Source organism: Carassius gibelio, chromosome A5 (genome assembly GCF_023724105.1).
Source record: "Carassius gibelio isolate Cgi1373 ecotype wild population from Czech Republic chromosome A5, carGib1.2-hapl.c, whole genome shotgun sequence".
In the NCBI taxonomy this organism is placed as follows: Eukaryota; Metazoa; Chordata; class Actinopteri; order Cypriniformes; family Cyprinidae; genus Carassius; species Carassius gibelio.
This window is the reverse complement of record NC_068375.1, coordinates 10,727,993-10,800,081: the sequence shown is the minus strand read 5'-3', so window position 1 is coordinate 10,800,081 and position 72,089 is coordinate 10,727,993. Positions and strand designations below refer to the sequence as shown.

At 40.9% G+C, this 72,089-nt stretch overlaps 3 protein-coding genes across 5 annotated transcripts; 1 reads left to right on the top strand and 2 right to left on the bottom strand.

The window, feature by feature from the left end:
* Positions 1-32,770: 32,770 nt before the first annotated feature.
* On the bottom strand, positions 32,771-37,917 carry LOC127993125 (ADP-ribosylation factor-like protein 3). Of its 2 annotated transcripts, none has more exons than XM_052591698.1 (7): positions 37,778-37,917; positions 37,475-37,580; positions 34,658-34,801; positions 34,451-34,567; positions 33,719-33,769; positions 33,323-33,508; positions 32,771-33,091 (listed from the first exon to the last, which is right to left on the bottom strand). In XM_052591698.1, exons 2-7 carry the CDS (start codon positions 37,475-37,477, stop codon positions 33,044-33,046), a joined length of 549 nt encoding a protein of 182 aa, XP_052447658.1. In that variant the 5' UTR covers positions 37,478-37,580; positions 37,778-37,917; the 3' UTR covers positions 32,771-33,043. The 2 variants fall into 2 exon arrangements, with proteins under 2 accessions (XP_052447658.1, XP_052447659.1); XM_052591699.1 differs by having other exon boundaries at positions 37,792-37,903.
* A 15-nt stretch (positions 37,918-37,932) lies between these two features.
* wbp1 (WW domain binding protein 1) lies at positions 37,933-47,602 on the top strand. Its single transcript, XM_052591697.1, has 4 exons — positions 37,933-38,076; positions 38,888-38,990; positions 43,341-43,508; positions 45,441-47,602. Exons 1-4 carry the CDS (start codon positions 38,014-38,016, stop codon positions 45,815-45,817), a joined length of 711 nt encoding a protein of 236 aa, XP_052447657.1. The 5' UTR covers positions 37,933-38,013; the 3' UTR covers positions 45,818-47,602.
* A 5,582-nt stretch (positions 47,603-53,184) lies between these two features.
* lman2la (lectin, mannose-binding 2-like a) lies at positions 53,185-61,103 on the bottom strand. Of its 2 annotated transcripts, none has more exons than XM_052591695.1 (9): positions 60,901-61,103; positions 59,444-59,562; positions 59,151-59,268; positions 58,972-59,054; positions 58,385-58,417; positions 58,113-58,274; positions 57,929-58,043; positions 54,547-54,666; positions 53,185-54,476 (listed from the first exon to the last, which is right to left on the bottom strand). In XM_052591695.1, exons 1-9 carry the CDS (start codon positions 61,016-61,018, stop codon positions 54,334-54,336), a joined length of 1,011 nt encoding a protein of 336 aa, XP_052447655.1. In that variant the 5' UTR covers positions 61,019-61,103; the 3' UTR covers positions 53,185-54,333. The 2 variants fall into 2 exon arrangements, with proteins under 2 accessions (XP_052447655.1, XP_052447656.1); XM_052591696.1 differs by lacking the exon at positions 60,901-61,103 and adding an exon at positions 59,872-60,029.
* Between the last annotated feature and the right edge of the window lie 10,986 nt (positions 61,104-72,089).

The following is a 72,089-nucleotide window of genomic DNA, read 5'->3' as shown; positions in this document are numbered from 1 at the left end:
CAGAGATTAGCGCTCAGACATATTCTTGTTTATTACTGAGGGACAATTAATGGCTAAACAGACTTTTGAGGTCAAGCTGTTGAAGGTGGAAATGAAACGGTTTTGTGTAAACCACTGAAGTGATGTGGGCCGCTGTAACTGACACCCATTGGTGTTCAGTAGCAGTACAAAGGATTTAATCGAGTACAGAACATAAACAAACCAACGCTGTAGAAACCGAAGGACACCAAATCTGTTTGTATGCTTTACTGACAGGAAAATAAACACGGATGAAGATGCTTGCAGTAAGACGGGCTTCAATCTCCATAAAATTTAAAAGTAACACAACCCTGAACTTTAGTTTCGAAGATGTTGAAACACGCACTTCATGCTTGAGCATTTTGACTGATAAAATCCTTGTCACATGAGTATACAGTGTCATTGTGTCTGCTTCAGTCAAATATATTTATCACCTATATGCAGTAAAACTGAGCTGCGCTTTATATTCCAATTAGTGGTAGATGCATTTCAGAGTCATTAAGTTATAACAAGGGAGTTTTTCCCCCGGTCACACAAGTGTCTGTAGGAGATTTATTGGTAGGAAACCCTGTGGAGAAATCCACTGAGCTTTACAAACACTGTGTAAATTCAGCGCAATTAGGCCTTTATAGTCCCGTAACTCTCCATCAAATGCTTGTCAGTGTGTTGTTTGTTGAGGGCAAGAGAGAAAATTGGATTCGTTGACCTTGGTTGAGCCCTGTGATTATATAAACCCTCATTCGCAGCTCCTCAAGAATGTCAGGTCAACGTATGATGAGAGTTTTACGAGGACTGAGGTAGGGCAGATCACTCTTTGGGTTTGGCTCATCAGTTCAGCAAGTGTTTGGCCTAAAACTGATACTGGATATGTCGATACCGCAGATGATGAAGTTCAGGCTTTATTCATGACTTCAGAAACACACAGCAAATGAGATAAACAGACTGAAATAGAGATACATTTACATGCAGAATATTAGTGAAATGCTACAACTACAGTGAGTGTAATGAGCATTAAGTCATTAAGTCACCTGTTCTCTTACAGTCTCACAGAGATCATATTGGACCATTGTGGATGTGACTGAGGTTTGTGTGTGTGTGTGTGTGTATTCACTGTACACATACAGACAGACAGAGAGAGCGAGAACGTCTCTTGAGTATGTCAGAGCGAAGGCTGAATCTTTTCCTTCAGTGACTCTATTAATTTACCTCATTTATCTTAAACCCCGCATACATACTCACAGTATCCGTGTGTGTTGTGTGTGTGTGTGAGAGAGAGAGAGAGAGAGAGAGAGAGAGAGAGGTGCTCATAGTTGCTCATGTGCTCACGTGTGTGTGTGTGTGTGTGTGTGTGTAAAAGAGGATAAAAACACAACTGCTTCCCTTTTCATTCCCAGAGGACAAATCCGTAGCGGAAAAACTCATTTTCCTGCAAATAGTTTGTCAGTTGAGCTAGAAGAAGTGATAAATTATCACAGACATTTGGAGAGAGAGGAAGAAAGAGAGAGCGAGAGAGAGAGAGAGAGAGAGAGGCAGCAGTGGAGCAGTTCTCTCTCCTCTTTCTCCTCTCTGTCCTCATCTTCTTCCTTTCTTTATTTAAGAGCACAGCAGAGTCCACCTCACACCTGTCTGTCTGTCTGTCTCAGGTACAGTGAAGGGTTACACTCTGACTTTCTATCCCAGATGATGAATCGACAGCCAGTAAAATGGATTTGTTTTCAGCACATCAAAGCAACAATAATTCCACAGTAGAGATGTGGCGGATGATGGATGGAGCTGTAGAGACACATTGTGCTGTTACTATAAATGCTGTGGAAAAAAATCAACAATTGTTTTTGTTAGTTCAATAACTGACACGAATCATGATGGAGAGATAAGGATTCACATGTTTATCAGTAATGAAATTCCCACACACTCCTCGTTCTGACGGCACAACTTAATCAAATAAAAACATAGGCCTATATTGCTTATTTCTACAGTCAATCTATGTTTTAATGAAAATGCATAAAATATATGTTTGATCAGCCATGTTGATAAAATCAACTGATATAACTAGCTAGGGACGACTGTTTCCTTAAAATGTAGGAACTTTTCCACACATCTGTCGTTCACATCACATTGGTTAGAGAACCATAGACTGTATAAAAACAGGTTAGAATTGATGGAACATGCAGCTATTGGCTATCGATGTTTTTGCAGTGTGAGAATCACCTTTAAAACTTGTTTTGGATTTCAGCAGGAGCTTATTCCTCTAATCATGTAAATCTCAACAGCAGTTATGACATCAAACATGCTAACCAGACAAACATTGAGCCCTTGATTTAGACTGCATTAAAAAAGTGCAGAAAGAACATAAAAACAAGGTGTCGAATGTCTTCCGACAGCTCAACTCACCTAAAACACAAAAAACCTAGAGCTATTTCATTCTGTTTTAACTGATGAAAACTATTCTTTACTTCTATAACTTTCAAAAAATACATTTCAATTCTAATAGTAGGCCTAGTTTTGGATAAATTAAAAAAATCAGTATCGTCCTGCAGCTGAGGTTCCTTTAAGCGAAAGCGATCTACACAGGCCTCAAATTGCTATTTTTTTTTTTTTTTTTGTCAGCATCTGTCTGTCTGTAATTGTGAGTCTGCTGTCTGTTTAGTTTTGTTATGACCGTTTGTCCTGCAACAATGAACAATTTTCACTGCAAACGCACATTAGACCAGAGGATATGACATCATCATTATCATCATAACCATAAACGGGATCATAATCGCCATCATCACAATAACAGTTATAATCACACTCTCTCATTTCTCAGTATATTCACTGAGACGCTAAAGGCAATCCGACGGGTTTAGTTGCTCGCGTCCGCAGAGACCATATGCGGCAATTTCGAAAGTAAATAACATGCCTTTCTGCTTCTGTGTGTTTTTGTGTCTCCTCGTTGTTTGTTGTGTGGAGCTTTGGGCCTGTTTTTAACAATATCTCTTTTACTCTCCGTACCCCCTCTCTCTGCAGTGATTGATGGAGTGAAGCATGGGAGCGCGGAGTGGTGTGTGGCCAGCGGTCCGAGACACAGAGGGAGAGAGAGCGGGAAGGAGAGCAGGCGCGAGCGGCGCGGGAGCGGGAGGAGCTCAGCTGAAAGCTGCAGACTTAATTCTATGCATCATTAAACAGTCTCACTCAATGCAACATCCCCTATACATCATCCACGCTCAGTAAACACAACGATGACATTACATTAGCAAGCGCAAATGAATTTTCTTTTTAGAGGGAAATTGAGAATACTCTCTCTCTCTCTCTTTCTCTCGTTTTCTGCTTTCCCTCGCTCCAAGTCACACATGCTCGCAGAAACAAAACATTAAAAGAGAGATATTTAACCAAACACAAATGCCGTCTCTCGTCTCCTTCGCTTTCTCGTAGGCTACACGGTGAAATCATGAAGCGCCCTGAATCCCAAGTGGCGTAGGGGTGCTAGAGGGTGCAAAGCACCCTCAAATGAAATCAGTAGGCCTATAGCACCCTCCGTTAACACTGTGATAATGGCATTTCATTGGAGATTTGGCAAACTATCCAGTGCTTTATGGTTTGCGCTTTGCAGATCGGTTTCTATTTCAACATATTTTGCAGCGTTGAGCAATGTAGCCAATCACAGACATATCTGTTGATTTCTTGATCCCAACAGCCAATCAGAGGAGTTTAAGCTAGAATCCATTCACCGCTCACATGGCAGCAGTTTTTGTTCAGGTGTTGCATTCAGTGCCAATGATCTAACTATAACAAAGTGACACTATGTAAATAAGAGATTCAATGTGCAGCATAGAGAACTTCATGGTGATGAGTGACAGCTTTCAGTGATTTTAAAGGGAAAGCTCTTGCGCCATACCAATGTATGGCACCAATATATTATTTATATAGTACATAGAGAGAGAGAGAGAGAGAGGGCACCCTCACTAATTTAGGAAGCACCCTCATTGATTTGATTCTGGACCTGGACTTTCTGAATCTGTCCTTTAATAGTGGATACGACTCATTAGACATCCAAGGTGTAATCACTGGTGTTTTCTCAATCGGTTACAGTCCCAATACTAAGAACGCGTTTCTGTAGCTGGACACATGAGTTCATCATCAAAACTCCTGTAACACTAGCCTTTCATTCAAAAATTATTTCATTAGGAAATTTCCCTTTCGTTGCCTAAAAACAAGATAATTGTGACTTGTAATGAGAATTTCTTCTGAATGAGAGTAATGTTTACACTGATGTGTAAACAAACAGACCTACACAAATGAGGAAATTCTGACCATTCAGATTGAGACACATGAACAAAAATCTGATTTTGAAAAAAAAAAACATTAAATTTCCTATAATCTGACATAAAATCCATAATATCTACGCAAAAGTTCTTATGAATGAAGTCACATGAGTTCTGTGTTCTGTCAGTACACTCTGTCAGAGTCAAAAGATGGTTCTTTAAAGGTTCTTTACATGTAGTAACGGTTCTATTTAGAACCATAGCATCCTGAAGAACCCTTTCATGCTGAAAAGGATCTTTGTGTTGGAGGTTAGGGTTCTTTTTTATCTGTTACTGTTGAAGCACCCCATCACTGATCTTCTGGAGCTCAGTGATCCAACAGAGTGTCAACACACTCTTAACAGGTAAAGTAATGAATTCTTAAATTGAAATACAAATTTAAATAAAAAATTGTAGCTGGTTTTCCAATCAAACATGTTATTCTCTCTTTTTTAGTTTTTTGGTCACATGTAAGTTTGAGAATCTCTGTTAAAATGAGGATACTTATCTCTTCTCCACTAATTAACAGGAATTTATAATCCATATTAAAGGAGCATTGCGTAGGTTCTGAAATTTCTAACCGTTAGAGGAACTGCAGCCAGTCTCATGCTCGTTCTCAGTGCGCACGCTCGTACGAGTACGTCACGACCACATAAACCAGGGTTGCCGCAGCAACCACTGACGCCGGTCGCTCTCTCTTTTTGCCACACTAGATAGGTTTTATTATTTTATTTTTTTTACTTGCGAGGATTGTCCGTGGGTGTCTGAATTCTGCTGCTGGAGGCTGGTCGCTTCTTTCCATCCACAGAGTCCATCTGAAAATGCTATTGCCGCTGTTTACTATAATGGCTGGCGTGCCGTACGGTTGTAAGCCCAAGTAGACGAGAACGCGCATGACGTCACATTTTGTGAATTTTCGCACCAATTTGGGCCCGACTCCTCCACACACAATTGAGCCTACAGGCTGATAGAGGCAACCGTGGTGGACAGTCGAGGTGTCATTCTTTTCTTTTTACATCATGGTTGGCTCATACATGTACAAATGAAAATTCTATCTTAAAGATTTTTTTAAGTAAAAACCTCCACATAGCTCCTTTAAGAATGCTAGTTGCTACATGGGTTTACACATAAATATATGCAGTCACAAAAATATATCAAAACTTTATATCTCATTTCAACAGCACATACCATCCATTTTATGCTATTTTGGCCTTCAAGAAGAATTGTTTTTACATAAACAACTGGACACACTGTAACTTTAAACTCAATTGTGTATTTCAGATGGATCATAACCTCATCATCTGCAGAGAAAAACTCCCATTCAATCACACAAAAATACACATAATGGTGGACTTAAATGCATCATAGAGAATTATGAAAATACAGTATTTCACTGGAACTTGGTCTTCATTATACAATTTTCTGTTTCTATTTTGTTTTACTTCTTAAAATATTTATTTTCAAGGCCATTTTTTGCAACAATTTTGTGTCATTAAAATAGTTAAGGTCCTTTATAACATTTGCAGATCATAGTTCTTTATGGAACCCCACAGAAAGGGTTCTGTTTAGCACTAAAAGTGTTCTGCTATTGTTACAAGCTGAAGAACAGAGTGTAAATGTTATACTGTTTAGTGCTTTTCTAAGACTAACTGTTCTTAACCGTATTAACAGAGTTTACAACTAATGTGTTTAGATTCTGGTGAATTCTGGAAGCTTCTGTCCTGGTGATGCCCACCTCCTTCACTGGCACTGATTGAGAAAAGATGCCATGAATGTGAAGGATTTGATCCGTAATTGAATTCACAGATGCATAAAAAGAAAGGAAAACTTTTAGTCAAATTTGCAAGTGTGTATTAACACATAAAAAAGAGCAGCATAAAGAAGGTCCCGCCTCCAGACGAGCCTCATGGTGTTTTTTATGTGAGCTGAAGCTCTTTCTTTACCTGGAAGTGACTGACACACTTTCTTTCATATGCGTTTGAGCTGATTTTTCAGCTACCCTGCGCTCGGCCAGCTGTGTTTTGGTGTAATGAAGTGATTTGCTGGCCGCAGGACTCGAGCGCGATGCTATTTTGTCAAAATGCCTTTTTTTTGTCGCTTCATTTCCTACTTAGGCCACGTTTGACGTTCCTGTCTTATTCAGAAGGCGGCAAATGTGAATGGCATAAATTACAGGCCTAATCAATTGAATAATTATGTTTTTATTGCACACATTATGTCTTTTTCTCCCTAAAAGTGGAAGGCCTGTCTTTTCTCTAAAGTTGACAGAATCCATTAAGAGTGAGCTATAGATCATCACATCTGTCTCGGCGTGTTCGTATATATCGCCCAGCTCGTTTGGAGAATATCGAATCGGTTACACTAAAGTAACCCCCCGGATTTGGCCAAATGTAAAAATCTATTTCTTTCATGCATGCGTGAGGAGCTGTCATCGCATGGCGTAATGACGGATGGCGGCAGTTCTCTCTCGCGGCGAGAGGTGATAAAGAGTCAAAGCGAGGACAGACAGAGCGACGCATGAGGACGGACCGACAGACAGCGCAGCAAATGGAAAAAGATCCTTTCAGAAATAAGGATGATCAGTCAGTGAGGATGACTTGATTTTTGTGACTTTGTGAGCGATGGCCGCTGTCTCTCAGCGGGCGTGAGTAAAATCTGGAGTCAGGGGTCAGGAAGAAGTCAAGATCATGACCTTTGACCTGTGGCAGTTCTCATTGATTCTTCATCAATCCTCATGCAGGTTCCTGCAAGTTTGGAAGTCATAATTCTGATTTCTTTCTGTTTGGAGAAGCTTTTTAACTTGGCTACAAAAGTGAAGCTTTAGGTGTGTTATCGATGCTTTATGCATTTCATTGTCCTCACAACACTACAAAGAATGACTGCTCATTTCACCTTATCAAATGGCTCAATACTACAGTACAAATACAACATAAAAAAAATTATAAAATGGATGAAGAAACACATCCTATTGATGGAGAAAGGCAGCAATCCAACTGACACTTTTTAAACACTTCTCATTATAAAGCTGCAGTTTGTCTCTATCATCTCCCATATTTATAAAACTCTGCATTAAATGCTCCAGAAACTGTCCTTCTCACTCCCCCATATGATTCCTCGCCATGCAGCTACTATCTCCTCATCTGTCTGTATCCCCACACCTTCAAACAGAACGCTGGATCCCCACTGGGACCGGCGGACCATCCTGTGACCCACACTGAGGTGCGATCTCAGTCCTCCCCCTCTGTCGTTTACGGTCTGGGCTCCGGAGGGGCGACACATCAGCAGCTCTGGCTCACATTGCTTTGCTTTTATCATAGCGGCATGTGGTGGCGCAATCAGTGGATGATGATGGAGATTGTGGGATTGTCTCTCAGTGGGACTGTTATGATGCTATAAACGGAGCAAGGTTTGATTGAACACACACTTTACTGCTTTGGATGGTGTGAAGGAGTTTGGTTGCAGTTACTGACTTGATGTGAAGGAAAGCTGCTTGTTTACTGAGAAATAACTTCAATTGTCATTGGAGGGTTTCTCAAAGCACTGTGAAGAACTTTAGCAGCACATAAAGTGAACATGATATTAATGGCATGTGTCCTAAAAGCATTGTTATCTGAGTAGTGCATAGAAATCAGTATGTACATAATTTAGAGCTCAGATCTCTCTTAAGTCCGTTAGTGCAACTTAGACAATACTTTCTACATTCAAAAGGATGAAAAATAAGAACAGGATAATATACAGCTAGTCATTAAAAAAAAGGCTTGTGTCGATAACTGTATTTTTTACCACTTACTACATGTTACATACTGTTTTTATTTTTATTTTTATTTTTTTATGATTAAATACACAAACTACTTGAATTGAAACCATGTTATCATCTGTTTTTCACTTAATTTTCAAACATTTAAACCAGGCAGGGTTAACCTTACAGCAGTGCAAAACACCACAACCCCAATTCCAGAAAAGTTGGGAAGTTTTGTAAAGTGCAGTAAAATCAAGAATCTGTGATTTGTTAATTTTCTTTAACTTTAATTCATTTGGAAAAGATTTCCAAAGTTTTTACTGACCAACTTAAATGTATTTTGTAAATATAAACAAAGTTTGATTCTGATACCTGCAAAACCCGGGAAAAAGGGTTGGGACAGAGGCAAAATAAAAGTGAAAAGGTTGTAGAAAACCCAAATTAAACTGTTTTGAAACAGTTCACTGTAAGTAGTGTCATGTTTGGGTATAAAAGGAACATCTCGGTCTTTGCAAGCAAATCTGGATTATGGCTCTTTGCTTTGTGGCAAATGTCACTATAGAAGTGTCAAACAAATCAAAAATCACATTTCTCAATAAAAAAATCAAAAATAATGTAAGTATTTCACCAACTTCTGTATATAATATTGTGAAAAGATTCAGGGAAACCACGGATATCTCAGTCTGTGTAGGACAAGACAGTAAACCTCACTTGAATGTGAGTGAGTCGTCATGCTACGGTGTTAAATATAGCCACATGGGCTCAGGACAGGAGAACTTCGGAAAACCCCTGTCACTTAACACAGTCTGCCACTGCATCAATAAATGCAACTCTAATCTCTCTCTGTTACTATAGGAGAAAACTATAATGTACATAAATTCTTAGCTGTGATAATGCCGAGTTCTCTGGGCCAGAGTTCATCTCAGATAGTCAAAAAGACAGTGGAAATGTGCCCTGTGGGTCAGATGAGTCCATATTTCATCTAGTTTCTGAGAAAAATGGACATTGAATTTCCAGTTCCAGAGACCAAAGGGGTCATCCAGACTTTACCAGTGACAGAAGCAAAAGCAAACGCCTGTCATGGTATGGAGGTGCAGCAGAGCAAGCAGCATGGGTGACTGAAATAATTGCGAAGGTACCATTGTCATGGATACATATATTGAAATTATACAGAGGCATATACTGCCATCAAGATGACATAATTCCTGGGACCTCCATGGTTATTAGATCAAGACAATGTCAGGTCTCATTCTGCATATGCTACAACAGTGTGGTTTTGTAGACAGAGTAAATGTGCTAGACTGGCATCCAGTCCAGTTCTGTCTCCTATTGAAAATGTATGACCAGTCGTGAAAAGGAGAATCAGACAATGATGATCACAGACTGCTGAGCATCTTAAACGCGCAGTATGGAATTTTTGGCCACCAACTCATGGGAGTTGTTGTTCATTGGAACACGCGCTCTGTCGCTCCCTATCATTCCTCACTCATTCTAACTTAGTATTTTGACAATCACGTCTTTTCGAAAGGAGAGATATACACGGTTTCAACGGCAACAACATAAACAAACGTTACTGTGCATGAGCACTTTTGTGGACCTAACTTAACTTCTGGTAGACTTCCAAATAGAATCAATAACAACAGCCAAGTCCCTCTACAGTAGATATTTTTTGATAACAAACAAAATGTTTGCTGCGTGGATCAGGCGGACTTAATGAAAATGCAAATTCATTATTTGCCAACAGTAGATGTTTTAAAGCATAGACATAAAGCGCGAGAAATAGAGGTTTCCCCAGTAACAGCTGTAAACGAAGCAGAGCCGGTACGCTCATACGCTGCTATCAGGCATATAACATGCAAGTCTTCCTTCAGAAATACAGCGATATAAAAACACCTGTGCCTCGCTTTGATATTTAATCATATAAATGTAAGGAATTATTATTATTAAACGTGCAGTACTTAACGTTACTCAATGAAGCCTTTTTGAAAAAAAATCAGTTTTAAAATTCTCCAAAAATAAATAAATGTATGGGAAACACATCCCACAGCACAACCACCTGAGCCCAACTTCAGTCTACTCATCACCTTGACTTTAACTGCGTTTGTAGAAGGCACTGCAGCCAGACCGATATACACAACACAGACCGGAAGTTAACTTAGGTCCAGGCGCATGCGCCCGATGAAACCGTCTATATGAATTATGAGACCCCTATCAAATCAATATTCCATCTAGCTAGTAGTAATATATGTGCAATCTATATATGCAAGCGAGTTCGGCATCTCTCTGGAGTTTCAGCTTGTCACGAAGCTCTCTCTATCTTGGAAATGCAACTCCAATATTTACCCGTGTCTTGTAGCTTCTCTTGTCCCGGGATGATGTAAGTACACAACTAAATATATATATATAACATAGATATAGTGATTTCTGCTATTTTTAAAGGAGAAAAATTACATATTGTGCCTTTAAGTCTTGTATCGAGTGAGACTACACAAAAATTTTGTTTGCAAAACTTTGACCATTGGCCTCAATTCCCAAAAAAATTTTAATTAAAAGGAAAGTTGATGTGGCACAATGGTAAACATGCCTGTTCCAACTTTTTTGTGTGTTGCAGCCATCAAATTACAATTTTTATTATGTTTAAAAAATAAAATTAAATTGCCTAGTGAAAACACTGGAAGTCAATTAAATGAAGGTTAAAGAGAATAAAAAAATAACATATTCTTGATTTTATTTGTTTTTATTTCACAAATTGTCCCAACCTTTCTGGAATTAGTGTTGTAATTACTGTCAGACTTTCAAAATCCTTCATCACTTGTATGTTTGTAATTCCACTTTGTAATGGTTAACATTTTCATAAGTAACTGTTATTTAATTACACAATTTTTCTCAGTAACTGTAACTGATTCCAATTACATTTATTTTGTAAATATGTTATTCATTTTCATGTAACTAGTTACTCACCAACATTGGTACTAACTCTGAACCTGCAACTAATCCTAACCTTATTTCATGTAATTACCTTATACCACCCAGCACTGTCTTGAGTAAGTACACATTTACATTGATATTTAATAATTTAGCAGACGCTTTTATCCTAAGTGACTTGCAAATAAGGAGAAAAATAGAAGCAATCAGAGCATCTGGAAGGCGCATAAGTCTGAACTAGTGAGTTTTGGTATATTGGTGAAGAGCCTGTGGCTGTCTTCTAAGCAAACATTTAAACCTTGAATTTAATGTGTGCGGCTAATGGCAGCCAGTGTAAACTGATGAAGAGAGGTGTGACGGGGGCTTTCTTTGGCTCATTGATGGCCACTCTCATTGCTGCATTCTGGATCAGTTACAGAGACTTGATAGGATGGAGTTATGGTTGACAAACCTAACTATATAGAGTTGTGACGAAGTGCTGGGTTGGCTGAGACCACGAGCAGTTTTGTTTTAGCAAGGTTGAGTTGAAGGTGACTGTCCTTCATCCAGCCAGGAATATCTTTCAGACAGGCAGCAATGTGAACAGATACTGTAGGACCATCTGGTTGGAATGAGATGTAGATTTGAGGGTCAAAAGTGATGGAAAATAGTAGTGGTCCAAGGACTGAACCCTGAGGAGCCCCAGTAGCAAGAAGTTATGATTTAGAAACATCACCCCTCTAAGGCACCAAAAACGACCTGTCTGAAAGTTAAGACTTGAACCACGGGAATACAGTCCCTGAGATGCCCATCTTCATGAAGGTGGACAGGAGGATCTGGTGGTTAACTGTGTCAAAAGCAGCAGACAGATCCAGCAAGATGAGTATTGAGGAATCTGGAAGCCACTCTTGCCAGTCTCACGCCTTCAGTAACCGAAAGCAGGGCAGTCTCAGTTGATTGGCCTCTTTTGAAGCCAGATTGGTTGTTGTCCAAGAGGTTGTTTTATGCGAGAAACATAGAGAGTTGGTGGAACACAAATCGCTCAAGTGCCTTTGCAATTTATGGAAGAAGGTATACCAGTTTGTAGTTTTCTAAAAGTGCTGGATTTAGAGAAACATCCAAAACAAGTTTTCCAAAACCATGTAAAAAATGAAAGGAATGAGTGGAGATAAGGCAGCAAGTACCAAAGTACCCAGGCTGCTTTAGCAATGTCCTGGCTCAGACCTTTTGTTTGGCACCGACAAACTGTGTCCAACATACCATATTTTGAAAAGGTAAACTAAACACTATTCAGTTGTCAGTGATATGTTTGTGCTGCAAGTTTGTTTCTAGTTTGCAATTTTAGTAGTATATTAGTAGTAGACTATTTTTCTAATAAAACAAACAAGTTTACTGATTGACCTCAGTTATTTTACTTATAATACACTAATGATTGCTAGCTACAGTATGTTAATTATACAGTATCTCTGCAAAATCCACACTTGTTGGTGCTTCTGTAATGCACACATTTGTGTTCATTTTGTCTTTCCCTTTTGTTATGTCTAATGACGTATTAATTGTTGTCTATCATTGATACAAAGAGTTTTATTGGTGTTTGTATTTTTGCTCTCTTTCTCTCTCTACCTGTGTGTTTGTGCTTAATAGGCTAATGATGATCAGCTGTGCTCATCCACCTGAATGTGTCGTCCTGATTGGTGCATGTTTGCTGACCTCTAGTACAAAACAGTAGAAAAAGCATGGAGGAAGGGGAGAGACATCGCGGCGTTTGAGGTTGTCCCGCTCTCCATGCCCATGAGGGCTTTTTGTGCTCTTTGTTGGGGAGTTGTTACAATGTTTCCTGAGTTGATGATTTGCTTAATGATCAGTTAAGCTTGTGGGTATGGTAGGGTGGAGGACACCCAAACGTTTTCTCCTCTTTAAAGGTTAGTTAGGGAGTTAAGGAAGTTCTATGTTGTTTTGTTTATTTTCTTTAATGTATAAGTAATCTAGTATTTACCCCTCTTTAGGTAAAGGTATTGTTTTTGTTTTGTTTTTTTGTTAGGATGTTCTTTGTTCGGGTCCTCTTCCTGAGGTAATGTTTTTTTTTTTTTTTTTTTTTTTTTCATATTAATGTTATCTTTTCGTTTGAACCACATTATTGAGTTAAAAATAAAAAAGCCTCCAAGCTGTTTTCAACCTCAGATCTGTGGTTGGTTGTGATTTTTTTTCTGGGGGCCTGCAGAGCTGGAGATCCTCAAAGTCTCTTCACTATTATTGTTTGCCATTCCCATTAAACCCTAGACTAAAGGGGAGGACATAACACTTTGTACTTTTTACTAAAACGTTATTCTTCTATGGCCCTGTCCCAAATGGCACACTTCACATGCATTGCAGCCTTGTGGACTTACAATGGCCATTAAGTTCAGGAGACCTTTCAGAAGGGTGCTAGGGAGTGCCCTCTTTGCGGCCACTATGCACACGTTTTCAGAGCCAGCTCAGGAGGAGAGCTCTGCAGCAGACTTTTCCCTGAAAGTCAAAGCGGCAATAGGTCACAAAAGTGTGGACTCTGAGGAAGATTGCATGTGTTTAGGGTGTGTTTTAGGACCGGGCCTATGTATTGTAGGTTGAAAGTGATTACTCTGGGGGGAAAAAAAGTGGTGGCAGAAGAATTGTCTCCATTCGCAGCCACACTATCATCATCTGGTCCCACCAGTGACAGTGAGGAAAATAAGCAGTGCTCAACCATTTGCCTGGATGACTTTGGCACTTCAATACTGCAGAGGTCAAGTAATCCATGCAAAGCTGCTACAAATTCAATGATGCAGTCAACTCCATCTTCATTCCCTTCTGTGCCATACAGCAAAAGGAGAAGGGCAGAGGTTGAAAGAAACTAATTACATTTACTTTTGTTACTTTAATCGAGTAGCTTTTTTTTGTGTACCTCTACTTTTTAAAGTAATTTTTAAAATCAGTCATTTTTCTTTTACTTAAGTAGCAGGACTTATGTTGGTTGCAGGGGCATAACCATCTTTTTAGAAGTGAGGGGGACAGAAATTACACACACAGACACATACAACATTACGATATAACATTTCTGTATTAATCTATATAGCCTACCAGTCAACAGTTTTTTAACAGTAAGATTTTTAATGTTTTGAAAGAAATCTCTTCTGCTCACCAAGCCTGCATTTATTTGGTCCAAAGTACAGCAAAAATATTGAAATATTTATTCTGTTTCAAATAACTGTTTTCTATTTGAATTTTAAAGGTCCTTTATAAATTATTTTTTTATAATTTCTTTATAAATTATTTTTTATAATATGATGATTTGCTGATTATCAATATTTAAAACAGATGAGTAATTTTTTTCAGCATTGTTTGATAACTATAATGATCCACAGATCAGCATTTATGTGATTTTTATTTTATTTTTTTATAAATTATAGAAATTAATACTTTTATTTAGAAAGGACTCTTTAAATTGATCAAAAGTGATGATAAAGACTTCATTTTACAATGATTTCTACAATGATTACAGAGATTTACATTTCAGATAAACGTTGCTCTTCTGAACTTTCTATTCATCAAAGAAACCTGAAAAAATTATACTCTGTTGTTTTCAACATTATCATAATACAAGTTTTTTTTCTTTTTTTTCTTTTTGTTTTTTTTAGCAGCAAATCAGTATTTCTGAAGGATTGTGTGACTTGAGTAATGATGAAAAAAAATCAGCTTTGAAATCTCAATAAATAACATTTTGAAATATATTAAAATAGAAAACAGCTATTTTAAATAGGCTAGTACAAATATTTCAAAATTTCACTGATTTGCAGAACGTGGATCAAATAAATGCAGGCTTGGTGAACAGAAGAGACTTCTTTAAAAAACATTAACAAGCTTACTGTTCAAAAACTTCTGACTGGTAGTGGATACTATAGGCAACTTTAATTTTTCTCTAATCTCTAGCTTTTAATTTGCTTAGAAATATATAAATGCTGTACAATAACAATAATGATTTTTTTATATACTACAAACACTTTTGTCATATAATAAGGCAGAATAGTTTCTATACTGTAATGAATGCTATGTCAGTTAGCACTACATTGTTCAAATACTTTATTTATCACCAGTGGACACTTTCTGCGTGAGAGAGCCCACCGGCTTTGAGTATGAATGAAACACACACACACACACACACACACACACACACACACACACACACACACACACACACTGCAGGAGTGTTTAGCCCTCCGTGATGTTCATTTCGTCAGAAAAAAACATCAGGTCATTTGCAGACTATCCTGTTTCTTTGAGCTGAAATCTATATTTATTCATATTTGAAAACCTCTATACGAACACACTTGCCCGAAAAAGTGCGTGGGACGAATTTCCGTGATGATAAAATTGGGGGGGACATGTCCCCCGAGCCCCCCGCGTAATCTACGCCCCTGGTTGGTTGGCACCAGGGTCAGAAATGAACAAGGGCTTGGGGCAAAAATGTTGCCCAAATTTCTGATTAGGTGCATAAAGTGTCCCATCTACTCGCGTTTTGCATTGTTGAGCATTATAACTATTTATACACTTTCCTGTTGAGTTTATAAACGCAATGTCCAATCAGAGGTATTTTTTTATTCATCACTACGTAGAATGCCAGAGTTGTTCAAGTGTCCATGCTTACTGACTGAATTCTGAATGTGCATTCACAAAATTTCTCATAAGCAAACAACAAAGTTGAAAAACAAACGTAATCGGTTGATTTACTTCAGTGAAAATTGGAGTTTTTGCAAAAGTGCATAGCTCACATTAGGCTGAAGTCATGGACCACTTTAGTGTCCTTTGCTTGCTTTCTTTGTATCATTTATAATTATATATATATATATTTTTGTTTTTCATGCTACTGAAATAACCAATGTGATGTCTTGATTTTCTAACCTTCAAAAGCAATTATAAAATTCATAAACACCTCTTAGCTTGCTTTGTTGGTAACTAGAATATAAATAGCTTTTTTCTGCCTACTTGGTGGGGGTGAGCGAGATTTCACCAAGTACAACCTTCCAATCAACCAATCAGAATAGAGATATAACCTTTCAGAAAATATCTGTTTTGGGCTTAAAATCAGGGTTAGGTGCTTCTATGCCCTCGTCAATCAGATATCATTTACCAGAGATTTTAGGAATAAATTATGGGTAGATTTAGGTTTAGGGGTAGGGATTGGGTTAAGTCTAAATTTTTGGACAATAATGTTGATCCAGGAACATGTCTTAAATGGCAAAATCATGTTGACCCCTTGGTGGGATGGCATTGCATTAAAATCTCACAAACCTCCCTAAATGTTTTAAATGTCAGGAGTCAAAATGTTTTTGATTATTTTAGTTTAACTTGTAAAGGTGTTTCTTAAAAACAACTATTTTGAGATTTATAGGCCTATTCCATTTTTCCCCCCCTCCTGCTGTTAAAATGTAACCAAGTCATTTTTTTCTCTGAGCAAATTTTAAATGAGCAATATTTTTTTTTAATTTTTTTTTTTTTTTTTTTTTACTTCAGTAGATTTGTAGACTGGTATAAATTTCATGAATGTAATGGTACTTTTACTAGAGTAGAATATTTTAGTACTCTTTCCACCTCTGGAGAAGGGACAGTGCAAATGATGGCATTGGACAGCTACTTACTTTCCTTGAGAAAGACAAAACGGATAGTTTTGATAAGCATGCACAGATTGTTGCAGACTTCATACACAAACTACCACCATGGCACTGTGCCATCTTCATAAAACATACAATACATTGTGCTTGATATTGAAATGCAGCTACTGGATGAGCAAGACAATGGCACAACACATTAGAGGCTGATTGTTTTTTTGTTTTGTTTTTTGTATTCTCTCTTGTGTAAAAATAGTATTTTTGGTGTTTCAAATAAATATGTTGTTACACCATATTGCTGCTGCTGTAATTCGTTAAATAAGCAAATTCAAAAGTTATGCAATAAATGAAATGCCAAAAGAACATACAATAGTAAACCTTTGTTTTTTTATTAAAATTAAATCATGACAACACATAAAATATAAAGGTGCAATGTATCCAGTTTAATAAAATAAATACAAAAATGAAATAGAGTGAAAAAAACAGGCTTGTGTTATTGAGATGCCTCTAATAAAATATTTTTTTTTCAAATCATGCTAAAGTTTTCTGAGCCATTCACAATTCCCACAGAGGACTGATTATGGAAACTGAATGTTTATTTCTGTATTGCAAACATTATACTTGACTCTGAACTGCTGCTATTATTATTTTGTCTATATCCTGACCATTGGTGCCCGTCTCATACCTAGATACATTCATCATTGTACTGGCATACGTAATTGTAAAAAGACTATTGGAGAAAACCCTGTGATATTATCTGAATTTTTAACCTGTATGAAAATTTAATTCTACAAATGATTTTAAGGTAATGGTTGTATATGCAAATCAACTCAGATTGGAAACAGTGTGCTTAGCCCTTTTACTAATTGTGTAATAATAATAAAAAAAAAAGTATAGTTCAGGTGTAAAAACAACAACAACAACAACAACAAAAATTCATGCTATACAGATAAATATGGCAATACTATTATAGTGTATTGATATTATAAAAGGCTGATCATTATAGAAAGTTAAATGTTAATTTAGATAGTAGGCTAAATGTAAATGAGCAGTATTAATGGTTGTAATCATAGGTGAATTTGTGAAACCAGGCACATACTCATTGGTAACACAAAAAGTCAAAAAACAACAACACAATTTTAATGTCAAATAAGCTTTACATTTGTTATAAACATTTATTACAAGACTCTGTGGAATATTACTTCTGACTGGTCAGGTGTGGCATTCCGAGGTATGTTATCCCTCTATAGCAACCGGTAAAAACTAATAACACAGGCTCATCCAGGTAACTGAAATCAGTGCTGTACTCAGGGGCGATTCTAGGATTTTCATTTTAGGGGGGCTCAGCCCTCAGTGAGGGTATAATAAAAATAATAGCCTATTAATATTATTATTGTTATTATTATTATATAACATATTATATATAATGAATAGGGGTCGTATACTAAACTTACTGCATAGATAGCATTTGAGTACTGAATAAGTGAAAAGTGAAAGTGACATACACCCAAGTATAGTGACCCATACTTGGAATTCGAACTCTGCATTTAACCCATCCAAAGTGCACACTCGGCAGTGAACACACACATACACACACACACACGGAGCAGTAGACAGCCATTTGTGCTGCGGCACCCAAGGAGCAGTGGGGGTGGGGGGGGGTGCCTTGCTCAAGAGCACCTCAGTCGTGGTATGGTGAGCGTGATTTCATCAAGTGCAACATGTTCCTGGATCAACATCCTTGTTGAATCCTTGTTTAAAATCAGGGTTAGGATCTTCTATGCTCTTGTTAATCAGTTATAATTTCCCATGGATTTTAGGAATAAATTATGGGTAAGGTTAGGTTTAGGGGTAGAGATTGGGTTAAATCTATATTTTTAATAATGTTGATCCAGGATCAACAAAAGATGTTGATCCAGGAACATGTCGTACTCCCCCTCACCTACAATTCCTGCTGGCCTGAGACTCGAACTCAAAACCTTTGGATTTCAAGTCTGACTCTCTAACCATTAGACCCGACCTTTTTTTTTTAAGTCAGTCACTTATTGAAAGTGAATAAGCCAAATTCAAATCTTCATAATCTCCACACACACAACCTGTTTACTGGACAAACACAAAATTTTACTGTTTGCATTTCTAGTACAACCCTGTTTCCTTAGTTCAAGTCAAGTCAAGTCACCTTTATTTATATAGTGCTTTATACAAAACCGATTGTGTCAAAGCATCTGAACAAAATAATATTATTAAGTAATAAAAATGTAAGATGAAAACACTTTGGTTACAATATCTGGATAGGGCCGCATCAGGTTCACATTCAGGAGAAAGAGGCATCTCCAACTGTGACATGAGGGCACACAGTCTCTGTCCCAGGTAGGTCCTTTGGTCTTGGGAAATCCATCTATTGCTCATATTTCGCTTTGTTGTTATAAGTACTTGTCACTGTAGGCATAGTTGTGGGAGTAGCTCATGTCTGAGAGTGAGACTGAGCTTTTTTGAATAATGTTTTTTTTTTTTTTTATAAATAAAGTGATAATGGCTTGAAAGAGCTGTGAGGGAGGGCGTGGGCACAGCCTCTTCTGGGTTGACAAATCCAGCTGATTTTGGACTTGCCTTTTCCACTTAATTTGTCACTTTTGTCACATTTGTGCATGCGCGAGAGATCACATCCGGGGCTTTCCGCGCTTGCACAGACTAAAGCCAGAGCGTGCGCGTGCACGTCACATCGGGAAGCACTCGTGCACTCAGATCAGTTGGACGTGGTTGTGTACAAGAGGTAAAAACGATATAAATACTGTTCGTTTTCTTACACAAACCGCTCGTTTCGTGTCTTAGGTCATCAATGTGTACTTATGATGGGGAATTGTTTAATGTTGACTCCTCTGTGCAAGCTCTTTGAGGTGGTGACCATAGACATCCATTATGTGAGTCACAGACAAGAACGGTTGGACCTAAAAATATCAAAATGGGAAATACTGAGGAAACAAAGAAACCTACATCTTGGATAACCTTGAGGTAAGCTAAAACATATCAAAATTTAATTTGTGAGTGAACTATCCCTTTAATAAAGAAGTAAGTTGCAGATATAGGGTTAGGGTTAGCGATATATTCATCTTGTCTTATTTGCAAAATATTTATTTATTTTTATTTATTTATTTTTGTTTTCATATTTGTTTTCAACAGTGTGTGGCAATACACTAAGGCAAAGAAAGAAATCGAGGGAAAGACCTAAAATTTGCATAGTGGCCCACTACGCCACCTAGGGACTTTCACCCCAGTATATAAACAACCAATACAATTAGAGGTTAGATCTTCCCAGAAATTATTGAGGTGCTTCTGCCAGTTAAACCCAATGTTTTATTACAACAAAAATAACATGTTTAAAAATAAATAAATAAATAAAGTTCACAATTCACAAGGGGACATGTTCTATACAGATATCTTTTAAATACCCACAAGCAAACAAAAAGAGATACCAATTAAGAAAGGTTAAATACCAAATAAAAATACAATCAAGACAACACATGCGATAAACATAAATCAAACAGTAGAAACAAAACAGCAGTGCAATCTGGGTCTGTATGTCCTGCCAAATATTAACACAGCTAAACCTAAAGTGAGTTCTTCCTATTCTCCAGCAGAGGGGGTTGTGGTAGCAATATTCCTCCCATCACAATCTATCCCACCTATTTGCGTTGCAGTTCCAATGATGAACCAGTAGACAAAATTCAGTCCCATGGTCTAAAAATCAAGGAAGCTATAGGCACAATCATCTGGGAATTCATAGCCCCTCTCTCCCTCAACAACTGGGAGAGGCAAGTGGTCCAACCCCTTTTCCTCATTGCTGGCAGTGTTCGCAAAATGTTGTGCAGAGAATGGTTAAACTGTTCACACTGCCCATTGCCAGCAGGATGATATGGAGTAGTTTGTGACTTGACAACGCCATATAGGCCACACAGTTGATGAATCAGAGAGCTCTCAAAACTCTGTCCCTACTCCCTGACTTGGTACTACAAATTTATAGAACCATTCCGTAATCAGAACCTGATACACTATAGAGGCATGTTGATCCCGGGTAGGGATGGCCTGGGTGAATTTCGAGAACACATCAGTCATAATGAGAATATTTTTTATATAATTCTGAGCTGGCTAAAGAAGGGTAAAGTCCATAGCAATTATCTAATTTGGCCATGATGCAAGATGATTCATAAAGGCACGCACCACTGATTGAGAACTCTTAGACACCTGACATCTGTCACACCTCAGATGACATGCCGGGCCAACAAAACAGTGATTGGCGTGGGGAACCCGCATTTAAGGAGCGCGACAGCCGGCGAAAGGGGAGAGAGACGGGGACTCGTGAGCGCAGGAAGCTGGAGAGCGATCGAGCAAACCAGACGCGATGATGCGGGCCCAGCAGGAGGACCGCGAGCTGGTCCGGAGCTTGCTGGACCGGGAGGCTCGGACGGGGACGTCTCCCGTTGCAGACTTCGCTAAACCACGCCTCCGCCACAATATTAAAATCACCAACTATTAAGATTTTATATGCAGCCAGAACTAACTCATATATAAAATCACCAAACTCTTTAGAAAAGTCTGTATGGTGCCCTGGTGGCCTGTATACAGTAGCCAGTACAAACATCACAGGGGATTTATCATTAACATTTGTTTCTCTGGATAATGTTATATGAAGCACCATTACTTCAAGGGATTATAATATATATTACCATTATTCAAGTTATACTTGAAGCCTGCCCTCTGAGAAATCCTGAAAACTTTATAAATTGAAGCAACACCTCCCCCTTTGCCTTTTAGACGCGGCTTATGTTTGTAACAGTAATATTGGTGTGTGGACTCATTTAAAATAATGTAATCATCAGGTTTTAGCCATGTTTCTGTCAAACAGAGCATAATCCGCCGAATCCATCATCAACGCGGTGGTACTGGAGCAGTTCATCTCCCGCCTTCCAAAGAAGTCCGCCCAGTGGGTCCAGTGCCACCGCCCGGCGTCGCTGGATCTGGCCATCCAACTGGCGGAGGATCAGCTGGCGGCGTGCTCCGGGGTCGGCGAGCCCCTCCCTGCTGTCTCTCTCTCTCTCTCTGTTTCCCCCTCCCCCCCCACTCCGAAATCTCTCCCTCTCCCTAGGTCCCGTTGGGTGGGGCCACCGAGGGCTGCGCCCCGCTGGAGGGTGGCGATGGAGCCTGCGGCCGGGGCCCGAGGTCCCGCACGAGGGATGGCCGCTCCCCAGCGACGGGGGAGTGAAGACCCTCCGGCTGCTTCCCCACGTCAATCCCCTGAGCCACTTCCCGCCACTAGGGCAGCGGGGAGACCCGGGCCAGCCTGCTGGCGTTGCGGGGATCCGGGCCACTTTGTGGACAGGTGCCCGATGATGGAGGTGGGGACACTGGTCCGGATCCCGGACGACCCGCAGGCTGCCCCCGATCAAGCCGGGCTGTACCAAATACCCGTGAGTATTAAGGGGGGTACCTATCAGGCTCTGGTGGATTCAGGTTGTAACCAGACCTCCATCCATCAAAGCCTGATACAATCCGGGGCATTGGATACGGGCCGCATGGTTAAGGTGAGGTGTGTGCACGGGGATATAAGGGAATATCCATTAAAAGCCATAGGTATTAAATTTCGGGGCCATAAGCATAGTGTGGAGGTGGCCGTTAGTCCGCGCCTCCAGCATCCGCTAATTTTGGGGACGAATTGGCCAGCATTTCAGCATTTACTAGGGTGTTTGACAGCGGGTGCCGTCGGGGGAAAGAACCAGCCGGGGGGCGGGGCGAGCGCTCAGGTGGGAGAATCTGTCCCGGGGCCTAGCGGGGCGGTCTCAGGGGAACCGAGCAGCATGGCGAGGCTAAACCTTGCCGGCCGCGATGACTTTCCCCTGGAACAATCCCAGGACGAGACGCTGAAGCATGCCTTCGAGCAGGTCCGCTCGATCGATGGGCGGGTCCTCCACCCTGAGCGTCCGCTATCCCACCCGTATTTTGCCGTTATTAAAGACAGGTTGTATCGAGTGACCCACGACGCTCAGACAAATGAAGATACAACCCAGCTGTTAGTACCGCGGAGCCGTCGGGAAATGCTTTTCCGGACGGCGCATTGTAATCCTATGGCAGGGCACTTAGGAGTAGCAGCAACACTAAATCGTCTAACGACCCGATTCTTTTGGCCGGGCATTCACGAGAACATGCGCAGGTGGTGCGCGTCTTGTCGGGAATGTCAGCTGGTAAACCCACCGGCCGTTCCAAAAGCGCCTTTGCGCCTTATTCCTCTAATGCAGGTCCCCTTCGAGTGAATTGGTATGGACCTGATCGGGCCGTTAGAGTGATCCGCACGGGGACACCGTTTCGCGTTAGTCTTAGTGGATTACGCGACACGGTATCCAGAAGCAGTGGCGCTCCGCAACATCTCAGCCAAAAGTGTGGCGGATGCCTTGTTTCGTTTAATCTCCCGCGTGGGAATCCCAAAAGAGATTCTCACGGACCAGGGCACCGCGTTTATGTCGCGCACGTTAAACGAATTGTACGGATTATTGGGCATTAAAGCGGTGCGTACCAGCGTCTATCACCCACAAACGGACGGTCTGGTCGAACGGTTTAATCGCACATTAAAAACCATGATCCGGAAATTCGTACATGAAGACGCGAAAAATTGGGACCGTTGGCTAGAACCCCTCTTATTTGCTGTGCGCGAAGTCCCCCAAGCCTCCACGGGGTTTTCCCCCTTCGAGCTTCTCTATGGACGTCAGCCCAGGGGGGTGCTAGACGTCCTGAGAGAAACTTGGGAGGACGGACACTCGGATAGCAAAAATGAAATTCAATATGTCCTGGACCTGCGCGCAAAACTCCATACACTGGGGCGGCTCTCTATGGAGAATTTGCTTCAGGCCCAGGGCAGACAAAGCCAGCTATATAACCGGGGAACTAAGCTATGAGAATTTGCACCGGGAGATAAAGTGCTCGTTTTACTGCCAACCTCTAGCTCCAAATTGTTAGCCAAGTGGCAAGGACCATTTGAGGTCACACGGCGGATAGGAGATCTCAATTATGAGGTAATACGGACAGATAGAGGCGACTCACGGCAAATCTACCACCTCAACCTCCTTAAAAAATGGAGCGGGGAGGAGTCAGTGTTGCTAGCGACGGTAGTGAGTGGGGAGGAGGATCTCGGGCCAGAGGCGATTATTAAAGGAAAACCCCTCGCACTGGCTCTAGGAGGGGACCACCTCTCGCCCTCGCAGCTCACTGACATCGCGCAGTTGCAGGTAGAATTTGCAGACGTGTTTTCGCCCCTACCCGGCCGTACGGACCTGATTCAGCACCACATTGAGACAGAGCCGGGAGTCGTAATTCGCAGCCGGCCATATAGATTGCCTGAACACAAAAAAAAGGTAGTTCAGACCGAATTAGAGGCTATGCTGGGGATGGGAGTAATCGAGGAGTCACACAGCTATTGGGCGAGCCCGATAGTTTTGGTGCCCAAAACGGACGGCTCGGTACGGTTCTGTGTAGACTATCGCAGGGTGAATGCAATTTCCAAATTTGATGCTTATCCAATGCCGCGGATTGACGAGTTGCTCGATCGGTTAGGCACGGCTCGTTTTTATTCGACATTGGACTTAACCAAAGGTTATTGGCAGATCCCCTTATCTCCCATTTCCAAAGAAAAGACCGCCTTCACCACGCCGTTTGGATTACACCAATTTGTTACGCTTCCGTTCGGCTTGGTCGGGGCCCCGGCTACGTTTCAGCGCCTCATGGATCGAGTGCTGCGGCCCCATGCTGCATATGCCGCCGCCTACCTGGATGATATTATCATCTATAGTGGGGACTGGCAGCGGCATATGGAGCATGTGAGGGCGGTCCTCAGGGCGCTGAGACGGGCGGGGCTAACGGCCAACCCGAAGAAGTGCGCAGTTGGGCGGGTGGAGGTAAAGTATCTGGGCTTCCACTTGGGCCACGGGCAGGTGCGTCCCCAAATTGATAAGACGGCAGCAATTGCAACCTGTCCCAGGCCCAAGACCAAAAAGGAGGTGAGGCAGTTCTTGGGGCTGGCGGGATATTACAGGAGGTTTATTCCTCATTATTCGGACCTCACCAGCCCGTTGACTGACCTCACTAAAAAGGAGGTACCAGATACGGTCCAGTGGACGGAGCCGTGCCAACGGGCCTTTACCCGAGTTAAAGCGGCCCTGTGTGGCGGGCCGCTCCTGCACTCTCCTAACTTTGCTCTCCCCTTTTTTTTGCAGACCGACGCGTCGGACAGGGGGCTGGGCGCGGTCCTGTCCCAGGAGGTGGGGGGGGAAGACCGCCCGGTGCTGTACATTAGTCGGAAGCTCTCCAAGAGAGAGACTAAGTACAGCACCATAGAGAAGGAGTGTTTGGCCATCAGGTGGGCGGTTCTCACCCTTCGTTACTACCTCCTGGGATGGGAGTTCACCCTCTGCTCGGACCACGCGCCCCTCCAGTGGCTCCACCGCATGAAGGATACCAACGCGCGAATCACCCGTTGGTATCTAGCTTTACAGCCATTTAAGTTCAAGGTGATTCACAGGCCGGGGGCGCAGATGGCTGTGGCCGATTTCCTCTCCAGGAATGGGGGGGGGGGGGGGGGGGCTGCAGGCCGGATGGCTCCCCGGCCTGAGTCGGGCGGTGGGGGTATGTGGCGGAGGCGTGGTTTAGCGAAGTCTGCAACGGGAGAGCGAGTGAAGAGACGAGCGGCGATAAGTGGTTCAGGTGAGAAACAAGTAACACCTGGATCTCGTTTCAGTGATTGGCGTGGGGAACCCGCATTTAAGGAGCGTGACAGCCGGCGAAAGGGGAGAGAGACGGGGACTCGTGAGCGCAGGAAGCTGGAGAGCGATCGAGCAAACCAGACGCAGTATCCGTGGCCGAAGTGCTGTTAGAGAGTGCGCGCACCTGCCGCGCTTGTTTGTTTGTTTATTTGTTTTGTATTGGTTTTGGAATAAAGCCTCTCACGAGCCCCGTACGCCGACTCTGGTCTCCTTCCTCTACTCTGATTGAACCTTCATTTCAAATATCCATGTTGATAATGAAAAAGATGCATTGGGATCAGCATTTATAGGCATTCTGAACTCTATTGGGGTTAGACAACACGTTTCAGGACCTACTCATTGTCGAAATCATACTCTAGATTTAATACTGTCACATGGAATTGATGTTGATAGTTGTGGAGGCGGAGGCATGGTTTAGCGAAGCCTGCAGCGGGAGAGAGAGTCGGGAGACGAATGGTGAGTGAGCGGGTTGAACGGAAATGATCAACACCTGTCTCTTGTTTTAGTTATTGGCGTGGAGAGAGTATTTAACGCCAGGGGAAACTGGAGTATTGGAGAGAGAGAAGGACTGCTGACGGGTCATTGACCTGGTGGTGCTGGAGCAGTTCATCGCTCGGCTGCCGAAGAAGAACGCTGAGTGGGTCCAGTGCCACCGTCCCACGTTGCTGGATTCGGCCATCCACCTGGCGGGGACCACATGGTGGCGTGCCCAGGTGTTGTCGAACCCCTACCCTCTGTCTCTCTCTCTTCCTCTCTCCCCCCTCCTTCTCTCTCTCTCTCAGGTGTTGCGGGGATCCGGACCATTTTGTGGACCGATGTCCAATGATGGAGGTGGGGACAATGATCCGGGCCCCGACGTCCCGCAGGTCATCCCGGTCAGGCCGGCGAATACCAAATACCTGTGAGAATCAAGGGGGGTATATATCCAGCCTTGGTGGATTCAGGATGTAACCAAACCTCGATCAATCAAAGCCTGATTCAACCGGGGGCATTGGATACCAGCCGTGTGGTTAAGGTGCGGTGTGTGCATGGGGATGTAGTGGAATATCCAGTAATGCTTGTCGTTATCCAATTTCGGGGTCAAAAGCATGGCGTCGAGGTGGCTGTTAGTCCGCACCTCCGGCATCCAATAATTTTGGGTACGAATTGGCCTGCTTTCGCGGCTATATTGGGGTCTCTGTGTGTGGATGCCTCTTGGGGAAATAAGGCCCGGAGCGACCGATGGCCTGGTCGAACGATTTAATCGCACTCTTAAGTCAATGATTCATAAATTTGTGCAGGAAGACGCCAAAAATTGGGATAAGTGGTTAGAATCCTTGTTGTTCGCCATGCGAGAGGTCCCGCAAGCCTCCACGGGGTTTTCCCTCTTCGAGCTTCTCTACGGATGGCAGCCCCGAGGGGTGCTGGATGTCCTGAGAGAGACTTGGGAGGAGGGACCATTTCAAAGCAAAAATGAAATTCAGTATGTCCTGGACTTGAGAACAAAAGTCCACACTTTGGGGCGGATATCTAGGGAGAATTTGTTACAAGCTCAGAACAGACAGAGCCGGCTACACAACAGGGGTGCTAAGTTACACAAATTTGCACCGGAAGAGAAAGTACTTGTATTGCTCCCAACATCAAGCTCCAAATTAATGGCAAAGTGGCAGGGACCGTTTGAGTTCGCACGACAAGTCAGAGAGCTCGATTATGAGGTTATACGTTCGGATAGGAACGAGGCACGTCAAATATATATAATCTCCTTAAAAAATGGAAGGAGGTGGAGCCAGTGATGTTGGCGATGGTGATTAGTGGAGAGGACGATCTTGGGCCGAAGGCGAATGTCAAATTTCAATTCCTCCCCCTGGCCCCAGGTGGAGATCACCTCTCGCCATCCCAGCTCACTGATGTAGCAAGACTGCAGGCTTAATTTGACAACTTGTTCTCGCCCCTACCTGGCCGTACTAACCATATCGAGACGGAGCCGGGCGTGGTAGTTCGCAGCCGGCCGTATCGCTTGCCTGAGCATAAGAAAAAGGTAGTTCAGGCTGAATTAGGTGCCATGCTTGAAATGGGGTTAATAGAAGAATCCAACAGTAACTGGGCGAGCCCGATAGTTTGGGTTCAGAAAACAGATGGCTCAGTCCGTTTCTGTGTGGATTACCGCAAGGTGAATGCTGTATCGAAATTCGAAGCATATCCAATGTCGCGGGGTTGACGAGTTGTTTGATCGGCACAGCTCGTTTTTATTAGACGTTGGACCTAACAAAGGGATATTGGCAGATCCCCTTGTCTCCTTTATCCAAACAAAAGACAGCTTTCACAACGCCAATTTGTTACCCTTCCGTTCGGGTTGTTCGGGGCTCCGGCAACCTTTCATCGGCTCATGGACAAGATCCTGCAACCCCATGCTGCATATGTAGCTGCCTACTTGGATGATATCATTATATTTGGTAATGATTGGCAGCGGCATATGCAGCATTTGAGGGCGGTCTTGAGGTCGCTGAGAGGAGCTGGACTCACGGCCAACCCGAAGAAGTGTGCGGTTGGGCGTGTGGAAGTAAGGTATTTGGACTTCCACTTGGGGTATGGGCAGGTGCGTCCCCAAATTGACAAGACAGCCGCGGTTGCGACCTGTCCGCGTCTCAAGACCAAAAAGGAGGTGAGACAGTTCTTGGGGCTGGCAGGATATTATAGACGGTTTGTGGCTAATTATTCATAATTCTTGTGCAAGTCGGACAGGGGGCTGGGGGCAGTCCTGTCTGAGGAGATCGAGGGAGAGGAACGACCGGTGCTGTACATTAATCGTAAGCTCTCTAGGAGAGAGACAAAGTACAGCACCATTGAGAAGGAATGCCTTGCCATCAGGTGGGCCGTCCTCACCCTCGGCTACTATCTCCTGGGCAGGGCACCCTCTGTTCGGACCACGCCCCCCTGCAATGGCTCCACCGCATGAAAGATATCAATGCGCGGACACTCGGTGGTATCTGGCTCTACAGCCTTTTAAGTTCAAAGTGATGATGGCTGCGGCCAACTTCGTCTCCAGAAATGGGGGGGGGGGGTTTGGGGTGTTGCAGGCCGGATGGCGCCCCCTGGGTCGGGCGGCGGGGGTATGTGGAGGCGGAGGCATGGTTTAGCGAAGCCTGCAGCGGGAGAGAGAGTCGGGAGACGAACGGTGAGTGAGCGGGTTGAACAGAAATAATCAACACCTGTCTCTTGTTTTAGTAATTGGCGTGGAGAGAGTATTTAACACCAGGGGAAACCGGAGTATTGGAGAGAGAGAAGGACTGCTGACAGGTGATCATGCCTCAGAGAAGAAAACCCGGAAGTGATCGCGATATTGTGTTTATGTTGGTGTAGTTGACACTGTGAGCCGTTAAAAGTGAATTATAGAAATAAAGTACCGTCAGCAGTCAAGCCGACCCCTCGTCCTCTTCCTTTCCATCCTTGAACCTTTCTACAATAGTGTTGAAATTATGCAGCCAAGTGATGATATCTCATCACTTCTTCTTGTTACAAGTATGGTAGAACCATCACTTCTACCATAAAAGACTGCTTTCTAAGTTATCTTCCTGATGTATCCAAATTCCTTAGCATATCCAAAACCTCAGAATAACTTGATGATGTAACAGAAACTATGGACACTCTCTTTTCTAGCATTTTAAAGCAGTTAGATTAAAATGATTTTAATAAAAAAAAATAGCAATTTAATGAGTTTTTATAACATAGCCATGCCTATGATTTAGGACTATCACACAAACAAGAATGCTGTTTTTATTTCTTTCTTTTTTTTCTCAAATATCTGCATGATCGCAAATAAACATGAACTTATAGAGTAACTTTCAGACAGAAAAATTATATTCAAAAATTTATATTTAAATGTAACATTTATGCACAATCCATATATGAATTTTGTTGATTGTGATTTCATTTGATTTATTTTTATTCAATTGTGAAGCATGTTTTATTAGGAATGCACACTCTTTATTTGACGACTTGTGGACTGTTCTGCTGCTACACCCGTTGACTGCAATAGCAAGGACTATTTTATTTTATAACTTCAACTGAATTTCACTGAAAGAAGAAAGTCATATACACTTAGGATGCCTCGAGGGTGAGTAAAACACAAACCAATTTTCATTTTTGGGTGAACTAACCCTTTAAGACTAGTACACAGATCTGTATAAGTATAGGTTACAGAATTAAATAAAAAAATGCAAACATTAGACATGAAGACGTCTCTGCTATTTTATTCGGTATAATAGTTACATTTTCAAAACACTTGAAAAACATTCATAAGAGCACTAGAGTTACCATCTATAGAGCAATGGTTAGTAAGGAAACTATAACAGTAAACATGTATTATTGCATGAATAATAAACAATTATCCAACCGTAACCTTAGTCAAGCATTAATATTATTAGTAGTATCTATTAGTATTAATTATGATGCAATAAATATGGTATAATTCAACAATGTTCAACCCTCCAAAACAGAGAAAACATCTTTCACAAAAACACATCTACATGTCTGTCTCTTTCAAAGTGTTTAATGTATGACTTGTATTTTTAGGGGTTATTTTAAGCACAATTCTTAACCCTAACCCAGTCCTCACTAATTTTCAAACCCTGGTTACAGCCATACGTGTATTGTAAAATAAAGTGTAACCTAATATTGTTGATGTACAATACATTTGAAAAAAAAAAAAACCTGAGAATAGTGTGATTTAAAGGGAGGGAGAGACAGATGAGCCTTCTCGTGTCTCATTACTCACCTGTCTTCACACACACACACACACACAATTACACAACACTGATAGACGTGAGAGAGAGAAGAGTCTCTAATGGACATCTGTGAGTGGCCTGATCTGATTAGCTTGTGTCATGTGACTGGCACATGGACTCTGTTTGGCATTTACATCAGTTTTTCACGCTCGTAGTAAATACAGGTGTAAACAGGGTCTAAAACATTTTGTGATCAAATCATTGAAACCACAGATGGAAGTAGTGAACACACACAGTGTGTGTAAAGGCCAAGTACACTATATTGATCCACAGCATTCTGCTCCATCTAGCACACAATTGAGAATGCAAGCCTTTCAAAGAATACTCTACTGACCATGAGCATAGTTGGTGAAAAAAAATCTGTCTTCGTGTGAACAGTGTGTCCGGATATGTGTGGATGAAAAGATGTACTGTCTGCAATCTGGAGCAGAACGTGCAAGGGAAATATACTTATGGCTTAATCCACAGCCTTCTAAAGTATACTCTGTTAGATAGCAGGCTCTCGACATATGCGCACTAGAAAGATTTGTCAGTGTCCAGTTTTATCTTCAGAATAATGAGTGATAAAATATGTAAATGCACTTGTTTAAACTAGAGTTAATCTTTTAACCTTACACAAGAACTCATCAAAGAGGCTGTAAGTGCAGTCATTTGCAAAGGTAAATGAATCAGCTTTTTAAACTAATTGGTTGATTCAACTCTCTCATTAAAGTAGTCACTTTCTGCCACCTAATGGAGGTTCTAGCTTCATATTTAAAAAGTAGCATATTTCATGTTTGCAATCATTTAATATTTATACATTAAAATGTTATATTTAAACTTAACAGTTATGCAAAGGATTGTCTGTAATCTGGAGCAGAATGTACAAGTGAAATGTACTTTTGGCTGAATGCACAGTCTTTTAAAGTATACTTCGTTTGATAGAAGGCATTCGACACATGCACACTAGAAAATTTTGGTCCTTGTCCAGTGTTTTCTTCATAGTTATGAGTGATGAAATATGTAAATGTACTTGTTTAAACTAGAATTAATCTTTTAACCTTACTCAAGCACTCATCAATGCAATTGTTGTCTTCACTAGCAGCACCTAACTACTTAGTGCAAAAAATGCAAGGTGAAAATGCAAGCTGTGCCTACAGAGTACATGTGGTTAGTGTTGGAGGGCTCCAGGAACATACAGCAAGTAACTGTTCCACTTAGATCCCTGTCAGGACAACAAAGCCTTCAGCATGTAAATTATATAAAAGTCAAAAAAGAGATACTCAGAAAAGTACTTTTGTTGTAGTGGTTTGGCAATGGTTCCCAACATCACACATTTTGTACGTATCCCTGATGAAAAGCACCTAAAGCTGAAATGAACGTGTCTTAAAAATAAAGGTGCTTCACGTTGACCATAGAATAGCCTTTTTGTCTAAAGCGTTCCATTAACATCGGAAGAACCTTTCTGTTTCACAAAAGGTTCTTTGTGGCGAAATAAGGTTCTTCAGATTACAAAAAGGTTCAAAAGAAATGGTTCTTTAAAGAACTTTGACTGAATGGTTCGTTGTGCAACCAAAAATGGGTCTTCTGTGGCATCACTTGAAGAACCTTTTAAAGCATCTTTATTTTTAAGAGTGTAATCCTAAATGTGCAGATCTGTCGGACCAGAACCAGAACTGGGAACCCAGAAACCAAAACTCTGAATGGAAGGTTTTTTCAGTCTTCTCAGAAACATAGGGCCCTTCTGGATTCTGTTTCAATGGTTACGTTAAATTGTAGTCATCAAATAGTACATCTAATTAATTGAAACCATAAAACTTATACAATTTAACAACAATTCATTAAAAGTTTAACAGAAAATTAATTTGAGCATATAACAGACAGGGGTTCTGTGCTGATGAGTGTTTTTTCTCCTCTGTCTGCAGTCCTGATCTGTCCGTTCAGCAGAATTCCCTCGCCGCGCCATCTGTCTGAATGCTGACTGCTGATTCACCTTGAGCTCCAGATAAGTGTCCAACTCCGGACCGAGGAAGATCACAAGAACACATGCAAGTCAAGGCTGGGCTGCTGGGTTTTCATAATGGCAAAACACTCAAATCATGTAGCTATGAAGTGGGCTATATAAATGCAAATTGTATTGGAGATCTAGAAGAGGTCTTGGAAAGAGAGTCATATGTAAATGTCCCATAAGAGCAAAGCGCTGCGCCCGAGCCAATTACCGAAGGAGAATGCCAGCGCCTCGTGGTAAATCATGGTGAACAAGGTGAGAACTCTGGAAATTGAATAGTGAGGTGGTGCGTTTTGACTTATTGTAAATGCAAGAAAGATGCACAGGTGCAAAACTGCAGGCTGAAATGAGCCTAGGACTGAGGTAGTTTTTTTGTGGCACAGAGGCCTGTGATACAGGGAAACTCTTCTCACTGATCACTATTTCCAGTATAAGTGGATAAAAGAGGACTAAACTTGATTGCTCATTTAACTCATATAACATGCTGTGTGCTGTTGTGTATGAAAATGCTTTTCTGCCCATCAATGTGGCTGCAGCATAATAATAGTGAATGCTGAGAAAGGTTTCCATCTAGTGTTCATCATAAAGAACTACATATTCGTTCAAAGAAACTGACTACTCACTACTCACAAGACAAACACAAAGAGGCACTAATAGTTCTAAATTACACTTATTTATTATTAAAAAAACACCAGTAAATTGTCAGACAGAGACTGTCATCATCAGTGACCGGATGAGATCATCCTTCTCTATAAATAAATACTGTACTTGAGCATCCCATCAATAAAAAAAATCCCAGCTGGTGCTTGCCATTGACCATTTTACGAACGGGAGAACGCGTTCCTGCTAATAAATTCATTACAACATAGGATACAGGGTCTTTGCAGCAGCAGCACTGAGTCAAGATTAAATTCAAACTCTGGTCAGTCATTTCTTCCTGGTGGGAATGTTCCTGCAGAGCCACACCATCCCGTCCTACAGCAGACAGAGAGCATGTCTACATCAGTGTCTCTCACATGAACACTGTGTGTGTGTGTGGTATTCAGCTGAATCATACAGTAAGTTTTTTTGAAAACAAAAAATGCCTGTAGATTTTATGCGAGGGTTAGGGGATAGAAAATACAGTTTTTACAGTAGAAAAACCATTATGGAATTAACCCATAATCATAGGAAAACCAGTGTGTGTGTGTGTGTGTGTGTGTGTACCTGGACTCCCTCTGCAGTGAGAGCGGAGCAGGGCTGGATCTGCCATATCCGGTCTCGTATGGTGTGCAGGTTCAGGCTCTCTGCGATCTCTGCCGCTGTCGCCGCCATCATCATGTCCTGCTTGTTTGCAAAGATTAACAGGGGCACCATGCTCAGTTTCTCTTCATCTAGCAGCTCTGCCAACTCCTGATGATGGTGGGCAATTCAAACACACACACACACACAGAGTGAAGTGTGTTTAGTGAGGTTGGGTTTTCAAGAAGAAAAGTGGCAACATTATTGGCTGATGGTCCACTGACAACATCTGTCTATTGCCTAAAAATCTTTTCATATTCAGTGAAATGTAAAGGACAGCTTCCGGCTGATATATAATACAGACGGTGATGAACGTCTCACCTGTGCTGTTTCATCAAAGCGTTTTCTGTCTGAGCTGTCAATCACGAAAATCTGTAATAAATTAACAGTGGTTAGTGTAATCTCATCTGTTTTTATGAAGTTAACAATTGCTGATAGAAATAATCCTGGATCAAATCAAATTCACATGAAACCACATTTGTAACCCATTTTACTTCTGCAGTGTCATGGACGTACCACGGCATAAAGCCCACCGTCTGAGTGTCCATCATCATCCAATACATCTTCTAACCCAAATCTATGCTCACTTCATATTTAAGTGTAGATTAAGGACCGCTCAGACATATTTTGTTTTAAAGCAGAAATAAGCTTTTCTGTATATGTGCAAGACTTTCATCAGCCACCACAACACGGAAATAACTACAAGTATAATAAACAGTGAAACTATCTGTGCTACAAAACAGTGTACACAATTATGACACTACATTAAAGTAATATGATTAGAAATGCCAGTTTGTAATATTGAGCATCATAACTGAATGAAGTTGGAGCAAGAGATAACTTTTTGATAAGGAATTATAAAGAAAAACAGTGCTTTCTTTACAGGAATATCACTGATGAATCATTCACAACATAAACACAAATAAACCAATGTCAATGCTGATTTCATGTTGACCTTAACAATAATGAGGAAAACTGTAATTATACAAAGCAAAACGTTTCCAAAATACTCTCCAAATACAACATCAGAGACATTTAATGAACTATAAACACCAGGAGATCTGTGTTCTCAAAGTAGTTCCTCCAGTAAGGTCTGATCTTCCGCTGTCCACCGATATCCCAGACATTTAGTTTGAACCCTTGAGACTGGACACTCTTTATGTTGAAGCCCTGTTTAGAAAGAAATCACCATGTTGAGAGCGAATGACACTGCAGAGGTTTGGTCAGAAAAGGTATTGCTGTGATCTATGTGTGACTGACCTGTGTAGGTGTAATGTGGCTGATGTCTTCTGATGCCAGCTGCTTCAGTATGGTGGTCTTGCCTGCATTGTCCAAACCCAACAGGAGGATTCGAACCTCCTGCTCAGGAGAGTTCTTCAGTCTCCTTAAGACCGACAGCAGGCCCTGACACACACACTGTTTTTTTAGGACTTTCCATAGACATGATTTTTATATTGTACGAACTTTATATTCTATCCTCGAAGCCTAACCCTAACCATAAACAGAACCCTTGGGCTTCAGAAAACTTTCTGCCTTTTTACATTTAAAAAAAAAAAAAACTATAAAATATATCAAGGCGACCAACCAACCAAACAAAAGGTATCTAGTAAAATTTTTTGTGTTTTTGTAATTAATATCTGGCCAACACACTAAAACAGCATCAGTCATCAGTTCACAGCTCCAGGAGGGAATGACTTACATAAATAGGTAATAAACCGATCACTTAAACTATAATGCTGGAACTGAGATAGCACTATACTTAAGGTAAAAACACCAGGCTTCATTTATCAACAGTGCGTAATGTGTGTGTAATAACAGTGTGTGGGATCTACAAGCACAAGTGTGTGTATACAAGCACAACTCTGAGCATGCTTACACAGAGCATCTAGTGGTAGAATAGCGATACTACAAAGTGTGTTTCCTGTGTTCCTTGATTGCAAATAGCCTAAGCCTACTCAATTAATAAATATATATATATATACACCTTTATATATATACACACACAGTTACAGACCAAAAGTTTGGACACACCTTCTCATTCAAAGAGTTTTCTTTATTTTCATGACTATGTAAATTGTAGATTCACACTGAAGGCATCAAGGGCTATTTGACCAAGAAGGAGAGTGATGGGGTGCTGCGCCAGATGACCTGGCCTCCACAGTCACCGGACCTGAACCCAATCCAGATGGTTTAGGGGTGAGCTGGACCGCAGACAGAAGGCAAAAGGGCCAACAAGTGCTAAGCATCTCTCGGGGAACTCCTTCAAGACTGTTGGAAGAGCATTTCAGGTGACTACCTCTTGAAGCTCATCAAGAGAAAGCCAAGAGTGTGCAAAGCAGTAATCAAAGCAAAAGGTGGCTACTTTGAAGAACCTACAATATGACATATTTTCAGTTGTTTCACACTTTTTTGTTATGTATATAATTCCATATATAATTCCACATGTGTTGATTCATAGTTTTGATGCCTTCAGTGTGAATCTACAATTTTCATAGTGAAACTCTTTGAATGAGAAGGTGTGTCCAAACTTTTGGTCTGTACTGTATACATATATATATAAAATCTACATATACAGCCGTGAAAACCATTCATATAAAAGTGGAAGTGTGTAAATAATGAAATTAACATAGGACTCTGAGCTCATCCATGAAAGGTGGAAATGATGCTGTTACAACTCCCGATGTTAAGCCATACCCGGTCTCCCCTAAATATGTGGCGCACCACAATTGTGTTCTAAATAGCAAACTCATGTTTTTAGAAAATATTGAGTAAATGATGATCGTTCCTGTGAACTTGACTTCGTCTGATGGCGTTAGAACATAGATGGTAATTACAGAGACACACTTGTTAATCTAACAGTCCAGTGGCTGGTTTGAACAGGTCCGATACCAATAACATTGTAGAACCTCAGTACAGACAGTAGCTTATGATAACCCCTTTCGTGCTCTTCCCAATATTGTGACAAAACACCACTGTATTTAAAAGATAAAATTTGAAGGAAACTGTAAGATTTGAACGTTTCATTTAAAAAATGTTTTGTTATTGACACGGTGAGTAATAACAAATTACATTACACAAATTAAAAAACATCTCTTTCCATGTAAATATAACTTCCTAAAATATGTTCACCTTATAGGCAAAATTTCAAACATTTTAGTTGTTTAAAACAGTTTAAGATACTATTTGGCAAGTGGAAAAAAATTAGAACAACTCTGAACACTTAAATTTAAAATCCTGTGAAGATTTATACATGAGGCCCCAGAATGTTTGTGGATAAAGCTAGATGACATACAGCAAAAACTACTGGGCATGCGCACATCAATGTAGCCTAATTTCGCACACTGTAAAAAAATAATTACTACTTTTGCATCATTGTAAGGGATAGCTTTAGGTTTGGGGTAGGTGTAGGCGTTAATTAAAACTCAATCTAATAAGTAGAAAATTAAATTAATGGTTAGCTTCCAGTTTTGCTGTATCTCTTCTAGCCACAACCAATTTCTGTCTGGTCATCATGAGCAGAGGAGCTTTTTCTGATCCTGAACCAATCACACAAGACTGTGTTCCGATGAACTAATTAGCTGCTTTGAATGGGATTGAGACAGATTAACACAGAGCTCCACGTGCTGCTAACCAAAATAAACCTCAAGACAGTTTCTGTGCCATATGTACAGTAAACACTCAACACACTACATTCATATGATCTAATAACGTTACCTTAATTTAAATGAGAACAGTGAAACATCGAAGTTCTGTTAAAGGCTCGTATCGCTTATTTTGCTTAATAGATGCGTAGGCTATATGGATTTACATTTTTTAATAACTTCTTACCAATACTTAAAAACAACAAAAAATAATTTTCTAATTGTAGCGCGTTATAATAAACCGTTAAGCGCCTTTTAAGGCATCTTCAAACATCGAATAGCTAGTGTTCAATATAAACCGATAGAAAACTTGTTTTAAAAAAAGATCAAACCGAGAGAAAACTTAAGCAATCAGACTGTTCACATATAAATGAAATGTATGTGTGTGTGTGTGAGAGAGAGATAGAGCATATGAGATATCAGCCGAGATACTCACCATTCCTCAGTGCGCGCTCCTGTTGTCTCACAGAACGCGCGATTGATGTCATTCGGTTGACGTCAGGGGATAATAAAGCCTCAATGCCACGTTACATTCAAAATATCTTAAAATATGCGAAATGTCCACATTGAATAAAAACGTTCTGTTCGTATATATATTAGTTTTTATCATTTTTGTGGTTTTTAACTATGATGTTCAGTAGAACATTTACAAATTTATAATGTATTTGATTTGCTGTTGTAGGAAATAAGCATATACTTTTAAAAAATATAATAGACCGATTAATATAACGATACTCACGCATAGTCACGTACTTAGATGTAATGCGAAACAGCAGAGGATGTGTTTCAGTATTCGGTTTCAGTGTCGCTTTTACTGCTGTTATTGTTTTGGCTGAATGTGATGCTGCTGCCCTCTGTATGTGGATCACATTAAATCACATTCATTAACACAGACATGTCGCGCGGACAGTCATCTCGTCTGTTCAACTGAAGCTTTATGATTCCGCTCGAGTTTGGAAAGAAAAACGCAGCACGATGCTACAGAAGCTGCTGGGCTCCGTGGTGGGGCTTCTCTGTACAGGGACGTGTTTAGTTCAGGTAAGCCGGCGGCGCGTCCTTTGAGGCGGCGAGTGTTGAACTCGAGCTCCGGGATCAGCACGGAGCGAGGCCTCGATAAACAACTCCGATAAAGCCATAAAACCAGCATCGTGTAACAATGGTTATAAACACCTTATGTCCTTTCTTACGGGACATATTTAAAACCAATATTAACATTTTACATTTTAAAGTCACAGACATTCGGGACATGAAAAGATAAAACTGGTGTTTATTATTGTTGTTTTGTACTTAAGTGTTTGTGATTATGCGGTGTCTGCAGTGTTTTGCAGTATGTCTGTGGGGTGTTTAGTTAGTTCGCCGGCTTTGTGTCTTTGTGAGGTTTCGGTTTGACTCGTACCGATTGTTTTTAAAGGTTATCGTGTAGGTAAAATGTCCAGCGCCCATCATAGTTCACAAGCAAACAAAGACTCACCTGTCCAACAGGCAACACAGTGTTTCCTTATACAGTATTATATTGGAGTACCCAATTTAGTAAATGTTATATTATTATATATAATGTTTCATATTTATTGTTTGATTTCAACTACACTTGCATTACTTTGTCTCTATAATTTTTAGACTAATATGGGCTTTTTGACACAGAAATCAGATTTTGACTGGTGAGTCTGGTTTTCAAAGATGAATTTGCCTTTGTGCTCATAATAAAGGAGTCACACTCTTTCTCCGAGTGTTGAGAGTGTTTACTGTCAGTCCTCCAACACAAACGCTGATGTAAAGCCTGGAGTGTGCATGATGAAGAGCTCAGATCTGTGCTGTTGTCTTTCACTCAATGCTTGTGTTTGTTTGACAGGGGAAGGAGTTTTGTTTCGGCGTGAACAATGAACAGTACCGCTGTGAAATGGGCTACTGTTGTGGTGAGACCGAGTGCTGCACATACTATTACGAGCTCTGGTGTAAGTGCAGCACACACACACACAAACACCCACCCATCCATCCGTATGTGGTTCAGGCTCACACGCATGACAGTACAATGCTAGTGAGGTGTTTGGTCCACCAGCCTGAGCATGTTCACTTCATATTTCAGCTCAAAATCAAAAGGAATAAAATTAGATTGAAAAACTTAATGAAAACAAAGCTTGTTTTGTGGCTCGTTTTTTGCATTGTGACATTGAAACTATATTTAAATACATTTTCCTCTGTATTCTCATTATGGTAATTCATGACATCATTGATAAAGCACAACTCCCTCACACCTTCAGTACTCATACATCCCGATAGAAGAGAACTGAATGTCACTAGGAATCAGGGACTTCTCACTGTACTCATCTAGCAACACCATAACACTGTGGATGCTGTCAGATCCAAAATTATTGACTTGGTTTTATGAGACCAGAATATGGATTCCCAGAAAGTCAATATTTTGTAAATATTGGCTTTCGGAAAAAGTTGTGCTTTGGCTACACTCTGAAACCCGAAGTTGAGTATACTCAAAACATTTTAGGAAACTTATTTCCCTCAAAATATTTGAGTAAGCAATATCTTTTTTTTTTTAATTAGTAGAGCTTAGAATTGTTCTCAGTCCCTCCTTATTCATCATAATGATAATGATAAACCGCTTGTCTAGAATAAAAATCACCTTCACTCAAAACATTTTAGTTACAGTATCTAACAAAAGTGAGTACACCCCTCACATTTCAGCAACCACATTGGCTCAAGGGACAATACTATAGAAATTAAACTTGGATATATTTTAGAATAGTCAATGTGCTGCTTTTATAGCAGTATAGATTTACTGTCCTCTGAAAATAACTTAACATACAGCCATTATTGTCAGTAAAGCTGGCAACAAAAGTGAGTACACCCTAAGTGAACATGTCAAAACAGTGTGAGCACCATTGTTATCTAACGCTGCCCTAATCCTCCTGGGTATGGAATTCACCAGAGCTGCACAGGTTGTTGCTGGGATCCTCTTCCACTCCTCCATAGTGACATCACGGAGCTGCTGAGTGTTAGTGCTTCTCCACCTTTCGCTCAATAGGGTTCAGATCTGGAGACATACTTGGTCACACCATCACCTTCATCTTCAGGTTCCTCAGCAAGGCAGTTGTAATCTTAGGTAATGTTAGATAATGTTTTCCAACATTATCATGTTGGAAAACTGCCCTTCTTCCCAGTTTCTGAAGGAAGGGGATCATGTTCTGCTTCAGAATGTCACAGTATATGTTGGAATCCATGTTTCCCTCAATGAAGCACAGCTCCCCAGCACCAACCGCACTCATTTAGCCCCAGACCATGATGCTACCACCACCATGTTTGACTGAAGGCAAGTCACAATTTTCTTGGTACTCCTCACCAGGGTGTCGCCATACATGCTGGACACCATCTGAGCCAAACAGACCACAGGACATAGTTCCAGTAATCCATGCTCTTGGACAGGTTATCTTCAACGAACTCTTTGCGGGCTTTCTTGTGATCCAGCTTCAGCAGGGGCTTCTTTCTGGGATGACAGCCATGCAAACTGACTAGTTGCAATGTGTGTCCTATGGTCAGAGAACTGACAAGCTGACCTTCCACTTCTGCAACCTCTCAGCACTCATGCATCTGATTTATGAAGCGAGCTTCTGCACCTGTAGCACAGCACAAAGACTCAACTTCTTTGATCGAGGAAAAAAACTGTATGACCCTGGGCACTATACTGTAATTCAGTTTCAGGGTGTTACTGATCTTCCTATAGCCTAGGCCATCTTTGTTGAGAGCAACAATTCTAATTCTCAGATATGTAACCCCTCTCTCCTGGGTCCTCACCGCCACTCCGAGTGGGCCTCGAACCCAGGTTCAGCATGAGATACAGACGCACTGACAAGGAGGCTTAATGACCGCAGCCACTAGTATTTGTCGCTAGTGCATCTCTTGAAATCGGGGAGTGAGGTTTACCTGCACAGCACCTACTCGCTGGCTTCCGTTACAGATACTCAGAGAGTTCTTTGCCATGAGGTGCCATGTATGAGATAATTGTTCCCCAAAGCACCACATTTTACATAATACAAGATACACAAATTTGTATGGTCCTGTCAAGAAGACAAAAACATGAACATGATGAATAGGACATGCAGCATTGTTGTCACATAGGGTGTACTCACTTTTGTAACCAGCTATATTGACAATAATGGCTGTATGTTAAGTTATTTTCAGAGGGTATTAAATCTATACTGCTATACAAGGAGCACACTGACTACTCTAAAATATATCCAAGTAAAATTTTTTATAGTATTGTCCCTTGAGAAGAAATACTAAAATGGTTGATAAAATGTGAGGGGTGTACTCACTTTTGTGAGATAGTGTAAGTGCTAGTAGCAACACCACACTAGGACATGCTAACATAGCTACCTTAAATACTCTACCTTGCACATAAATAGTCAAAACAACATGCAGTGTATATATAGTCTTAACATTTAGCTGTCCATCCTCAACCTAACCACAGGCTCTAGTCTTCACAACAGCGATAACACTACAAAACCATCATAACAGAAACCTCTGTAAATGCTAACACAACATTAAATACTAACTTAAGTATCCCCATGTTAATCTAGTGCAAAAACACAATTACACTTAATTTCAACATTTATTCTCCTTATAGTCTGATGCAAAGTATGCTGGAAACTAGAAAACTCAATCATTTTAATTTAAGCTTACTACAAATAAATCTTCTATTCACATAACATTTGTTTTTCAATTAAAGTTCAATTAACTTTCCTTATTATTTGAGTGAAATCAGCTCACTAAATTTAATTCATTTCACTGTTCAGTTTTACACTAGGTAGTTCTGGTGTGGATAAACATGTCACTTCTGCAGGCTGCATCTTACTCGGTTAGATAAAGTGTCACCCTTTTCATAGCGTTTGTCGGCTCTGAGACACAGAGCTTAAAGTGAACTCCTGATTATTCAAATATACAATATAGTCCAATGTTTTTGAATTGCTGTTTTACCTTTGTATATTTTCACACTTGATTTTCAAACTGTGATTCGGTGGTCTTGTAGCATTGTCCTCTTTTGTGCTAAGAAATAAATCTCCAGTCAGTTCTCTCTCAATTGGTCCCATTGTTGTCACCATTAAGCCTAAGTATGGCTATATTTCACTTTTAAAGGGGACATCGGATGCCTTTTTTCCACAAGTTGGTACGATTTTTAGGGTCTTATTAAAATGTCTGCAACATACTTTGGTTAAAATTCCTCAGTATCTGTGTTAAACAGCACCCTTTAAAATAAAAAAAAACAGCTCTGTTCACAGGGAGCAGTTTCGGTGCATGTTTCTTTAAATGCTAATTATATCTGCTCACCCCGCCCCTTTCTTATGTGGAAGAGGAAAGGTGATTTGTAAATAATCAAAAAATGTAAAGTGTGAGACTTATCCATGTTGTGATAACTGAGGAGAAACCATTATATCCTGCTCCCAGCCATATTTGCAGAGGCATCCGAAAAAATTCTGCACGTTCAAAGTCTAGTGTGAGCGCCCCTTGATTCTGATCCAAAACTGCTTGTGACTACAACTGTTTGAGTACGGAGAAAATGTCAGACAGCGTACAACTGGCTGAGGGGCAGAGCTATGCTAACATGGGCCAGTCCATCAGTGGTTGTGGGTGGTGCCTGAGCAATATAACATCATATTACTCAGAAAATTAAAACGCTTGATTAATGTTTTGTGGGGGGATTAAAAAAAAGTAGTGAGTGGATTTTTGACATTGTAGGGTGGTTGTGCTAAGACACATTATATGCAAACCCAATGTAAAAGTGATTTGTCAATAAATTGCTTATCTTTAACAGTTTTGGTCCAACATATTTACCTGTTGATCAAAAATTGCCTTAAACTTACACCAGATTTAGTTAGTTTGTTTTATTTAGTAACTTTCAGAATGGTGTACTCATTTTTGTACAACAACATTTTCTGCTGGATCATCATATCTGTAAAGAGCTCTAACATGTCTTCTAGGTAAAGAGTAATTGCTGAATTAAAGTTTCAGAGGGGTGTGCTCATTTATGCACTGTACATATATATCTGTACGGAAACATCATTTCTGTAAATACTAAAATTGCTTTTGGGCTGAAAATGATTATCAACAATTTATTTGTTGAATCAGGTGAATTACTGATATTAAACATTTGATTGAGTCTCTTAAAGACATGAAGAGCCACCTGTCAATCATCTAGAGATGCGATCGGATTGTTGGCATTGATCACATGACTGATATTTAGAGCAATGTGACGGTATGCAAGGACTGATGGTGATGATGGTGTGTGTCTGTAGGGTTCTGGTTGGTGTGGACCCTCATCATCATGCTGAGCTGCTGCTGTGCATACAGACACCGGCGCGTCAAGATGCGCCTGCAGCAGGAGCAGAGACAGAGGGAGATCAGTCTGATGGCATATCAGGGTGCCTCCAGCTCCTTCGTCACTCCTCCTCCTCTCAACCTACGTGAGTACTGTCTTCACACCATCACAGATGCCTGATTTGCGCTAGGGCTGCACAGATAATTGAAATTAAATTGCAAAGGCAATAAATCACGATTACACAGAAGGTGCGATTGTCATGCGTACCTCTCAGTGAAGCACAGTTCTGTGATCAGTAGTAAAATCTCCATCTGAAGGCCAGAGGGCGATCTCGTGCTGAAAATCCAAATATGCCCAGAAGAAGAAATCCAGGAAATGAATCCAGGAAAAATCACTGAATAAACAGAAGATTTAACTGCTTTCATTGATTCAACATGACTAATAAACACACGACTACGGCAATATATGGTTTATCTGAGTTCTTCTTATGATTTTCATCATCATAAAGTATATCTATAATGAAATGCTAATCGACGTTATCACTGCTTAGAATTCAATCAAATATTTTAATTATTCTGTTTGAGAAGCCACATCATCTCACAGAAGGAATTATTTCAAACACTTGACTGAAGTAATGAAGGGAGTTTGGAGTAAAAATATTTTATTAAATGTATTTGTCACGTGCTCTCAGATGGAGCAGCTTTTGCTACTCAGAGTTGTAGTTCACGGAGGAGATACGCAATTTTAGAGAAATCATCAGAAAATACAGTACAATGTTGGTTTCGCTTGACATGCACTGACCAGGGTGTTCAGATATCTTTAGCTTATAGTGCAAACCTTGAGAAGGTCATGCTGTGAATTAAGGGACTCATTCACGCACACATTAAAATGAGCCTTAACTTTGGGGACAAGTTCTCGCTATTAACTAGTTGCTTATTAGAATGCATATTACTAGCATATTGGCTGTTTGTTGGTACTTATAAAGTACATATTAATGCCTTACTCTGCATGGCCATATTTTAGATCCCCTAATCCTACTTCATGCCTAAATTTAACAACTGTCTTACTAACTGTTTAAAAAGTAGCAAATTAGGAGATTGAGGCAAAAGTTAATAATTAAAATTTGACCTTAAAATAACATAACCTCATTTACTCATCTCTATGCTTTTTGTTCTTCCATGACACAAAAGTTCTCAAAGATGTTCACAAAGGTGATGTTCTCAGCTAAATATAATGTAATATTAGCCAATATGACTCAAAAGCTGCTATATTTCAGTGAAGGCAAATGTGAACTTTTATCAGTTGTCATTAAAAACAAATGTACATTCAGAAGAGTCGGATCCATATTCAGCCTAGTTCATCAGTCCTCCGTAATACCAACCAGTTAAAGCTGCAGTCGGTAACTTTTGACACTCTAGTGGTTAATAAACAGAACTGCTTGCGTCTTGCGGAAGAACATCGTAGCCGGAACTACTTCTTTCTGTTTATGTCTATGAAGAATCACAAAGGTACTGGGTTACTCCGCCGCGGTATCCCTGAAGCAATCTAAAATAGTCTGAATATAAACACTTATTATAGGTGCACCCTAGTGATTCAGGACAAGCTAAAAACACGGTTTGGAAAATGGATTCATGGTGTACTCGTTTATTATATACATTTTTCTACATTGTGAACACAAACAAAGTTACGGACTGCAGCTCTGATTGGTTGTTTTTTACCGGGAGCGCATGACTTTCTGCAAATGGCAATAGGACACTGGGAGGAGCCAGAGGAGCTTGATTTTTTTTCACAGATTATCTGTCTCATATTCTACTGTCAGGAAATAATGACAGGTTTAATAAATATGTAAAAAATATTTTTTTACAAAAATTCCCTACAGCACCTTTAACAGCATTCACTCTAGCTAGTCAGACACATGGAGACACTCGTCCAGCTTCCACTAATATGCTCCTGTCATCTGTTTGGTAATGGGGCTGTAATGTGCGTCACGTCACCTCTGAAACGAGCGCAGCAGCTGTGTCTGTTATTTTGGTCAAGTTGAGCAACACTCTGACACGTTTGTGTCCTTCACTTTCAGGGTTCTGGACAGACTGTAAGTTACCCGACTATGAGGAGGTGATCGCCCATCCGCCCACGCCCCCTCCGCCCTACACAGAGTCACCCCCAGACGTCCCAGTGCTCGCCAGCAGGACGGAAGCGGCCGTGGTCCTGGAGCCGCCTGTGCCTGAGACGGCTGTGGAAGTGGACGAGGACGAGGAGCCCAATGGGCGGCGCAGACATGTGACGGGCGACTCGGGCATCGAGGTGTGTGTGTGCCAGCTGGACGAGGGTTCGGGGCCCGAGGAGGAATCGCTGTGTCAGGGAGCCGACGGCGGCTGCTGCTCCGAGTGTGAAACCCTTGCCAGCAATGAGCTCTCGCCCGAACCCGCTGCCACCACCGACCGCCAGGTGTGACAGCCTGTCAGTATCAGGAATGAGGGAGTTTGTGACAGACTTTTTCTACAGTCTTGACTGCGTCGTGTTTGTCCGTTTCCCAGCATCCCTCTCGCTTTCCTCTAACAGACTGAGCGATTGATCCACACCACTGTTTGTTTCTCACAGCTGCACCGAGACTTCAGCCCAGAGCGAGACACACACACACACACACAGAGCGACACATGTCTCCTCCCGCAGGAGACACGCACACACTGTCTCAAACACACAGGGTGGCACATGTTCTTTTTTATGATGTTTGTGTGCTGAGGAATCCCATGAGAGCCGGTCGAGCAGATAAAAACAGTCAGCTGATCGTCTCGTGTGTGTATCTCATCGTGGCCTTACCTGTTTCATACACTGCTGTAAACAAGCTTGTGTTGATCTGGATGTGGCGTCCCGTGTGTGACCTGCTGCAGTCACATGATTTATGATCTATGATTTATGTTTATTGGTGAAGCACAGATATGATCAGAAGATGCCACAAAAGGCGGCGATGAGTGTCATGTCGTAGAGGAAGACTGACGTTTACCTGCATTAAGGGCTAAAATTTAGATCAGAATGTTTCATTTGGTATTCTGATGTCAGTCGTGTTTGTTTCCATGAATGCTTGTCTCTGTCAACCCTCTGAACATGGCTGCAAACCCTGTTTTGTTTCCTGTTGCACTGAAGGACGCTGTCATCCTCTCAAAATTCTTTAACTCCATCCCAATTCTCACAAAGTTTACAGATTCTGTGCCTTTCCTGGTGTAGATCTAGATGAACTAACTAACTAGGCTATGCAAAAAATGAGGACTCTTTGTGAGCTGCATTAGCGCGGCGGCATCTGTTTAGCAATACCGTTCATGTTCACGTGATTCAAACAACTCCTTTTCTCTATAATCAAATCAAATAAGTTCATGTTCATTTCTTCACCGGACACTCATTACTGTGTCCGTCCTGTCATAGAGTTTGTTTCCCTTAGTTTGTGTACTTACTCTGTTCACAATGCCTCGTTTCTTATGGATTGATCACCATTTACAGGTGAAATCTGAGGCGTTTTGGATCATTTCAGGTTTCAGATTTTGTTTTGAGCACGCTTGTGTCAATCACATTACATAGGTGCTCTCAAACATAAAGCCTTTGACATTGAGCAGCTCCAAGTCTGTTGTCAAATGTGTGTTTATAATAAAGACATTTAATACCAAGCCAAATCACAGCGCAAATCTGCATCATGGATCTATAAGCATGAGCTGTTGACTTCATACTCCTTTATAATAGTAGTGCTCAGCTTAAGTGTGTAATGCATTTTAAGGCCAATTCACAGCGTACAAATAAACGGCAACAAACACGTTTTTGAGGGGTTTTGTCTGATCCGTGTGTTCCCCTTTTGGGGTTTATTTTCGTCCGAGTGAACATATTCAATCAGCATTTGTCAGTGTCTGTTGCTAAAGTGTAAACATGACAGTTATTTTTCATAAACTTCTAAATCACACGGGCAACTTTTTTGTTGGTGTTTGTCTGTGCGGTGTGAATTGGCCTATACTTGACTCATCTGACAGTCCGTGAGGTTTTCTAATAGTAACTAGTGATGATGATGATGATGATTTCTGCCAAATAGCAGCTGATTTGGAAATGCTCACAGATCTCCAGACACGTTTGTGGTTCCAGCACTGAAAGCTGTGTGGCATTTCTACTATCGGTTCTTTAGTAAGACGTCTGCTGTGTCTCTATAGTCATTTGTATTTTATTTTTGTAATAAAAGTAATAAACCAGCTTTGGAACTGAGCCGTCCCTGTGTGTTTTTGATGTTCATCTGCTCACATCATTATGTTTGACTGAGACAACATACTGTACTGACGATGACTAATAGAAATCTGTAGTGTGGAAATAAATCTGCAGGCAATTCTTGACCAACTTGGTACTAATATCTGGGGGGGTAAAATCACTTGCAGAACTCCTGCTGATAGAGTACAATCTTCATATTTACAGTAACAGATTGTCACATTAAAAGTTGTGCTTATGAGCCTTAGCTACAGCAATTGCTGTCACTATGTCCTCCATATCCTTTGTACAGTATTGTTCAAAATAATAGCAGTACAATGTGACTAACCAGAATAATCAAGGTTTTTAGTATATTTTTTATTGCTACGTGGCAAACAAGTTACCAGTAGGTTCAGTAGATTGTCAGAAAACAAACAAGACCCAGCATTCATGATATGCACGCTCTTAAGGCTGTGCAATTGGGCAATTAGTTGAAAGGGGTGTGTTCAAAAAAATAGCAGTGTCTACCTTTGACTGTACAAACTCAAAACTATTTTGTACAAACATTTTTTTTTTCTGGGATTTAGCAATCCTGTGAATCACTAAACTAATATTTAGTTGTATGACCACAGTTTTTTAAAACTGCTTGACATCTGTGTGGCATGGAGTCAACCAACTTGTGGCACCTCTCAGCTGTTATTCCACTCCATGATTCTTTAACAACATTCCACAATTCATTCACATTTCTTGGTTTTGCTTCAGAAACAGCATTTTTGATATCATCCCACAAGTTCTCAATTGGATTAAGGTCTGGAGATTGGGCTGGCCACTCCATAACATTAATTTTGTTGGTTTGGAACCAAGACTTTGCCCGTTTACTAGTGTGTTTTGGGTCATTGTCTTGTTGAAACAACCATTTCAAGGGCATGTCCTCTTCAGCATAGGGCAACATGACCTCTTCAACTATTTTAACATATGCAAACTGATCCATGATCCCTGGTATGCGATAAATAGGCCCAACACCATAGTAGGAGAAACATGCCCATATCATGATGCTTGCACCTCCATGCTTCACTGTCTTCACTGTGTACTGTGGCTTGAATTCAGAGTTTGGGGGTCGTCTCACAAACTGCCTGTGGCCCTTGGACCCAAAAAGAACAATTTTACTCTCATCAGTCCACAAAATGTTCCTCCATTTCTCTTTAGGCCAGTTGATGTGTTCTTTGGCAAATTGTAACCTCTTCTGCACATGCCTTTTTTTTAACAGAGGGACTTTGCGGGGGATTCTTGAAAATAGATTAGCTTCACACAGACGTCTTCTAACTGTCACAGTACTTACAGGTAACTCCAGACTGTCTTTGATCATCCTGGAGGTGATCATTGGCTGAGCCTTTGCCATTCTGGTTATTCTTCTATCCATTTTGATGGTTGTCTTCCGTTTTCTTCCACGTCTCTCTGGTTTTGCTCTCCATTTTAAGGCATTGGAGATCATTTTAACTGAACAGCCTATCATTTTTTGCACCTCTTTATAGGTTTTCCCCTCTCTAATCAACTTTTTAATCAAAGTACGCTGTTCTTCTGAACAATGTCTTGAATGACCCATTTTCCTCAGCTTTCAAATGCATGTTCAACAAGTGTTGGCTTCATCCTTAAATAGGGGCCACCTGATTCACACCTGTTTCTTCACAAAATTGATGACCTCAGTGATTGAATGCCACACTGCTATTTTTTTTGAACACACCCCTTTCAACTAATTCAACTAATTGCCCAATTGCACAGCCTTAAGAGCGTGCATATCATGAATGCTGGGTCTCATTTGATTTCTGAGAATCTACTGAACCTACTGGTAACTTGTTTGCCACGTAGCAATAAAAAAATATACGAAAAACCTTGATTATTCTGGTTAGTCACATTGTACTGCTATTATTTTGAACAATACTGTATGTTCCATTCAATTGTTGAGTTTAAACTGAAATTAGTGCCACTGCTGACAGCCTCTCTTGACCTGAGGAATGTTTTTTTTTTTTTCAGCTTTGCTAGTTTTATTAGTTGACAACTATGTTAAATCAACCAATTTAATGCAGAAGAGCTAAATAAATTGGTAAAGTAAATGTAATAAAACCCTACATTTTTAAAGCCTTTTTCGATAGATTTTTTTGGCTCTGCCATTCATGAAAAATACATTTTCTCCTGGTGGAAAACAAAGAGTTAAGATGAAAATGACATGAAATAACCATTATATCCAGTAGATGGAAGCAGAGGATCACCCATTAGCTCAGTTGCCTTTTTATCTACCTATTTTTGTTCATGTCTTGCTTTTGGATTTATTATAAAATATGAAGTATAGCAAGTACAGGAAGTCACAAAGTTTCATGCCCAATATGCCCAGACACCAACAGTGCAAAATCATTTAAACGCTTATCTAGTTAACAACAAATGAAGTTAATTATTAATAGTATAATAATTAAATAATGCCTTAAATATTTTGACTTTTAATTATTTAATTTAAAAATTAGATTGTTCAACCATTGCAAAAAAGGACACATCAAAGAAGAGCTTTAAGTGATATTTACCTGTAAAAGCTGCTAAAGGCAACACAGACTTGTTGCTGCCTTAGTTTTGTTACTCTGAATTTAATCTGCATCACTTAAAGCACAGCTCTGTTTTGACATTGGCTCGTCAGATAGTTCATTCCATCTATTGCTACAGGTATCACCGTTAATCGCGGATCAATTTTGGCAGATTCACTAACACCCTAACCCTGTTCACAAATCTGTCTAAATCTGTGTTAGTGAGCACTTCTCCTTTAATGAGATAAGATACTGATTAGACATCATGATTATCGCACAGGTGTGCCTTAGGCTGCATTATCATGCTGCAACATGAGGTGATGGTTGTGGATGAATGGCAAAACAATGGACCTCAGGATCTCGTCACAGTATCTCTGTGCATTCAAAATGCCATCAATAAAATGCAACTGTGTTCGTTTTCTATATCATACGCCTGCCCCTACTATAAACCCCACCGTCACCATGAGCCACTCGATCCACAACATTGACATCAGCAGACCGCTCACCCACACATGAAGCCATACACACTGTCTGCCATCTGACCTGTACAGTGAAAACCGGGATTCATCCGTGAAGAGAACACCTTTCCAAAGTGCCAGACACCATTGAATGTGAGCATTTGCCTACTCAAGTCAGTTAGGATGATGAACTGCAGTCAGGTTGAGACTCAGATGAGGATGACAAGCATGCAGATGAGCTTCCCTGATATAGTTTCTGACAGTTTGTGCAGAAATTCTTTGGTTATGCAAACCGATTGTGGGTGGCTGGTCTCAGATGATCTTGGAGGTGAAGATGCTGGATGTGGAGGTCCTGGGCTGCCTTTGTGAGGCCGGTTGAATGTACTGCCAAATTCTCTGAAATGCCTTTGGAGACAGCTTATGGTAGAGGAATGAACATTCAATTCAATGGCAAAAGCTCTAGTGGACATTCCTGCAGTCAGCATGCCAAATGCACGCTCCCTCAAAACTTGCGACATCTGTGGCAATGTGTTGTGTGATAAAACTGGACATTTTAGAGTAGCCTTTTATTGTGGCCAGCCTACCTGTTCAATTATCATGCTGTCTAATCAGCATCTTGATATGCTACACCTGAGAGGTGGATGGATTATCTCGGCAAAGAAGTGCTCACTAACACAGATTTAGGCAGATTTGTGAACAATATTTGAGAAATAGCGCTTTTTGTACATAGAAAAAGTCTTAGATCTTTGGGTTCATGTCATGAAAAAGAGGGCAAAAACAAAAGTGTTGCATTTATAATTTGCATTTATAATATAATAATTTGCATTTATAATATGTTCAGTATAGTAAAAACCGAGCAAAGGGCACTTCCATTATCACTAGGGTAGCCAAAAATTACATTGTGTTGGACGCAGAGCAAATTGGGTGGGCCTAGCCTAAAATACATCTGTTATCAAAATATAGATAGAGAGAGACTGCAGAAAAAAAGATGAAAATTTCAGAGAAACAAAACATTCAAAAGAATGGTTTTGATCAGGAAAGGGGTAGGACCCGCTTAAATATTGGAGCAGATTTCGAGCAGTGGAGAAACTCAAGGAGCGGAAAGGCCTGGAATCGGATGCCATGCTTTGTTTCTTCTTTATAGACAAGTTACACTGATTTTTACTTTGAATGACCATAGTAATGCACACTTATTGATGATTATCACTTATTTTTATCGCTTTCACTTATCGTCATTGTCAACATAGTACATGTAGATTCCTCATTAGCGACTGTTACTATAGGCCAATATACGTAAACGGTCCACTATATTCGAAGGGTCAACTTGACACCATTCAAAAATGTTAATATTGAGTTAATACATTTTAAAACACAAACCAACACATTCTCACCTGTGAAAGGTTATCCCATTTCTTTGGGAATTTAAATCCTGGTGGTTTTTACAACCATCAGCTGTGCAGGATTGTGGCATCTTCGAATATTCATTGAATATTATGGTGAATGACGTAAAGTTGCCATTAGCAAGATCGAGGGACATGTCTGCATGCTTGGAGTTGTCAATGAGGCAGCCATCTACCTATACATATCTATAATGTAAATGACCATTGATGAAGAAGACCAAGAAGAAAGCAGCAGCATATCATGCTTTTTCCTTAGCAGTCGGTTTCCAATGGTGACTCATCGATTTGTTGCTCTGTTGAGAATGTCGTGTGTGTTAAAACCAAAGTACTGTAAGGCAAGTCATGTCACTCGGCAGCCATCTTTGAAATGTCTCTTAGGCAGGGAAGTGCAGCTCCCATCTCTTTAAATGGGGAAACATCAAATTAAAAAATGTTCACCAAACTTAAGATTAAATTCCATATTTGAAATAACCAATGAAATCTGACAACGGTTTCATAAATGTTGTTTCCGTTGCTCTAATAGCGTTAAATAAAAAGCTTATTATTCAGACTAGACCAATCAGTGTGCATGTTCAGTCTTAGCTTGCTAGCAAACAGGACTTCTAACGTCAGCTGCAGTGACACAATGACTTTAGTGATTAGCTTTTTTTATTCAAAAGGCGGAGCTTCCTTCGATAGAGCAGCCATATTGAGCATTGCATTTTTCCCCAATTCAGTACTATACGAGTGACACGTATTGGGTACTCTAGTCTTTGATTAAAACCAAGAAGATATTCGAGTTGAGAGAATTTACTCCTGGATGCATTTTTGGAACCAACATACCTCAAGTAAACAAGGTTTTGGCCAATTTACTGAGAGTTCAAGGTATATGTTACGGTAAATAAACCTTGCTTTCTGGAATACACATTGGATTATGTTAACTATACATAAACTTTCCATTATGCTGCTTAATACAGACTGGTGTTTGTCAAACGGTGTTTACTGCTCCTTTATTCTTCTACTTTATTAACAGTAGTGGCTAATGTATCGAAAGTCTGACCCATTTACAGGAAATTACTGACTTCGGACAGATGCTCAACCTCAACAATATGGGTGATTTTTATCTTCAAATGCTGCAGAGACAGACAAATTCATGCACATTATGAGAGGCAATTTACGAAATAGTATTCGTGACTCAATTAAGATTTTAAATGTCTAATGTTTATTTGTCATCTTTAATGGAGCAACTGAAGTGTTAATGGAAATTCAATTCTTTGATGCTGTCATTTCAGATGTCAAACAACAAGGATTTCTACTCAGGCCATACCGAAAGGGGAGAAGGTGAAGGTACTAGTCCTGAATCCTCGTGATTTTGTGCTGTCCTCTCCGGTCATCCATAATCAGCGCAAACTCATCTGCACACTTTCCAGCAAAATAGCTCTTTTACAAAGAAGTGAAACGTAGATGACTCGAGTACAGTTGCAGATTTTAACACATTATCACTGCATATCACACACTAAATGATCACACAACTTCAATGCTGATTCATTATGGTAACATCAGGAGGAATTTTCAGTATTTTTCAAAAGTTTTTTTTTTTTACTTAAAAGTAGTCTTTCAGATTCACTTGACCTGGAGAATGGTCTTTCATTACAGAGTGAAGACTGATGTCCATCTGATTTTCAATAACATCTACAGATCTGAGTCTTGATGATAGACATCATTGTATTTGTTCATTTAGATGGGAGTAGGAAAGTTACTCTTAGTCTTAGAAAGTCGCTGTATTACAGTGTTCAACTCCAATCCTGAAAAAATGTCACCTGCCTATTGACTCAATAATCCTGAAAATACTGAATAGCTTGTTAAAGGCATGTTTGATTAGAGTTAGAGCTGAACGCTGCAGCACAGCACTAGCATTTACATTCAGCTCAGAGTGACACATTTTCAAGTGTTGAATGCTCAGTGTTTAGCATTACAGTAGTGGCATACAGATAAAAGGGCATAAAAGCAACAACATTTTCATTTCAATTCCATAAGATCATTAGATTTCCCATTTGAATAGAGACAAATAATCATTTTGCCAAAAAAAACAACAAGATGGTGCATGCTCTGTACAATAAATAAATAATAAAGAATAAATATTGGGTCTGTTATGAGAATGAAGGCAGCAGAAGCGCAGGATGCAGGGAGAGTTCAGATCTTGTGATGCTCTCATCATCATGTCATCTGAAGCTGGAACCTGACAACGGGTTGAGTGTTCAGAGGTCCAAACGGTCAGAACTTCAGTGGACCACATCATTCACAGAGTACAGAAACATTCAGACAGGAAGTGCTGAGATGAGAACGGGTCAGTAGAAGCGTTTCCGTCTGCTTTCGCTCCAGTGTCCGTACAGCACGAGTCCCACAACCACCAGGAGAAACACACCCAGCATGGAGAAGAGCACGCTGAAGAAGATGGCGATGCTGCTCATGCCCTCTGCATCTGTGTACGCTGAGATACACACACGCATCACACGTCTGCGTGTGTCAGCATGCACTACTCTTCAACAGCTCATACTCACGTCTCAGTAGCTCCATGTTGTCCACGCTGGGTATCAGCACCTCCTGCTCCTCCACATCCTCCTGTTTGCTGCGCAGGATGGTCAGCTGGTAGAGCTTCATTGAGATCAGGTCATGGTTATCTGACACACACAAACACACACACACACACAGGAGCTGAGCAGTGGATCATGAGATGGATCATGTGAAGCAGTCGTGTGTGTGCCTTTCAGGGAAAATTATTCTGATGATCATGTAATCTAATGATCATTAGGTTGATTAATCGATTATTTCACTAGTTAACCACTAGGGTTTGATAAATTATTAAGCTCTTGTAATTATTTAAATACTGTGTTACACATTCTTACTAATAAATAAAACATGGTAAACACCAGCTTTTGAAAATGTCAAACCAATTTATTACCATTATACAGGTTTTATTTTCAGATAAACTATTCATTTTTATTCACATTTATCTCTATTAAAATACCTTATAATGTTTCGATAAACAAAAGAGACCGGAGCAAGGTCACGCTTTAAACCAAAAAGTCACTTCAATTTAATTTTTTTATTTACATTTTTTGTTTTTTACATTTCAATTTAAAAAAAGTTTGTGCATTCACTAATAAAAGATTTATTAGCTAGCTCCACACCGGAGAGCTGCTTTATAGCAGAAAACCAGTTTATAATGCTAACTGACACTGTTTTCATACTGTTAAGCTGCTTCAACATAGTATATAGTTAGTATAAAGTTTTATATAAATAAGCGTGTGCTTTCTTAACTGCTGCATTCTCAACGCTGTATAGTTTTTGTGTTTATTTTGTCATTGAGAGGAAAGCGTGCAGCATATATTAACACATATCTAAACGGCACTCTCAGCTTCTTATCAGGGTCACGGTATTTTGATGGCAAACACAAATCGGTCTGCCCAGCGCTGCCTCAAGTCAAACACACCTATGCTCTCTACAGTCCTAATACATCATGTATATGTGTATCTGCATTGCTTTGACTGAAAGCTACTGATTGATTATGAACAATGCCTGCACTTGTGTCTTTATTGGTCAAACCCCTTTTTCAGTCATTACCTACAGCAGCAGCTATGAAAACAACAGCATGACAAAGCCATAACCTGGCAATTTAGAAAACCTGGTCAGATGTCCTGGGAAAATGAGGTATGGTCACCCTATCGAAGCTGAATTAAAAGAACGCAAACTTTAAATCTGTAGGACTGCAGCACTGCAGTAAATTGATATAACATGAAAATACATATTTTTTGGATGTATTACATGTTGAATTATGTTTTTAAAATCATATATTATGATTGTTCGTTGCGGTGTCTGTAGATATTTTGCAAGCTCAAACTCTAGATTCTTGCTTTACACTGAATAACAGTAAATGTTATTTGTTTCTTTTCTGAATGAGATGGCATTAATGACATATGTGACTGACTAATGCCCCCTCCGGAGGGTGCAACTTTAGAAATGAGGCTGTGTCCAAATTCAGGGTCTACATCCTTCGGAGTACTCATTTGAAGGATGTTACGTCACAGCGCCGCGACGAAGGCTGTCCAAATTCGTAGGATCCTTCAAATGCGGCCCACAAATGCGTCCTCCTTTTCCCCGAATTGGAAGGATGGGTGTGGTGGATCCTTTCGCGTCCTACCTATCCCATAATTCTTTTCGGCAGGACGAAGCGAGCGGTAGCGGAGTGGGGGAGGAGTATTATTTCCGATGTTTAATAAAAACTGGCTTTTCAAAAATATATATTTTCAGTGGTTTTCTAGTTAGGCATTTTGTTTTAGCGTTAAGCATTTTTTTATACATTTGTACGTGTATATGTAAAAAAAAAAAAAAAAAAACTTTACTTTCGTAAACTAGCTTCTTCCTTACTGCCTGTGTGAATATCCCCTTACACAAAGCTTATTTGTTAGTGATTGAAGCTGTTTTAACGCTTCTAAGGACGAAAGAGCAGACAGAAGTGTTTATAAAGCTCCGGGGAGAGAACGATGAGCTCTTCACCCGCGTCTTGCTTAGCGCTGTCACGGTTGCTAGGCGACAGGATATGAGCAACGGGTAAGGGAGGGAACTGAAAGAAGGGTAGGCTGTCCAAATTCACAAACACCGACTTCCGGTTTTTGCGGTCGTCGGAGGACTCCTCCTCCTTCAACCGGGTAGGAAGGATCCTAAGGAGGATGCAGACCCTGAATTTGGACACAGCTTGTGAAAGCCAAAGGGTAGGATGCGCCCTATCATACTTCCGAGATGAGTCAAGGCTACAGTCCTTCTTAGCACTGAATGCTTCAATGGCACGCTTAATTAAAAATACACATGGCTAAGCCATAAATGTGTCCACCCCCGTGCTTATAGGACAAAACTAATATTAGAATTATAATTAGGGATGTCAAAAATAGCGCGTTAACGACGTTAATTAGTTGTTTGTTGTTAATTACGTCAAAAATTTTAACGCATTTCACTCATGCGCAGTGTGACAAATTATTCAGGTCAGGAAAGTTTCGTCGATCTCTGAATTCTCAAGATAGTAAAAAACAGCGGCGAGCACCGCGACGAAAACACCGAAGAAGCTTAAGGTTTTACCCCAGTTACTCTCAAATACATTCATGCCAAGCTCGATAAATAGAGACGACTTTGGTAGTTGATACGCTGGAGCTTCTTCCTGTAATAGCATCCTGTGTTTCACACTGCGCAGGCGCAGAACGACCACATGCAATGCAGCGAAAATTACAGCTGTTTGGAAAAGCATATGCATTTTTACTTGGTTTTACGGGCACTTGAAGCCTTCAGAACGTGAAAATATCGATCCTAAAGTATTGTGGCAGAGCAAATGAACACCTCCCAAAAACAAGAGTGCCCAGAGTGCTGCTTATGTGATGGTGGCGCATGTTTGTGTTTCTGAGTTCATTCTTTCGAGTTTCTCTATGCATAATTTCATAGATATGTGGCTATATTTAACCACTGGTTCACCTAAAACTCTTACACTATCTGTAGTTAAATGGCATGGTTTGATATAGTGCTCAGGTAAATTTGATCTAAGTAAATGTTAAACTTCTGAAATTCAGAAAAAAAGAACCACATATTGATGAATCAATACATGAAAATTATGTATCTGTGTCCTGTTATTTATCTTTTGGTATGCATTTCAGAAAAAAAAAAAATGGTTAGTATTCAGGTGTAATTGCAAATAGTGATTAATCATGATTAATCCACTGAAAATTCTGATTAATTTGATTAATTTTTATGTTAACTCATTTTATGTTGACTGAGGCATTACAGTGCCCCGCTGGTCAAATCATGTTATTGCAGATCCTTACATTACACAATATTACTATTCAAGAACAAAACTATTTGCTGATAATGTTGACTAACGGTTTCAGTAGCGTTTATCACCTGACAGATCTCCAGTGATAGCTGAAATGCCAAAGTAGAAGCCCTGCGGCAGACGCACGCCAGGAACGTCCAGACAGTCTCTCCATTCGTGCTGCCCGTCGATGTCAAGCATGATCTGCACCAAACACACACGTCAGTGTGACATCAGGAAGGACAGTCTGGGTCTATGGCAGGCGTCCCTCACCGTGAGTCTGCGCCGGACATATCTGATGAACAGGAAGGTGTCGTGCTTCAGGTTGCGCACCATGGCGTTACAGCCGCCTAGTTCTGTGGGCCGCCCATCCCGCTCGTGATCGTAGCTTATGGTGCCATTGCCCACCATGGCCAACACGTACGGGAATATCCTCTGATGACAAGCAGAAGAGACGACAGCAGAATGAACTTAGCATGTGATCAAACTACTAGTCAACAGAAAATCACTTATGATAGTCAGTGAACTAGTGAGCGGTTTATTACCTGTGTGCGGGGCGTGTATCTCTTCCTCTGGGCCTAAAAACAGACACATACAAACGGAACAGGCACACATGATCAGAAATGACTGATTTACACTGTGGTTAAACTGTCCTGGTTGGATTGACTAGGGAAGTGTTCACCAGAATCAGACACATAAACCTCTGTTGATCAGAACAGAGTGTACAGGAATGAGTGAAACATGAGTGGAGATGGAAACGTCAACATGTTCTCTTGAATCAGGTTTGAAATACAAACTAAAAATACGAACACGCTCTGTGTGATTCTTCAGATCTCTTCGTCAAACTCATCTAAAGATACTGTGCTGCTATAAACGATCTCTTCATGTAAGAAATGGACTGAATGAAGGCAAGATCTTTGTGTGGACCGTATCAGAGTCCTAAATACACAAATACCACCGCATGAATCTTTAAATAAATAAACTGATATTTCCTTCTGAAACACAACAGCAAACAACATAAATCACTGTCTAACAACAGATTTGCAAATTTGCAAAAGGCTTTTTCTAAGTCCTACACACAGATACATACTGTAATGTCATTGATCGTGCTGGCAGTGTTTGATTTCTGTACCTCCATGAGTTTCTCCTCGTTGGGGTAGGTGTCCACAAACACGCCAAGTCCTGTGAAGAAATCCCTGTTTCCAAACACCGGACCTGCAGACAGGTGAGGGATAATCTACAGTTATTAGCAAACAAACCCTGACCAGAGATCAGTCTCGACTCAATGAAACGAGCATCTGCAGCTTTGACCTTTCTGCATGCGCTCCTTGGTGTACCAGATGGCCAGACCGTCTCCATTCAGATTCTTCTTCCCCTGACCGTGAATCTTAAAGTGCACCTGTAGTTCCCAGTCCCTCAGATGACACGGCTACACACACACACAACCATAAAAATACACACACAGTGTCTAGTCATGAACCAATGAACCATTTCCTCTGCTTTTAGGACTAGTTAATGGTTAGGGCAGGGTTGGTTAGAGTTATGATTATATTTGTTTAATAAGAAAATCGTAGTAAGCACACTAGTAAGTGATGCTGACTTACTATTCGGCTCCAAATAGCTCCCTGTTTGCTTTGCTGGTCTGGAGTGAGACGCACGTGATCGGTGGTGACCAGAGCGTCTCCCATCTGCTCCCAGTGAGATGAACCCGACACACCGATACCTGAAACACACACACATCATACAATACACAACACATACATGTTAGGATTTCGTGTTTTCTAGGTTAATTCCATAGATGTAATGGTTTTAATACTGTACAAACTGTATTTTCTATCCCCTTACTCTAACCCTAGCCCTAAACCTACCCATCACAGGAAATTCTGCATTTTTACAATTAAAATAAACTTCATTCTGTATGGTTTATAACCTGTTTTCCTCATGGGGACCAAAAAAATATATATAATAGTTCCCCCTCAAGGTAAAAATAAAATTACTGCTATTACTATCTTTGTGGGTAACGTAGACTAACCATGTTCCGTACACTTTTCGCTATTCACCGCACGCCAGTGACCACTCCTCCGTTGTAGAAAGACATAAGCATGCTTGTGTGCGCATCTTCTTCTTCTTTAGGGTTTATCGACAGCTTGCATCCATTATTGTTGCACTACCGCCATCTTCCGGATTTATTTTCCTTTAATATCCATTTACATCCTATTCTTATCAGACCTGTTCTTGATTAAAAAAAAAAAACCAAAATATTTCCTCTGCTTTGTTCTTTCTCCTCACTTTGCAGTATTTCCCTCATTCCTGTCTCTATTATTCCAACTTTTCCTAACTCTTCCATCATATTTTTCCTCTGTTCTTCATATTGTTTGCAACTCAACAACACATGCTCTATAGTTTCTGCAACCTGACAACAACCACAAAAACCAGTTGGGTGCTTTTTTATAATGTGTAATGTGCTATTCAGATTACTATGACCTATCCTTAATCTTGTCATAACTATTTATTCTTTTCTATTCCCTCCCCTATTCTTCACAACCCCTACTTTATTTTGAATAGCATACAAATGTCTCCCTTTAGTTTCCCTGTCCCACTGATTTTGCCATTCTCTAATGGCTTCTTTCCATACTACACTCTTTCCTTCAGACTTTGACAACTTAATATTTACTTCAATATTCTCTTTTTTTAACAGCTTGTTTAGCTAACTTGTCCACTCTCTCATTACCCACAATGCTTGTGTGCTCATTCTCCGGGGCAATACCTATTATACAGTCTACACTTTGATTGATGTCTTTAGGACCAATAGTTTTTGAGAAAACTGGGGAAAAGTACCACACCCTTTGCGCGCGCGCTCTCTATCTCAAACAAACACACACTAATACCTAGCCATGCAAACACACAATCTAATGCAGCAGCCAAAGACATGGCATAAAACAGTTTTCATTCCTGTGTCAGAATGATAACGTATATCACATAACGTTACGTATAATAATTATCATGATGATAATAGGCAAACGAGAGAACAACGAATTTATAATGCATTTGTGTCTCTTACCCTGGTAAGGCTTGGACAGTGAATACTCTCGCTTTAAAAACTCTTCCATTTCATGACCGTCATCACATAAACTTACACTGATCACTGCAAATAAAATCAACGATGATCCAGAAATCATGATTTAATTCAAAGCTTTTTAAACGCGTCCACTGGAATCACACTCGCGGCCATCGAGTCCCACTATCGGTCAATGGTACCACCTGATTGGCTGCTGCTGTTCACACGGCGCGCATCTACTGGCTCTCTCATCTGTCAATCAAACATTAGCCCTCCCACACATCAGCAAACGGGAACGAAGATAAATGATCATAAAAGATTTGCGATTTGCTAAAACAGCAACGAAACGTGTGAAGTAAGTAGTTACGCTACACATTTATAACATTTTATAGACCACCGAATTTGCCCTTTTTAAATTAATTTTATATAATTGTTTTATTTTATGTGCACGCTTCATACTTTAGAAAATGAGAGAGAATGTGCAAACCAAATACACAATATAGTAATTCACTGCTAATGTATTATTATTATTTTCATTATTAGAGTCGCCTTCCTTCCGGTGTATATTGCGTAAGAACTGAGTTAGGGACTATCACAAAATATCACCAGCGCCAGCGCCAAACATCAGGTCATATTATCAGTTATCTTAAAGGGATAGTTCACCCAAAAATGAAAATTATTTCATTAATAATGGCCATAAAGCTGTCGGATTTCATCAAAAAATCTTAATTTGTGTTCCGAAGGTGGATAAAGGTCTTACGGGTTAGGAAGTGAATTATCCCTTAAAAAAACAGTGCAGGAAAATGGTTGCTTTATCAATTCACACTTTAATATACACAACTTCATGTCAATTAAATGAAAGGACATATTCAATTGTTTTTTGATGAATTTTTATTGAATGTGGAGATTTTACACTCTCACTCATCAATCTGGATTTAAACCTCCATTAACCAATCACTTTTGAGGTTTTAAATGAAGCACAAACATCAGATGAGGTAAAATCAGAATCCTATGACGTGTGTAAGAGAGTGTGATTTGTAGACGACCCCTTATCTCAGCTACAGTATAGCGTGTCTGACTGTGTGTGAACACAAGAACTCAACATACAGCTTCTGATCTGATCTCAGATCTGAATCAGATATCAACCACACATAGGATGGAGAACACGCCCGAGAAACACAGCAAAGTGTATACTTATCGAGACACGTGTGAGATTTCTAGGTGTTTCTTTTCCACACCTACATGTGTGCATTTTTAGATGTTTTAAGGCCCATAAATTGGATAATAATATAGTTTTAAAACCAAGTAATTGGGCAGTAGCCTATAGCTTAATTTCTTTTTCAAGATAACTTAAACATGAGAATCAGATTAAACGTTGCAATGAATGGACTCTACAAACTGGAAATAAAGATACACTTTATGTATATGAATTTAATAAACAGTTCTAATTATCATTGTACCCTTTAGTAAAATCTTGTCTAAAATGATTAAACATGATTATTATTGAATTCACACTAATATAAATTAATCTTTTCCAATAAGTGTCACAATATCCACACAAGAACAGAGGACAGGTAGATCCAATAGCAGTAAAGGTTTCTTTAATAAGGGAAAACCGTTACATCAATTCAATCCAGGCAGGGGTCAAAACCAAGGTGGAAATCAACTCAACAGAACAAAACACACAGGCATAAACAGGACTCGGAAGTGGCGTGATCAATACAAGGATTCAGTGACGCATACTAAAACAGACGGGGTATAAATACACAGGGAAATGACAATGCTAATGGGGAATTGGCTGAGTGCAATGATTAATGACCAGGGACAGCGGAGTGCAATGAGGAGACAGAGATCGTGGTTCAGGAAGGGACAGACACCGTGGGGAAGGAGGACATCTAGTGGTTACCCAGGGAGCACAAACCAGACACTGAGACAATACCCCCCCTCCCCCCCCCCCACCCACGGAGAGACTACCAGACGCTCCAAGACGTGACCGACAAAACAAGAGACCAGGAGGGAGGTGGACTGGTGGAGGATCAGGGGGAGGGACGGAGGGCCAGGTTCATAGAGGGGAACAGAGACAGGAAAAAAGAAAACCCAACAACACAACGAGGAGACCAGGGTGGGTCAGAGCATTCATGGACCCAGGACAGTGCAGGATTCCAGGGTGGAGCAAGTGGAACTGGGGCCCACCACAGCCATACGGTTGAGACAGAGGCCAACTCGGGCGGCGCAGAGGACCACCACATCCGTGTGGTTGAGACAGAAGCCCACCAGGGCGGCGCAGAAGACCACCACAGTGGGATCGAATTAACAGGAGAGCAAGTCTGGTTAGGCAAGTCTGAAACAGAGAACATGAACAAGTTAAGGGTAGCTTCCGTGGCCACGACAGGATCAGTCGAGCGCTCAGAGAGTTCGGCTGAGACGTGACGAGGCTCTGGAAGTTCAGCAGAGGCATGGGGAGGCTCTGGTAGTTCCACAGAGACGTGGAGAGACTCTGGTAAACCCATGGTGTATAGACTGGATTCAAGAAGATCAATGCTGACTTGACTCTGCTCATGAAGATCATTGGTGACTTGCCTTTGTTCATTAAGATCATTGGTGACTTGCCTTTGTTCATTAAGATCATTGGGGACTTGCCTTTGCCCATGAAGATATTTGGTGACTTGCATTTGTCCATGAATTTCACCAGTGACTAGCCCTGACTCTGGAGGGTCAACGGTGACTAGCCCTGACTCTGGAGGGTCAACGGTGACTAGCCCTGACTCTGGAGGGTCAACGGTGACTAGCCCTGACTCTGGAGGGTCAACGGTGACTAGCCCTGACTCTGGAGGGTCAACGGTGACTAGCCCTGACTCTGGAGGGTCAACGGTGACTAGCCCTGACTCTGGAGGGTCAACGGTGACTAGCCCTGACTCTGGAGGGTCAACGGTGACTAGCCCTGACTCTGGAGGGTCAACGGTGACTAGCCCTGACTCTGGAGGGTCAACTGGAACCTGACTCGACTCTGGAGGGTCAACTGGAACCTGACTCGACTCTGGAGGGTCAGCTGTGGCTGTCCTCCTGTGCAGAGGCACTGGGCAAGCAGCCATCTTGTGTCATGACTCTGGACCGGTGGCCATCTTGGGCAGTGGCGCTGGGCTGGTGTCCATCTTGCCTCATGGCGCTGGGCTGGCGTCCATCTTGTGCCGTGGCGCTGGACTTGCGACCATCATGGGCAGTGGTGCTGGGCTGGTGGCAATCCTGGGCAGCGGCACTGGGCTGGCGGCCATTTTGTGCAGTGGCGCTGGCTTGGCAGACATGTGCTTCCTCTCCCCTCTCCGTCTGCTATGGTGAGACAGCGGCTCTGATCCATCCCACACGAGCCCAGGATCGAAGGGAGGCCATGGTGGAGAGCGCTGCCGGACCTCCTCTCGACCACTAACTCCTCTACGACCTCCCCTGGTCCCACTGAAAACGACCAGGCGGGTCCCCTCAAAACAACTCATTCTCTCCCGCTCGGTGGCTGGGGAAGAAACATCAAAAAACATACTGCTGGATCTTGTGTGACGGAGTCCTTCTGTCACGATATCCACACAAGAACAGAGGACAGGTAGATCCAATAGCAGTAAATGTTTTTTTAATAGGGGTGCTTCGATCACGATCGGCCGATCGTTAATGCGCATCTCGTCAGTAAAGCAGCTGTTACTACACAGAGCCGTTGTTAACTGAGAAGATGCGCCAAAACACGCTGAAAATGAAGTGGATTTGCGCACCTTCTCTATTAACAACGGCTCTGCGTAGTAACAGCTGCTGATGTGAAATCACGCACCTGATGGAATTAACCGCTGATTAGAGAACCAGCTTTACTGACGAGATGCGCATAACGATCGGCCGATCGTGATCGGAGCACCCCTATTCTTTAATAAGGGAAAACCGTTACATCAAACCAGTCCAGGCAGGGGTCAAATCCAAGGTGGCAATCAAAACTCAACAGAACAAAACACACAGGCATGAACAGGACTCGGAAGTGGCGTGATCAATACAAGGACTCCGTGACACATACTAAAACAGACGGGGTATAAATACACAGGGAAATGACAATGCTAATGGGGAATTGGCTGAGTGCAATGATTAATGACCAGGGACAGCTGAGTGCAATGAGGAGACAGACACCGTGGGGAAGGAGGACATCTAGTGGTTACCCAGGGAACACAAACCAGACACTGTGACAATAAGTTTAAACTGATTTTTACATTTTTGGGCATTTTTACCTATATAAAGCCTTTTTTTTTTCTAAATAAAATATTTAATCAGTGAATTAGAATAATAAGACATTTGGGCTGTTACCAAGAAAATCAAATTAACATCAAAGCTGCATTTGAAGTGAAGTGACATTCAGCCAAGTATGGTGACCCATACTCAGAATTTGTGCTCTGCATTTAACCCATCCGAAATGCACACACACAGAGCAGTGAACACACACACACACACCCGGAGCAGTGGGCAGCCATTTATGCTGCGGCGCCCGGGGAGCAGTTGGGGGTTCAATGCCTTGCTCAAGGACACCTAAGTCGTGGTATTGAAGGTGGAGAGAGAGCTGTTCATGCACTACCCCCACCCACAATTCGGTCCGGCCCGAGACTAGAACTCACAACCCTTCGATTGGGAGTCCAACCCTCTAACCATTAGGCCACGACTTCCCCGGTTGCATTTAGATGTATTTACACACTCTTTCAGGGCCGCGTCTAGCCAATTTGACGCCTTAGGTGAAATATATATACAGTGTTGGGGTAACGCATTGCAAGTATGTACGTGAGTATGGCCCTACTCATGGGTACAGAAGCTTATAAATCATACAGAATTAGTTTTTTTCTTAAGATTTATAAAAAAGCAGAAACTTTTCTGTGAGGGGTAAGTTTTAGTGTAGGGCGATAGAAAATACAGTTTGTACAGTATAAACACCATTATACCTATGGAGAGTTCCCACAAGGATAGTCAACCAGATGTGTGTTTGTGTGTGTGTGTGTGTGTGTGTGTATGTGTGTGTGTGTGATCTGGTCTTTCATATTTTTGATTTAAGCTCTTCAGTGTTTCAGAGTGAGCAGTTGAGAGTCATGAATGTCACTGTCACACTGATCCACTGCTGTTGCTATTTGTTTCAGTATTGTGTACTATCCTTATTAGCTTATTCATGGTCACAATAAAGGAATTAAACTTAAGTGTTGATGTTGTTTAGGCTTTATGTGTCCTTCATCAGGGTGAGATTCAAACAAAAGAAATCTGAAATGCTTTCGCTCTCTCTCTCTCTCTCTCTCTCACACACACACACACACATACACACATTCAAGCACACTCACACACCATACTGAGGAATGTCATACTGTTACAGTGAGTATAGATCATTGGTGTCTCTCTCCCCTCCCTGCAGGATATTTATGGAACCCGTCTCACCCGCAAAGCCCTCTGCATCACAGGTGATCCCACACACCCATCACACAGCTTCTTCAGTCTGCTGCCATCAGGGAAGAGACTGCGGAGTCTCCAGGCCAGGACCAGCAGACTGAATGACAGCTTCATCCACAAGGCTGTCAGGAAGTTTAACTTGCTCCCGAACTTGCCCCCCCTGTCCCTCTTCTGCCCCAGGCACCACTGAACTATGTAAACCCCCCCCCCACCCCCCCCCCCCGCCACTTTGTGCAGCATTGCTCTGCTCAATACCTCATTCACCATTGAACTGGCGTCATTCTACCACCTCATCAGTCAGTTGAATAAAATAATTGCTCTTGAGCCCTTTGTCAATTTAATCAGACTGAATAAGCTTCTTTTTGCACTAAAAATCTTTTATCTGCACTGTTTGTCCACTTCACTGATTTGCACTCTATCTGCCATGTGCCTTGTGCTGCTTTATTTAACCTGATTTTAAATTTTATTATATTTTTTACATTCCCTTATTGTATAATTGTATCTACATTTTATATTTGATCTAGATTTTTAGGCTTTAATGTTAATGTTATCTGTATGCACCAAGGATCTGAGAGTAATGCAATTTCGATTCTCTGTATGTATCTCTGTAATGAAGAATTGACAATAAAGCAGACTTGACTTGACTTGACTTGACTAATTATTACAGTGTACTAGAGTTGGGTCCGAGTCCACCTTTGTCGAGTACGAGTCAAGACCAAGTCCACAAACATCGAGTCCAAGTCCGAGTCCGAGTCCAAAAGGGGCCGAGTTGGACTCAAGTCCGAGTTCTTAAAGGCCGAGTCCGAGTCGAGTCCGCCTGAGTCCAGAAAGTAATTAAATTAAAAAAGATTATAAATTGGTATTGTAATTTTTTACATTCTATTAATATTTTAACCTTTCAACCCATTAAACCAATGGCAATATGAAAATGTAATAAAAAAATACCACTGTTACATGTAGTCATTGTCATTGAACATTTTTATTTTATGTCAACAGAACTAGTTTCCTATCAAAAAAGGTTTCAAAGGTTTTATTGTATTACAAGTGCATGAAAATACAAATGAACCTATTTTATTATTGTATCACACTATATTGTCCTCCAGTTAAAGATGACATTTCAGTTATTTAATGCCTCTCCCCCACATTTGACAGAGGTAAAGTGCAGCCAATGAGGAGATCCTTAATGATGACATTATGAATTTCTTGTTGTCTTGGAGAACTTGCATCATAAAGTTGCATTGCTTGTTTGGTCAGTTCTGGTCTTGCAAATCCTGCAATGCTGAGCTGTGCAGCATCTGTTGGTTGCTGCTGCTTGTCTTTGGTACTCGGTTGCATTGGTTTTCGGATCACCAGTACACTGAACCGAAAACCGTTTCTTTCGGAGGCGTCCGATTTGAGAACCGATGAACTGATGATACTGTGCATGCGTGTAATTTTTCAAGTATTTTGTTAAACATCGGAAAGTGTGATAAAACTATATATATATATATATATATATATATATATATATATATATATATATATATACGTTTTTTTTAAGATAGGGGCTACATGTTTCTAATCTGTATATTGTAGATTATGTATGGGCCAAAGGGGTTTTCAGGGAAGTTGGACAATAATTAAGACTCTAAAGACTCCATGTTTAATATGAGAATAAGGGATGATTTATGAAATATCTGTACTGTATTTATAGTTAATGATGACAGATTCACAAACTGTGAGTTTGTAGTAAACAGAACACGAGTAGAGCAGCTGATGATACTGAACTGCAGCACGTGCCGGTGTCCTGACATTTTATCCTACCCTGTCAAATTTTCCTACCCCGGTTTTGAGCGATTCTCGTTCTCGAGTCAAGAACCGGTTGTATCAGTTTTCAGATCATCAGTAAACTGAACCGAAAACCGTTTCTTTCGGACGCGTCCGATTCGAGAACCGAGGAGCTGATGATACTGCCCATTCGTGATTCAGCATGAAGCCGAATGACTCACAGCGCGTCTGAACCGAACTGATTCTTTTGGTGATTGATTCTGAACTGATTTTGTGCTAATGTAATGAGTGCGGGTAAACCGAGGGCTTGAATGAAGGGCAATCTGACGAAACGTAAGTTCATTTAATAACAAATACATCGCAATGGATTATGTATCCGGTGAACTGTTTTTTTTTTCAACCGGTTTATTGAATCAAACCGTCCAAAAGAACCGGTTCGCGGAAAAGAATCGAGCTTCCCATCACTAATCCACATTGATATCCAGTGAGTGGTGCGTGTGTTTCGTCTGCAAGCATGACACTTCTGCCTGCCGGTGTGGTGCAGTAAAATGACAGAAGGGGAGACATTCATTAATTTATCATTTCAATTTTATGCTGGTTTTATTGTTACACATGACGTGGACTCGACTGTACTCGGAATATTTTCCGAGTCCAAAATGTTCAAGTCCGTGTCAAGTCCGAGTACAAATTCCTCCGAGTGCGTGACAAGTCCGAGTTCATTCAAAATTGGACTCGAGTCCGGACTCGAGTCCGAGTCCAAGTTCGAGTACCCCAACTCTACAGTGTACAGTGCACTGTGTACATCTTCTGAGGATTTTGCAGCCCGGAAAATGGAGCACAGCTGGAGGAAAACAAAACTAGAGGTATTTTGTATTGCTTGGCAGGAAAGTAACCTGTCCTACAGAAAAGCACTAAAAACTGCTAGATCTGATTACTTTTAATCTCTTTTAGAAGAAAACAAACATAACTCCAGGTATTTATTCAACACAGTGGCTAAATTAATGAAAAATAAAGCATCAACAAGTGTTGACATTTCCCAACAGCACAGCAGTAATGCCTTTATAAACTACTTTTCTTATGAAAATGATACTATTGGACATAAAATTGTAACCATACAGCCGTCAGCTACAGTATTGCATCAGACAGTGCACTATAGTTCCCCCGAGGAACAGTTCCACTTATTTTCTATTATAGTAGAGGAAGAATTGTATAAACTTGCTAAATTGATTAAAACAACAACATGTAAGTTTGACCCTATTCCATCTAAGCTCCTAAAAGAGGTGCTTCCAGAAGTCATAGATCCTCTTCTGACTATTATTTATCCATCATTGTCATTAGGATTTGTCCCCAAAACCTTCAAACTGGCTGTTATTAAGCCTTTCATAAAAAAACACAACTAGTCCCTAAAGAACTAGCTAATTACAGACCGACTTCAAATCTCTATTCTGTCCAAGATACTAGAAAAGGTAGTATCCTCACAATTATATTCCTTCTTAGAGAAAAAAGGTGTCTGTGAGGATTTCCAGTCAGGATTTAGACCGCATCATAGTACTGAGTAGTGAGATCTTCTCTTATCATCTGATCATGGTTGTATCTTTCTATTAGTGATATAGGATCTTAGCACTGCGTTCGACACTATTGACCACAATTTTTTTTTGCATAGACTAGAGAACTTTGTTGGATTTAATGGAAGTACATTAGCATGGTTTAAATCATACTTATATGACCACAATCAATTCGTGGCAGTGAATGAAGATGTATCATATCGATTACAAGTGCAGTATGGAGTACCTCAAGGCTCAGTACTAGGGCCGTTACTCTTCACGCTTTACATGTTACCCGTGGGAGATATCATCAGGAAACACGGTTAGCTTTCACTGTTATGCTGATGATACTCAGCTCTATATTTCTTTGCGCCCCTGGCGAAACATACCAATTTGAAAAACTAGTGGAATGCATAGTCGATATAAAAAACTGGATGATGAGTAATTTCTTCCTGCTAAATTCTTAATTAACAGGTGTTAATTATTGGACCAAAAAACTCTGCATGTAATAACCTAGAACACTGTCTAAGATTTGATGGCTGCTCTGTCAATTCTTTGTCATCAGTTAGGAAACTAGGTGTGCTATTTGATAGCCTTAGAAAGCCACATTTCTAGCATTTGTAAAACTGATTTTTTTTTTCATCTCAAAAATATATCTAAATTACGACCTATGTTCTCAACGTCAAATGCAGAAATGTTAATCCATGCATTTATGACCTTAAGGTTAGATTATTGTAATGCTTTATTGGGTGGTTGTTCTGCATGCTTAATAAACAAACTCCAGCTAGTCCAAAATGCAGCAGCTAGAGTTCTTACTAACCAGGAAGAATCAGAATCAGAATCAGAATGAGCTTTATTGCCAGGTATGTTTACACATACGAGGAATTTGTTTTTGTGACAGAAGCTCCGCAGTACAACAGAATGACAGCGACAGAACATAAAACACATAATAAAAGAATAAAAAATACAAATAAGTAGATAGTGAATGACAATATACAAATGACAATTGTAGGCAGGTATATTACAAAATGCAGTTATGTATGTACATATATATTATGTGCAAAATTTAAGTGTATACTAAGTATGTGTGTTAGATAAAAAAAAGTGTGTGTGTATATAAATATAAAGTGTAGTGTGTTCGCCGTTATTATCAGCTGTTCATAAGATGGATTGCCTGAGGGAAGAAACTGGTCCTGTGTCTGATCGTTCTAGTGCTCAGTGCTCTGTAGCGTCGACCAGATGGCAACAGTTCAAAGAGGGAGTGTGCTGGATGTGAGGGGTCCAAAGTGATTTTGACAGCCCTTTTTCTCACTCTGGATAAGTACAGTTCTTGAATAGATGGGAGAGTTGAACCGATGATTCGCTCAGCAGTCCGGACTACCCTCTGTAGTCTTCTGAGGTCAGATTTAGAAGCTGAGCTGAACCAGACAGTTACTGAAGTGCAGAGGATGGATTCAATGATGGTGGAGTAGAACTGTTTCAGCAGCTTCTGTGGCAGGTTAAACTTCCTCAGCTGGCGGAGGAAGTACAACCTTTGCTGGGCCTTTTTCACAATGGAGTCAATGTGAGTGTCCCACTTCAGGTCCTGAGAGATGGTGGTTCCCAGGAACCTGAATGACTCCACTGCAGTCACAGTGCTGTTCATGATGGTGAGTGGGGGGAGTGCAGGGGTTTTTTTCCTGAAGTCCACGATCATCTCCACTGTTTTGAGGGTGTTAAGCTCCAGGTTGTTGAGAGTGCACCAGACAGCCAGCTCTTTTACCTCCTGTCTGTAAGCAGACTCGTCACCGTCCTGAATGAGGCCGATGAGTGTGGTGTCGTCTGCAAACTTCAGGAGTTTGACAGAGGGGTCCTTAGATGTGCAATCGTTGGTGTACAGGGAGAAGAGCAGTGGGGAGAGAACGCAGCCCTGGGGAGCTCCGGTGCTGATTGTACGGGTGCTGGATGTGTATTTTCCCAGCCTCACTAGCTGCTGCCTGTCTGTCAGGAAGCTGTTGATCCACTGACAGACAGAGGTGGGCACGGAGTGCTGATTTAGTTTGGGCAGGAGGAGGTTTGGGATGATCGTGTTGAAGGCCGAGCTGAAGTCCACAAACAGGATCCTCACATAAGTCCCCGGTCTGTCTAGGTGTTGCAGAACATAATGCAGTCCAATGTTTACTGCATCGTCCACAGACCTGTTTGCTCTGTAGGCAAACTGAAGAGGATCCAGCAAGGGCCCAGTGATGTCCTTCAGGTGGGCCAGCACCAGTTTTTCAAATGACTTCATGACTACAGACGTTAGAGCCACAGGCCTGTAGACATTTAGTCCTGTAATTTTGGGTTTCTTAGGGATGGGGATGATGATGGAACGTTTAAAGCATGAAGGGACTTTGCACAGCTCCAGCGATCTGTTGAAGATCTGTGTGAAGATGGGGGCCAGCTGGTCAGCACAGG

What these genes read in the sequence shown, in the direction of transcription:
- LOC127993125 (XM_052591698.1), bottom strand. An exon ending in GCTTTGATGAAACAGCACAG is followed by an intron (nt 33,509 to 33,718) that starts GTGAGACGTTCA and finishes CACCATCATCAG; the next exon opens with GAGTTGGCAGAGCTGCTAGA. An exon ending in TCACTGCAGAGGGAGTCCAG is followed by an intron (nt 33,092 to 33,322) that starts GTACACACACAC and finishes TGTCTGCTGTAG; the next exon opens with GACGGGATGGTGTGGCTCTG.
- wbp1 (XM_052591697.1), top strand. Translation starts at nt 38,014, where the DNA reads ATGCTACAGAAGCTGCTGGGCTCCGTGGTGGGGCTTCTCTGTACAGGG. An exon ending in CAGGGACGTGTTTAGTTCAG is followed by an intron (nt 38,077 to 38,887) that starts GTAAGCCGGCGG and finishes TTTGTTTGACAG; the next exon opens with GGGAAGGAGTTTTGTTTCGG. An exon ending in ATACTATTACGAGCTCTGGT is followed by an intron (nt 38,991 to 43,340) that starts GTAAGTGCAGCA and finishes GTGTGTCTGTAG; the next exon opens with GGTTCTGGTTGGTGTGGACC.
- lman2la (XM_052591695.1), bottom strand. Translation starts at nt 61,018, where the DNA reads ATGATTTCTGGATCATCGTTGATTTTATTTGCAGTGATCAGTGTAAGT. An exon ending in ACTGTCCAAGCCTTACCAGG is followed by an intron (nt 59,563 to 60,900) that starts GTAAGAGACACA and finishes TGTGTGTTTCAG; the next exon opens with GTATCGGTGTGTCGGGTTCA. An exon ending in CAACATGGAGCTACTGAGAC is followed by an intron (nt 54,477 to 54,546) that starts GTGAGTATGAGC and finishes TGTGTATCTCAG; the next exon opens with CGTACACAGATGCAGAGGGC.